At 35.6% G+C, this 72,089-nt stretch overlaps 1 protein-coding gene across 1 annotated transcript; it reads left to right on the top strand.

The window, feature by feature from the left end:
• The first annotated feature begins 34,341 nt into the window (after positions 1–34,341).
• On the top strand, positions 34,342–49,175 carry LOC123526987 (melanopsin-A-like). The gene is made up of 3 exons (XM_053523751.1): positions 34,342–34,443; positions 39,233–39,717; positions 46,246–49,175. Exons 2-3 carry the CDS (start codon positions 39,480–39,482, stop codon positions 48,114–48,116), a joined length of 2,109 nt encoding a protein of 702 aa, XP_053379726.1. The 5' UTR covers positions 34,342–34,443; positions 39,233–39,479; the 3' UTR covers positions 48,117–49,175.
• Positions 49,176–72,089: the final 22,914 nt, after the last annotated feature.

The following is a 72,089-nucleotide window of genomic DNA, read 5'->3' as shown; positions in this document are numbered from 1 at the left end:
ACTATATATTGGTGTTTTAGATATCTCGGAGGGAGGTCAGAAGGGCTTAGGGGTCCGGCTGGACTGAGACCTAGGAAATGGGTCTCATAGATACTAAGATTCAGTTAGGCTTTAGCTATGACATTTGTTAAGACTTAAGAAGTTACAAAATAAATTATGAAAGTATGTACGAAATATTCCACCGTGTAAATAAACATCAAAAACGTTCAGACTCGTGTTTGTGTTGTGTTACGTTACATGACCTAGTTTTTGATTGCAGTTGACCCAGTTTCAAACTTGACCTATATATCATCAAGATAAACATTCAGACCAACTTTCATACAGTTCCCATGAAAGATATGGCCTCTAGAGAGGTCATAACGTTTCTCCATTATTTGACCTACTGACCTACGTTTTGACGGCATGTGACCCACTTTCAAACTTGACCTAGATGTGATCAAGATGAACATTCTGACCAATTTTTTTGGAGATCCATTCACAAGTATGGCCTCCAGAGAGGTCACAAGGTTTTTCTATTTTCAGACCTACTGACCTAGTTTTTGACTGCACATGACCCAGTTTCAAACTTGATTTATATATCATCAAGATAAATATTCAGACCAAATTTCATACAGATCCCATGAAAAATATGGCCTTTAGAGAAGTCACAAGGTTTTTATATTATTTGACCTACTGACCTAGTTTTTAATGGCACGTGACCCACTTTCAAACATGACCTAGAAATCATCAAGGTGAACATTCAGACCAATTTTCATGAAGATCCATTGAAAAATATGGCCTCTAGAGAGGTCACAAGGTTTTTCTATTTTAAGAACTACTGACCTAGTTTTTTATTGCAGTTGATCCAGTTTCAAAGTTGACCTTTATATCATCAAGATAAACATTCAGACCAACTTTCATACAGATCCCATGAAAGATATGGCCTCTAGAGAGGTCACAACGTTTTTCCATTATTTGACCTACTGACCTACTTTTTGATGGCATGTGACCTACTTTCAAACTTGACATAGATGTGATCAAGATGAACATTCTGACCAATTGTTATGGAGATCCATTCACAAGTATGGCCTCTAGAGAGGTCACAATGTTTTTCTATTTTTAAACCTACTGACCTAGTTTGTGACTGCACATGACCCAGTTTCAAATCTGACCTAGATATCGTTAAGATAAACATTCAGACCAAATTTCATACAGATCCCATGAAAAATATGGCCTTTAGAGAGGTCACAAAGTTTTTCTATCATTTGAACTACTGACCTAGTCTTTGAAGGCAGGTGATCCACTTTCAAACTTGACCTAGATATTATCAAGATGAACTTTCAGACTAACTTTCATACAGATCCCATGAAAAATATGGCCTTTAGAGAGGTCACAAGGTTTTTCTATTATTTGACCTACTGACCTAGTTTTTGACGGCAGGTGACCCACCTTCAAACTTGACCTAGATATTATCAAGATGAACATTCAGACTAACTTTCATACAGATCCCATGAAAAATATGGCCTCTAGAGAGGTCACAATGTTTTTCTATTATTTAACCTACTGACCTAGTTTTTGAAGGCACGTAACCTACTTTCGAACTTGATCTATATATCATCAAGATGAACATTCTGACCAATTTTCATGAAGATCTTGTGAAATATAGAGAGGTCACAATGTTTTTCTATTTTTAGACCTAGTGACCTAGTTTTTAACCGCACGTAACCCAGTTTCGAACTTGACCTAGATATCATGAAGATGAACATTTTGACCAATTGTCATAAAGACCCCATGAAAAATGTTACCTCTAGAGTGGTCACAAGCAAAAGTTTACGCACGGACGCACGCACGCACGGACGGACGACGGACGCTGCGCGATCACAAAAGCTCACCTTGTCACTTTGTGACAGGTGAGCTAAAAAAATAACCATGCAGCCAGGGAACCAGGCTATATATGTCAATAATCAAAAACCATATTAAATGCAATTACTCACTCTTTGTCGTGAGTAAATCAATTATTCACCAAGAGCTCGTAGAACACGAAATGCCCCCCTTGATGCATTCAGTAATTGCACAAGGAACAGAAATTATTTGCTCACTATAAACAAATATTCTACTATTCTGGTTCAATGATACCTTGACCTTTGACCTATTGACTTCAAAATCAAGAGGGGTCATCTGCTGGTCATGATCAACCTCTCTAGTAAGTGTTGTGATCCTAGGCCCAAGCGTTCTCAAGTTATCGTCCGGAAAGGGTTTAACTCTTCCAGGTCAATGTGACCTTGACCTTTGGTCTAATGACCTAAAATCTATAGGGGTCATCTACTGGTCATGACCGATCTCCCTATCAAGTTTTGCGATCCTAGGCCCAAGCGTTCTCAAGTAATCGTCTGGAAGAGGTTTAACTGTTGCGGGTCACTGTAACCTTGACCTTTGTCCTAATGACTTCAAAATCATTACAGGTCATCTGCTGGTCATGACCAACTTCCTTATCAATTTTCCTGATCCTAGGCACAAGCGTTCTTAAGTTATCATCCACAAACAGTTTAACTTTTCCAGGTCACTGTGACCTTGATCTTTGACCTACTGACCTCAAAATCAATCTGCTGGTCATCACCAACCTCCCTATCAACTTCAATGATCCTAAACCCAAGCGTTCTTGAGTTATCATCCGGAAACTGTTTAACTATTCCGGGTCACTGTGACTTTGACCTTTGACCTACTAATCTCAAAATCAATAGGGGTCATCTGCTGGTGATAACCAACCTTCCTATTAACTTTCATGATCCTAGGCCCAAGCGTTCTTGAGTTATCATCCGGAAACCGTTTAACCGTGTAGGGTCACTGTGACCCTGACCTTTGACATACTGATCAAAACATCAATAGGGATCATCTACTGGTGATGACCAACATCCCTATCAACATTCATGATCCTAGGCCTAAGTGTCCTTGAGTTATCATCCAGAAATCGTTAAACTGTTCCGGGTCACTGTGACCTTGACCTTTGACATACTGATCTCAAAATCAATAGGGGTCATCTGCTTATGATGAACAAACGCCCTATCAACTTTCATGATCCTAGGTCTAAGCATTCTTGAGTTATCATCCGGAAACGGACTGGTCTACATTCCGACCGACACACACACACACATCTGCAAAACAATATACCCCACCTTCTTCGAAGGGGGGCATAATAATTCCATGTTCCTTACTACAAAAACAACAAACAAGAAATATAGGATACAGGTCTTAGTATATGACAGCATTCCAATGTACAAAACATACGAATATATTTGTCTTGTAAATGCCAGTTAATACAAACTTTTGCGATGTGGAACATCGTGGACCTGTATAAGTGGGGTAAATGTGGTTATCTTTATCTTTGTACACCACTCAACATGAAAACATACTATTAAAATTTACGGCGAAATACAATCAGATGTTCATGAAAATCAAAACAGTAAAAATGTCCTGAATGAAACAGAAAAAATGTAATAACTTGAAAAAATCTAATCTAGAATAGCCACTCAGGTCTCTCTCAGCTTCTTTGAACAACCACAAAATCAAAACACAAAAATTGTATAGCGTGTAAAACAGAACAATCTTTCAAGTTAGAATCAAAATATAAAAATTTAAATATTAAGAAAAAACTAACACTAATATTCCTATTCATATCTATTAGTTAAACATGTTTCGGCTCAACGCGTTCGACGGTAACAAAATAAAATTCAAAATATAATGAAAACTAGCTCAAAAAAGGATGACGACAATTTCCATTTGAAAACGAAAGAACAACATTGTATGGGGGAAAAAGCATAAAATATATGGTTACAAAATTAAATGCGTACTTGTGAACGCTACTTTTCTAAATGTAGATAGAGTCTGGCATGAAGAATCCAAATATTCTTATATTTAAGCCAAATGTTAAATGCATATCTGTCTTTCATGTTTTAATAATGCTCGACTACTTACTCAGTAGTAATAATTATCAAGAAACTGTTAATGCATACAAACCCATAAAATATATGGATATACATTTAAGATACGTAATTGTGAACCTTATTTTTTTTGTAAGAACATAATAGAGGAGATGTAGTGTCTGACCTGAAGAATCTCTCTAGAACTAGATGAATACTCTTGTTTAAATCACAGTCATGTGAAATCTGCCTTTAATATACGAATCAAGAAACTCGACATGCCTGTAAGGGTGCGTGGGAGGGAATAAACAAACAATCAAAATACTTGTTATGCTGTCAAATATTCAACCTCGAGTGAAGAATTATCAGTTAACAATCACTTAAAGACCTGCTCCAATCCTACCTTTTAACCTTAAATTGTCACAGAAAAAAGCGTGAAAATCCTGGCTATGAACAGTGACGCCTGTCAAAATAGAGTCTATTTAATATAAAATTAATTCTATATAAAATACCTGTGGTTTTACGCGTGGCCGTTAACTGTTACCTATTGTAATCATGGGTTGCATACACACAATAGAATTTGAATAGCCGCGGAGCAGGGCTTTAAATAGGGCACTGAAAACATGAGAAAATCGTGAATTGCAAGAAGAAAACGCGGTAAAATAACTACCCGGGAACTGGAGACAAAAATAGTTAGCAGATGATGGAAAACATGAATAATTTCATTTATTCACTCTTTGTCGTGAGTAAATCAATTATTTACTAATTCCATATTCCTAACTACAAAAACAACAAACAAGAAATATTAGATACAGGTCTTAGTATTTGATAGCATTCTAATCGAGCTAAACAAAGAAGGTAATTGTAGTGTAATAAATTCAAAGGTTCGTTTAGAAATATACTAAGTTTTCATAGCGCTAGAGCTAAAGTGAACACAGCACATCCAAAAGTAAATGTAACATAGTCAAAACTTTCAGAAAGACAGTCAACGCAATAAAACACGACTAAGATAAACAAACCACGCTTTCTTAGTACGGCCAAAGTGAAAGGTCACTTTTTTTTCAAAACAGCAAATGCTTTCGCAGCACGAACAAATATGGTAACTTTTTTTCAGCACAACCAAAGCAAAACGTTCATTACAAATATCCACCGCTTTCACGGCACAGCTGAAGTAAAATGGCCACATAGCTCGATACTGATCTTTCATTGCAGTTCTCACCAAGTCTTATATAAATTACATATCCGTTTTATTATCTACATTACTACAACTTGCACACCATTTAAAAATATCAATTTACATATTAAACATTTCTGTTAATAGATAGAACTCGACAAAAATAAATTACAGACAACCTTTCAAAGTTCAGCAAAAATGAAACGGCTAACGGTTTCACATCACGGATAGTATAACCAACTCGAAATACAAAATAATATATCTAACAAGTCATCAGAGCAGTTCAATCAAAATTCTGAAAACTTTCTGAAATGTATATCCACTAAAACGATATACGTTAAACTAATCACAACATCTGAAAGTGTCACTTAATATATTAAACACTTTTATTTGGCTAGTCAGCACTTTTACGTTATAACCAATCAAAACAGTACAGCCTTTTGCAGTACATGTATAATTAAAACAAAACGGACAAAACTTTATTAGCAACATTGAGCTTAAACAGGCAACACACACTGCAACAACCAATGCTTTCGCATATCCTTTTGCAGCAAGTCTGAAGCGACTCCATATATTAGAAATGTATACTTATCTATTCACTGTTTTCTTAGTTAGCCCAACAGCTTCTGAAATACTTACTACCAAACAACGTAACACTGATCACTGAAAAGGACAGTAAAATATTAAAATTGATCAAGAAAAAAATATTCACAGCACAACTAAAGTAAAAATGGTCAGTGCTTACGTCAAAAATAAAAAGACAAAATCACTGTCGTTTTTAACACAACTTCATTTATCAAAATATAATAATCATTCATTGATGCTGTACCAAATTCTGTAGCTAATGATCTCACAACACAGAAAAATGACAGTCAATAAAATGATATACGACTAAAATGAAACAGCTCACACTTCCGTAGCACAGTCGACGTAAAGTAACAGACCTAACGTTTTCACAACACTAATGATAAGGCAGTCAACGCAATTATGCACGACTAAAACAAAACAGAGCATACTTTATAAGTACGGCCAAAGTAAAAGTGCCACAGCTAAAACGTTTTCGTAATACCGGCAATTAGACCTTTCTAACGTAAACGTAATTACGAAACGGAATACTGAATTCGTAAAATTTTAGGCTAATTTGTGGTCTAGGGGAGATCCAATAGTAATGCAATAGTATCTCCCTTAGACCATTATTTGCAAATAACATTTACGGATTCAGTAATCCGTTTCCGATTTACGTTTACGTTAGAAATGTCTATAAGACAGTCAACGCAATAATTTACGATTAAAATAAACAGCCAACGCTTCCACAGCACGGCCAAAGTAAAAAGTTACTATTTTCGCAATGCAGCTCGATATTGTAAGACAAATACTTATCTTCCGTCGCAGTTCTCACTAATTCTGAAGATTTCTGAACAGTATATCAATCACCAATCTCTTCGTTAAGCTAATGACTACAATTTCAACAACGCTACGGTTCTCAGAACATTTAAAATAAACAATTAATGGATTAAAGAATATATTTGGGTGTAAAACCGAAGGTAAAACGGACAGTGGCCTCATATTCAACAAAATTACAGGAACAAACGCGTTCACAGCACAACTAAATATATCGAAACGTAATAATCTGTCATGAAAAGAACATTATATATTTATATTTTCATAGCAGTTTTTCATACATGTTAGTTTTTGTTAGCTAACAACTCCTGAAATACATATCCACCAATCAACGTTACACTAATCACAACATCTGAAAAGAACAATCAAAAGATTCAAGATCGATCTGCATGTAAAACTCTAATAGCACAACTAAAATAAAACGGTCAGTGGTCTCAACGTACGGCAAAAATGAAAAGGCAAACCAATCATAGCACGGTCGTTTTCTGAAACAACTCAATATTATACCAAAACATTATCTTTCATAGTTGTACCTATTTCTGTAGCTGAGGTTTTCAGAAAACAGTAATAAGACAGTCAACACAATAATGCACCACTTAAATGAAATAGCCCAAATTTCCACAACACGACCAAAGTAAAGTATTATAGCATTTTCACAACACAATGAATCACATGTGTAAATGTGATTTAATAGGGTTTTTTTTCTTTTTAAAGTAGAACAGTATGCTTGCTTTTATGGGCCATTTGATGTGTCATATGGATATTATTATTATATTATATGTGTTATTGGTCAGCCAGAATCTTTTATTCCCTCTACTGTCTACTGGGTAATTTAGTTTTTTTTCCAGTTGGTAGATTAATGATTTTGCCAGTTTGAACTCGTAGGAAACACACACACTCAGAAATCCTTTGGATCACTGTCAGGAATCGACAATGTAAGAAGTATTATTATTAAACAGTTCAGATTACCAACATAATTCATGCATATTTTATATATGTGAAATTTTTTTAAGTGAGTCTTTTAACTGAATTGATAAAAATATAATGTGCATGATCTGAGTAAGAAAGTTTGCCAAAAGTATGTTGAAGTAAGACCTATAAACTATTTACGGGTAATCTAATGTCAAAGTAATGACTACTTGTGAAATCTTCCGTGTTATATAACATTTGGCTGTACGTGTACTGGTTTGAAACAAGTAGTAATCGTGCGATGTTTTTGATGAAATAAGTAAGATTAAATTGATATTAATATCTAATTAAAATACGGTAACACTTTGGCAAATGTTATTAGTCATACTTGATAGATTTTTGTAGTATTTTAAATGCTGTGATTGATATGTATATGTGTATATATAAGTCTCTTATAACTCTATATTGAGTGGCAGCACTCATTGTGTTTTATACATAATATATATGCTGAGACTTAATAAATAAATAAATACAAATACTATGATAGTCACAGTAATAATGCACAAATAATACAAGAGCTCATACTTTCAAAGCATGACCAAATTAAAAGCAACATAACTAACGTTTTGATGACTTTTCACGTTACAACTCGAAATGTTAAAACAAATACTTAGTCTAACTTTTTGTATCGCAGATCTCGCTCATTCTGAATACTTCTGAATTGCATATTAATAAACGATCTCTACGTTAAGCCAATTACTAACAAGCAAATTCGATGAATTGGTATCCCCCGCCGAAAGGGTTTGTGGTTAGGAATGGCAAAAAGATATATCCGGCAAAAAGTTAAGGATGTTAATAAGAAGCAAATAATTTCATTAGTCAAAATCAATTTAACAGAAAACAAATGTTTAATTAAAGAGTGCACAATAAATGTATGATACTTTGATCCGGACTAAAGAATTCATTTTGAATGGGATATGCTTACTGTAATAAGCTTAGCTTTTAAAATTAAATGCAGTTAATTGAAATGTGAGCTTGATGTTTAACTGGAATGAAATATTGTCTTTGAGTGGTTTGGCACCAGGTGTTGCTGTTTTACATGTACATTTGAACTTAAAAAATCAGATGTCCTTAAGAGAACACAGATAAGATATCTTGAACATGGCTGAGGGCAAGGTTTGTGCAGTCACAACTTAACATGTTGAAGGTTTGAACATTTAAAAAAAAAAAAAGGAATGGAAATATATATATCTATATATAGATATATGTATATATTTATTTTTTTAGGGGGTGGGGGTGCAGGGGAACGGGAGAGGAAACAAAATTTCACATGCTGATTATAAATATTGGTTGAAAATTAAAAATGAAAAAAAAAAAGGTAAAAGGGTGAAGTTGGTTGGGGGGGAGGGGGTGGGGGGCAGAGAATGCATGATCAGTGGTGGGCATGACTGGGTGGAGAAGTGAGGTGGGGGAATAGTACAACTTGGAAGGTTTGAAAAAAATCTAAAATAAGAAATGAAAAAAAAAAAAATTGGGAGGGGGTGGGGGGGGGAGTGTGGTTGGGAGGGGGAGGGGGTGTGACCAAGGCAAGTGGGTGACCAGGTGTGGGTGCGCAACTTCACATGTTTATAATAAATGTTCACAGAAAAGAATGAAAAAAATTTAATGAAATTCTGCCAAATGGTAAGTTTGTTATGTACAAATATGTGGATTTTTAGACAATTAAAGGGCAATAACTCTGAAGTTACAAAAAGAAATCTGTACAAAATTGTCTGTGCACAACCACATTATAGTGCTCTAAATTCTGTTAAAGTTTCATAGTTCTAGGTCAAATATATCAAAAGTTATGATGCAGAAATTGCCATATTTATAGTACCCTATAAAGTTAACACTAGAAACTTCTAAGGGCCATAACTCTGGTGTTACTTGGGCAATCTGACTGAAACTTGACGGGCCGCAAGAACTCATTGTGGTGAACATGTATATGAAGTTTTAAATAAATATTCCCAACCATTTCCTAGATATGGCTCCGGACGGACGGATGGACGGACGGAAAGACGGAAGGACGGACAGACGGACGGACGGACGGAAAGACGGACGGAAGGACGGACGGACGGACAACGCCAAAACTATATCCCTCCGACTTTCGTCGGGGGATAATAATTTGTCTCAGAGGGTACTCTGAAGTGTCTAGTGGTACAAACGTATTGACGAATGATTTTTGCATGATTCTCCTATAATAACCAAACATATTGTACAAAAGGTAGTAAACCGTTGCAACGCTTTTGAAACAGTGCAGAAAATTTACATTATTCTTGCATTTTTCCAATACACTGTATCTAACTTTATTTTCACCCACTTCATCATTTTACAGTGTCATATATACATTCTATGCCAAACATGGCGGAAATGAACATATTGAAAACTATCGGCGAGTAGCTTTAAAACCCCAATTTATTTAAACATATCTTTTCATTGCAATTCTATTCTTGAAAACATAACCACCACATGGTCTACATTTAAATAAATCAAACCTTCTGTGCTAATCACAACATCACGCCATACAAAATAAATCTAATTACAGCATTTTTCTACTGTTTTCTCTGATTATGCTAAAAGCTAATAGCATCATCTGAAACAGTAGATCTACTAGTAGATTTCTAATTAATATATCTAATAGTTTATCATGCAACTAAGTGTACAAAGTGCCTGATATCACTTGCCTGATATTCTATTTTGATATCAGGTCATATTAAGTTCCTCCCATATTGACGGACTAGTTTTTACATCAGTTTCCTTCCAGATTGAATTTTATTACAGAGTCCAGTTTCGATGTTACACAATTTTTCTTAATAGATTCTGTAATCTCAACAAATTTCCTTGAATATGGTTGTCTCTATACTTATCACACAGAAAATATAGCACTGAATGACGTCATTGTGAAACGTTCATCATGACATCACAATATTCACATGGATCGATTCATGGAAAAATTTACAATACACTTGACAATGTACGAGGAGTGTTCGATATGAATCGCTTATTGTCCTCTAGCTCGATATCCACGTGGGGCACGATAAAAACCAAACCAATACCTACCTGTATAGGGTTATTCAATACCTACACAACGGTGTATAAATGTACATGTTAGACTAAGTGTAAGACATAAAATTTGCCATTTGAATACACGCAATCATTGACCACTGTAGTAAAAATGGTTGGTAGAAGCGTCGACAAGAAAGATGAAATACGGGCTTACATCAAAGCTCGCTCAAAACTTGGTTGTTCTTTGAAGCAGCTGATGACTGAACTTTCTACTGCTTATGGACCTTCTTGTGTGTCTTATGACACAGTTCGGCGGTGGAAAAAGAAATTTGAGTCTTGTGTAGAGTCCATCAAAAATGCAAAGAAATCAGGTAGGCCAAAATCTGCATCTCGTAAAGAAATCGTTTCCAAAATAAAGGAAATCATTGAAGGAGATTCCAGATTTACAGTTCGTGATATTGCACGAAAGGTAGGCATATCACTATCAACGGTTCACCTTATTTTGAAGAAGCATTTGAAAGTCAGAAAGATTTCTGCTAGATGGGTGCCACATCTGTTGACTAATGAGCAAAAGAGGCAACGGGTTAAAGTGGCCAAAAAGCTGCTTCAAATGTTTCCAAAATATGACAAAAAGCAGTTTGCCAATGTCGTCACAGGTGATGAAACCTGGGTCCATTATTTTGAGCCCGTCAGAAAGGTTAGCAATAAGATCTGGGCCACTAAACACAGCAAACGCCCAATAATTGCCAAACGTTCTTTGAGTGCAAAGAAGGTTTTGTATGCAATCTTCTTCTCTGGTGAAGGAGTCGCAATAAAAGTGCCGGTGAAAAAGTGCAAAAGCATCACCGTAAAGTACTACAAAGACGTAGTACTGAAGAAACTGAAAAAGTATTATCAGAAACAACGCCCTGCCACTGGTTTTAAACATGTCCGTCTTCTACATGACAATGCCCCCGCTCATACCTCCGCAATAGTTACGGCGTTTTTGAAGACAGAAAAAGTAACTGTTTTGCCTCACCCCACGTATTCTCCAGACCTTTCCCCATGTGATTTCTTTTTGTTTCCGAAATTGAAATCATTCCTTGCTGGGCGGATATACCAGTCCCGACAGGCACTTGGATCTGCCATTCATCAGTACCTTATTACTGTGCCCAAATCAGCGTACCGTGACGCCTTCAAGAAGTGGATACATCGGCTGAAACTTTGCATTTCTAGCCACGAGGAGTACTTCGAGGGCATGAAATGAGCCCTTTTGGGCTAACTTGAAATTTGAAGTCTCCAGATAGAAATAAGCAATTCATTTCGAACATCCCTCGTATGATATACTTAACAAATAATCAAGGCCTTCGAGTTGTTTATCGTCTAATTTACCACGGTTCAGAGTTCAGATGCGTAGGAATTGAACAACGATGGCGTTAGCCCAAGTTGTTAAATGATGAAGCATCTGAACTCTGAACCGTGGTAAATTAGACGATAAATATTTTAAGAAGGCCTTGATTGTTTTCATTCTGACATGCTCATTAATATATTTTAATAGATATGATACTGGACTTCATTTACCCGAGGAATAATGTATCGGACGTCATGCGTCAATTTAACGTCATAATTGATGTCATAATGCTGTCTTACCGGTCCGCGCGTCAACAGTTGTTTATTGCAGAATATATAGAGCTTGATTTCCTTCTTTATTCAACTGGAAATCAAATCGAGTCATGTTAGAATTATTCTTGATTTATGCCTAATTTTAGGCATGCACATTTTATTAAGTATTAGCAAAAGTATTTGTGTTAATTATTATTCTTGGATCAGTTAATTATAATTCTTGGATCAATGTTAATTTAGTGATTAAACTTTAAAGTACCTCTGCTGGAAGTAAAATTTTCAGCGCTTTGGACATGTATCCTCGAGTACACAGTAACGACGCATCTAAGAAATTTTGCAGCCTGTAAAGCAACATTTGACAACAGTCAAAAACACTATGTAATTAAAAGAGTTTGGGCATTTTCATCAATTTGGTATATTTATAAGTTTAGCTTTCTTGAAAATTAAGTTAAAATAGTAACAACAGTATATGGGTCAACAAATATGGCCGAAATTGACAGTACAATGAAACGACGCATTTAATTGGTTCTTATATTTTCACCATTATGCTCCTGCTACACTGAAAATACTGATACAGCGGTCATTCAATGTAATATAAAATAACTTACAAAGTAAGAAACATTGAGAATCATTGTCATTTTTGTCCATTAACTCTACTCAAGCACCAGTACTGTATCCAACAGGTACAACATTTGTACAATTTGCTATAAAAATCACAAAATATGCACACACTGCATATAAGACCATAGCTGTTCAAGATTTTTGCAGGCAAGTTTCTGAAACTACAGTTCTATTACTCTTCAGAACCTACAGAATGACAGTGCACAAAGGAGAATTTGTCCCCCCCCCCCCCCACCCCTTTCTTACAACTGAAACATCAGTGCAAAATCTGAGACGAGTCCAGTGTTCACAGTTGTCACATTTCACACATTTCACAAATATGAGTGAAGTGTTTTGTCTAACTTCATCTGGTGTAAACTTTCTACACACACAACATTTTTCTGATTCTTCTATTCCTTCATCATCATCATCATCATCATATGTGGAAGAGTGAGGAACATTTGATGATGTCTTCACAGATTTAGCTTTTGAAATGCCTGATGTACTTGGAGCTGCAGGTTTCAACTTCTTAGCTGGGTACTTCTTACGTGATTCATGATCTTTAATTAATTGTATCCTCAGTAATAACCTTTCCACTTATTTCATAGCTCAAGTACTTTCTCTTTTTTTGTTGCATGTTTCTTTGCTAAGAAGTTTTTCTCTTTCTCTCTAAAGAAGCTGGAGGGAAAAACTGGATCGTTTCCAGTGGCTGATGTAGTGGGTTCTGGGGTAGCTGTAATTTCTGTTGGATGTTCTTCCTCTGACTTTTTCTCTTGTTCAAGTGTTGTTGCGGGTAGAATATGGAAAGGGTCTACTGCATTCTTGTTCAGAGGGAAAATGCCAGGGTTTTTTTTTAATGATGACTGCAGGTTTTCTGGCGAAAGAGCTTTCCGGTAAGCTGAAGACTCTAGCTTACAAGTATCAAACTTTCTATCAGAACAGCCCAGGTTGTCAAGCATGAATTTATTATTGATGTTGTTAAAGATTCTTTCAAATGGCACGAAACATCCGACATCCATGGGCTGATGGGCATGGCTGGTGTGTGCTGGAAGAATGAATAAAATGATATTTTCCTTTTTAGCCCACTGAATACGACCCAAGTTTACATGTGACCTATGTCCATCATAGTGAAGTAGAACAGGTAAAGATGACCTGTCTGGTACAAATTTAATCAAATGCTTCTGTAAGTATTTTCTGAAGGTGTCACTGTTACTCCATCCAGACTCTGATACATCTCCATCCACACCAGGTGTTCCTCCTTCCAACAGGTTCTGTTTCATTCTGATACTAGGGAATACAAAGAAAGGTGGGATCTGTTGACCCTGTGCATTCCCACAGCCTATTACTGTAACATTTACTAGCGGTTTTGTTCCAGTGGCTGCTACAACAGGAGGAGGTTTGTGCCTTGTTGACAGACCCTTTTCATCCACATTATAATTTCTTTCTGGATGTTCTGTGAGATGGTATTTTGTTAAGATATATTCTAGTTCAGTGTAATACTTACCAACACTATCTTTTGATGTTGCTTTAGCTCTTTGCAGTTCCAAACCACTTGGTGCAAGCACTTTCAATTCTGGCCAGCGTGACTTCAAATGGACAAACCATCCATAGACAGTGTCTGTCCCTTCTCCCTGTGTCTAAGACTGACAGCATATTCAGATGCCATGTTGACAACTTCTCTTCTGAAAGTAAAATAGAATATTTTGAATACAAAAGTTTTGATGGTTTCAAAAGTAAATTTAGAATAATTTTTTTTTGATGGTTTCAACAGTAAATTCAATCTAATAAGCCATGGACATGTGTCTAAGCATCACTTATTGGGTCATTACAGTTGGGGAGTAGCATCTGTACTTGATATTAATTTTGTACTCTGAAAAAAAAAACAAGGAAAAACGTTTAAATATGAGTTATCATGTACATCTTACATCACAGTGATTTTTCTAAATATAACCATGGTCCATCACATGACTGTCACGTGACTTTAGACACCAGAGCGAGAGCAGCCGACAGATACCGTTTCTAGCAATTCTTTTTCACAAATGCTTCAAATATGCAACTTTAAAAACTCCTTATTAATGGAAATAAGAAAAACACATTTATTTTGAACAACTGCATAAAAGTATTGTAACTTTTACCCGAGAATCTCTTACTCGCCACATTTTGACAGGGATGACAAAAACCGTGTGTTTACAATTAATATCCGATACGATGACGTCACGGGATTTCCCGAAAATTGAAAGCGAGGTCAAAACAAAAATGGCGTCGAATCATTGTTGCGTCGAAATGATATACAGGACGATAGGCCTAGTTGTCTCAGTCAAATGTTTAATAATGTTGAAATAAAGCATGTTCTGGTTTATTCAAGAGGATGAGTTTTGATTTTTACGCAGGTAAGAGTATATTTCATTGTTATTTTTTACAAGAATATCAGAAAGTCAAAAAACATTGTCGAAGTTGAAACTTGAATTCAGTATGGCTGCCGCAATGTATTGTTCCATTCAGATGTTTCAGGGGCGGATGAATTTTCAAATCCATTTTTTTTTTCTTTTTTTTTTTTTTTTTTTTTTTTTGCTACAGAAGTCATTTTTTACGAAATATGTTGTTCTAGGTAGTTTGTATGAGTTTCATTATAAATAGATTCGGTTCCCTCACCCCTTCTAGTCCATATCAGCCTCGACCTGATAACAGTGATATCAAAAGAGGGTAGCCTGTTATTCTCTATAAATCGACTTGTAAACGCTTTCAAAAGACCGCTGAAGCCTTTACGCTCGATAAATTAAAGAACGAATAGGTATGCTTCTCTACTTTTGTTTGTTTGTTTGTTTGTTTGTTTTGGGTTTAACGCCATTTTTCGACAGTATTTCAGTCATGTAAACGGCGGGCAGTTAACCTAGCCAGTGTTCCTGGATTCTAAACCAGTACAAACCTGTTCTCCGCAAGTAACTGCCAACTTCCCCACATGAATCAGAGGTGGAGGACTAATGATTTCAGACACAATGTCGTTTACCAAATAGCCACGAAGAACATACGCCCCGCCCGAGGATCGAACTCACGATCCCGCGATCCGTAGACCAACGCTATACCTACTGAGCTAAGCGGGCGGGGCTTTTCTACTACTTACTGATTAAATATGCACACTATTTATTTACTAGTTCATAACACTCGTCATAGAAGTATATACATGTAACCAAATTACCAAATTATTAAGTTTCCTTCAATAGCATGTTGTTTTTTCATGGTGAATTTCTATTTAACAATATTAACAAATAAAACAACACATTAAGCAAGAAGCATCTGCATAGTCAGAAAGAAAAACAAATAAACGCATATATAAGACATGTGTTATACAAACCTTCTTGTACACATGTACCATAAGACTAACTGAAAATATACAAAACAAAATATCGTTTCAGAGATATTTTGATATAAAAGTTTTCTTTGTTTGGACATTCTTACCAGACGGAGTAATTGTTGCAACGTCGTGACCTGACACTACCAAAACCTTCACTGTGGTTACACGAACCAAATCACAAAGAATTATGTAGTTCGTCATTTACAATTTTGCTATATACCTAAATAATCCGCCGCTGACGATATTCAAAATGTTTACAGTTATTTTTTTTTAAATTTCCTCAGCCAACAATTACCACTAATTCAAGTAAGTAAAACAAGATATTTTGTTATTCCGTATTATCATAATTGAGCCGCGCCACGAGAAAACCAACATAGTGGGTGTGCGACCAGCATGGATCCAGACCAGCCTGCGCATCCGCGCAGTCTGGTCAGGCTCCATGCTGTTCGCTTTTAAAGCCTATTGGAATTGGAGAAACTGTTAGCGAACAGCATGGAGCCTGACCAGACTGCGCTGATGCGCAGGCTGGTCTGGATCCATGCTGGTCGCATACCCACTATGTTGGTTTTCTCATGGCACGGCTCATATATCCCTTAGCGCCGATGAACCTTATTGTACCATGGCATTAACCTTTATACAAGATATTCTAGCCAAAATCAAAACTTTAAACAATATGAAATGTCTCATTTTGTGGAAACAGTATGTTGATAATTTCTAAGACATTCCCGTTACATTTGTCTAAATTTCAAACTCAAAATATTCATTTTGACAGAAACACTACGGAAATTAGAAAAACGTAATCTTTACCTTACCGAAATTGTCAACTTTTCGCTGAGTATCAAATTGAATTATGCAGATGCTGTCCAAAAACTGAATATATCATCTGATAAGGGTTTGTCACTTTTTCTAATGAGAATAAACAAACAATCAAAATACTTGTTATGCTGTCAAATATTCAACCTCGAGTTAACAATTACTTAAATAATGCACTGAAAACATGAGAAAATCGTGAATTGCAAGAAGAAAACGCGGTAAAATAACTACCCAGGAACTGGAGACAAAAATAGTTAGCAGACGATGGAAAACGTGAATAATTTCATTTATATAAAATATTTATTTTGAAATTAACAAACGTGAATCTCTCTTAATATGGTAACACAAAGGTTCACTATCATAAAACTGGGTCAATGTTAACATTAATTTATAACTTGCATATTACGAGAGGAATTCAGAAACTTCTGAAACTAACAAGCGTCCGTAGAAACTTTAACAGGCACAAACACAAGTTTTTTTTTTCATGAACTTCTAGTGGGTTCCTCCAATAGCCATGTACCCTAATGTAAGGGAGACAATCCAATCAAAGGGGCATCAAGTATAAAACCGGTGTCAAGTATAAAAAAGAACGCAACAAGAGCGTTTTATTTATAAAACAGAACACATTTCTTGCATAAAAACTACTTTTTCACTGGAATCGCCCATGTATTAACGGGTGAAAAACCGTGTGTTAACAAGGCGATTCACGTGCTGTTATTACATGATTTTCATTTTGAAAATGTTTTGCCAGGGACAAACTTTTATTCCAGCGCAGATTGACATCTGGTATCTGCTACATGTTTCTTCCATAATAACCTCTTTTTGTAACATAAAAGGTTCAGTCTAATCCTTTGAATAGTTCGCTGTATCAGTTACTAACCCTTAACGCACTGCCCTCTCCCCTGCAGAGCCAACAATGTACTTATTCGCTTCTCCCTCTGTTAACGTCCCATTTTGATTGTTTGTTTTAGGACTCATGTCAATGATTTTGTGAAGTCTCAGTCGGTATGTTTTTTATTTGATTTCTCACAGAATTCAACTTGTCAATACGTTCGTATTCATCCGTAATAGAAATAACTGTTCGTACTCAAAATACCTCGTATGTGAAATTATGTTTCTGTTTTCCGAATTTTTCCGTTTAAAAACGTTCAATACATGTTTTTGGTAGTGTTGTTAAATTGGGGGTCTTGGTTATAGATATTTAAGATATGTTGACCGTTACCAAGATCAACAAAATGGTAAATTAAAAATTGTAACGGAATCCTAGTCATCACATATGAAAACAATACATTTAGTCTTCTTGTCATGTTTTTAGCTCACATGTCACAAAGTGACAAGGTGAGCTTTTGTGATCGCGCAACGTCCGTCGTCCGTGCGTGCGTGCGTCCGTAAACTTTTGCTTGTGACCACTCTAAAGGTCACATTTTTCATGGGATCTTTATGAAAGTTGGTCTGAATGTTCATCTTGATGATATCTAGGCAAAGTTTGAAACTGGGTCATGTGCGGTCCAAAACTAGGTCAGTAGGTCTAAAAATAGAAAAACCTTTTGACCTCTCTAGAGGCAATACTTTTGAATGGATCTTCATGAAACTTAGTCAGAATGTTCATCTTGATGATATCTAGGTCAGTTTTGAAACTAGGTCACATGCCATCAAAAACTAGGTCAGTAGGTCAAATAATAAAAAAACCTTGTGACCTCTCTGAAGGCCATATCTTTCATGGGATCGTTATGCACGTTGGTCTGAATGTTCATCTTGGTGATATCTAGGTCAAGTTTGAAACTGGATCAACTGCGGTCGAAAACTAGGTCAGTACGTCTAAAAATAGAAAAACCTTGTGACCTCTCTAGAGGACACACACGTACTTTTGAATGGATCTTCATGAAAATTGGTCAGAATGTTCATCTTGATAATATCTAGGTCAGATTTGAAACTGGGTTACGTGCCGTCAAAAACTAGGTCAGTAGGTCAAATAATAAGAAAACCTTGTGACCTCTCTAGAGGCCATATTTTTCATGGGATCTGTATGAAAGTTGGTCTGAATGTTCATCTTGATGATGTCTAGGTCAAGTTTGAAACTGGATCAATTGCGGTCAAAAACTAGGTCAGTAGGTCTAAAAATAAACAAACCTTTTGACCTCTCTAGAGGCCATACTTTTCAATAGATCTTCATGAAAATTGGTCATCATGTTCATCTTGATGATATCTAGGTAAAGTTTGAAACTGGGTTATGTGCGGTCAAAAACTAGGTCAGTAGGTATAAAAATAGAAAAACCTTGTGATCTCTCTAGAGGTCATATTTTTCAGGAAATCTTCATGAAAATTGGTGAGAATGTTCATCTTGATAATATCTAGGTCAAGTTTGAAACTGGGTCACATGCTTTTAAAAACTAGGTCATTAGGTCAGATAATAGAAAACCTTGTGACCTTTCTAGAGGCCATATTTTTCAATGGATCTTCATGAAAATTGGTCAGAATTTTTATCTTGATGATATCTAGGTCAAGTTCAAAACTGGGTCACATGAGCTCAAAAACTAGGTCACTATGTCAAATAATAGAAAAAATGACGTCATACTCAGTTCAAAAATATTATTTCCAGTATTTCAACATTCAATATAACTGCAAATATCACATACATATAGTTTAATCCAGTTTTTCTAAATCATTGACAGCTGCTCAGTAGTCTGAAAAATGAATAGTAACCATAGAAACACAGCTTTTGTGCAGAGCCGGATACTGATTTTCCTTTTCTTCAGCATCATGTGATGCCGGGATCAAGTTCTCTCTTAATATTTAATATTCCTATCTGTTTTAGCCAAGACTAAAATAGATTTCTTGAAAATATAAAAGTAATATATGCTTAATATAGACGATGTGGACAGAGGAATAATGAGTCTACGTTTTTATGATACCATATTTAATTTAGGGACATATATAGCACATAGTAATTGTTCATGACCCCTTTCTGAGCCTCGAAATCAAAGCTAATATTTTTTAATGAAATATTGTATTATCATGAGAGAATAAAGTCTTGATGATAAAGAAAGGAGAGGACTGTATTCTCAGTTTTATTTAGAACTAAAACCGTTTCCAGACTGAAACTATTATCTCATTTTGAAGGATGGACTTTTATTTTTATAAAAGCTAATTCGAGCTGCGAAGAAAGCACGAATGGATCAAATACAAGTATAACTTAATACCATAGCTAAATGTGGATAAATTAGTCTGAAATAAGGCGGACGGATTGGCGGATAACTTCTAATGGCGTATTTGAATAGTCCTTCGGTATATATTCGGAAAGGCAATAGCAGCATATACAGTCAGAATGTCGGAGTAAAACTAAATCCTTTGAACATTAATATCACTAAAGTTACATGTCGTGTTTTACAAATATATTTATCTCAAGCTCATACGTGTCATATGATATTACCGAAAGTGCAAAACATTTATACATAATTTAAGTCCACTTCTTTCCTGTTTGATATTTATCTTTGTTTTTTGTTGTTGGTTTTTTTTTTGTGAAAAAAAGAAAGACGTGAGGTATGGTGCGCACCATAAACCGGTTTAAGCTGCCCAGTTTTTGTCACTGACCGTTCCAAGGCAATGCCCCACTGTGTCCCTTTATTTGTATGTTTTGTCCTCGTATGTTTGCTTTGTATGCGATTCAGCGAATGTATATGTGTGCTGGCAGTGTGCACACATCTGCGTGCTGTGAATTTCGTTTTGGTGAGGCTGTGTGTTTGGAACATGGCATTCCCTGTTTGATATTTATCCTATTTTTTAGCCCTGTTGCTTATGAATTCAAAATTGGACTTTGTGTAATTCCCGGTTTGCAAACGTGCGAAACTGCCTTGATCTATGTAAAGAAAACATTCTATTTAATTCTATTTAAGCCGTTTATTTCCCTATTGCGATTTATTTTCTATGTAAACTGAAACTGTGTGTTAGTATGCAACAGCATCATTTTGTACGTCACAATTATTACGTCATATAGCGGCGCGCTGGAAAAGAAAACCACATTATGCAGGCAAATATTTTGCGGATGCCTTCAAAGATGTACAATAATAATCCTTGACATATTGATAGAAATTAATTAATATATCTCAAACAGTGATTTTCTCTTGAATAAAACAATTGTTTATTGTTTATATTCGTACTGTAATATCATGCGCCCTCGTGATGTTGTTTCTTAGCCTTTGAACTCCAAGTTTTATTAAATGGCAAATCACTGTTTGGGTTGTATTATTTCTCAATCAGAAGGGAAATGAGCAGTCACACTAAATCTTGTACACCGATTATACACAGAGTTAAGTGACACAAACAGCGACCAGAATATTTAAGAAATAATTTATAGCAAAAGAGTGTTTTAACACTATTTATGAACGATGGGTGGTTATACGTCGGGCGTAATAATTTCACGAGGGCGCAACCCGAGTGAAAATATTTGTACTACGTATTACCGCCTGAGTGTATAAATAGTGTTAAAACATGGTTTTGCTATAAATTATTTCGATTCTAATATACCCTTAATCTAAAACAGTAGATAAAATATAGTAGCACTCTTTCTTTGTCGCAACAAAAACTTTGACGTCACCGCACGTTAACGTGACGTCATTCTAGCGTGTTTTAACAGAGACAGCCGTCCATGAACAGGCTCAATCAAACCGAGCCTGCAACATTTTCGTTTTTGTCGTGTTGAGCGACCTGTGAAGTTTCCACTTTTCTCTATTTTATTAGAATCCAAGATAGAATCTAGTTTTCGTTAATATGGCAAAGGGTAATCTGACAAACTGCTACTTTTATTTAAAGTATGTGTGGACGTGCTAAGACACATTTATGGATTATATATTTTGAGCTAAAAATATTTAAATCTACCAGAAAATATATGACCAACGTACAAGTATCTTTGCAAATCAGGCACATATTTGCGAATCAGGCCATGAGAAAACCAACATAGTGGCTTTGCGACCAGCATAGATCCAGACCAGCCTGCGCATCCGCGCAATCTGGTCAGAATCCATGCTGTTCGCTAACGGTTTCTCTAATTGCAATAGACTATGAAAGCGAACAGCATGGATGGTCTGGATCCATGCTGGTCGCAAAGCCACTATGTTGGTTTTCTCATGGAGCGGCTCATTTCAGATATCTTTATCTGCGTTACACTCACAACGGTGATACCTCTTGCAGAACTCCTTTATTTATTGACGTTCCGAAATTTTAGTGCTAAACTGGGAGATTATTTCTTTGCAAATTGTTTTTAATGTTGATAGTCCTACAAATATACAATGTTTATAGGGACTTACCCACACATTTTAGGTGAAAAATAATTTCTCTCAGAACTCCATCAAAAGTGAGTACTTTGAAAGTGACTAGTGGTACAAACTTATTGACATAAAATTTTGCAAGATATTCTTAAAAATAACCAAAACTATTGCGCAGAAGGTAGTAAACGGTTGCAATGCTTTTGAAATAATGCACAAAATTTACTTTTTTCTTGCATTTTCACCAATATCTAATTTTTGTTTTCACCCACTTTTTCACTTTTCAGTGTTTTCCAAACTTGGTGGAAATGAACATGTTGAAAATGTTCACCCAAGCTGTGGGCGAGTAGCTTTAACTTGTGACAATGAATAATGGTTATAGGATGCTTTGTTTTTGTTCTTTTTTATTAAAGTTTGATGAAAAAAGAATTTACACTTTGTCACAAGAGGAATTTTGGCCCAGATTTTCTCAGATATTCTAAACCATGACAACTACGATTTCTGTAAAAATCAGGAAAACTAGCAAGAAAACTACTTCCATCGCCGTGATGTCTGTGAAAATTTCAAAAGTATACAAGTCACATGGTTAAAAAGGTGACCAAACAAGACACACACTTTTCCATAAAGACTAGATTTACTGATTACTCAAGGGATTTAATGCTGCCATATCGTTATTCAACTTCTAAATAAATAGTTCAGGTATTGATGCCTTGTGGTATAGCTATCGGAAAGTGTTTGTGTTTATCGATAAGAGTCCATAGGTTACCTGCGCAACGGACACCTATTTGATAGAATTTACCTGAATTCTGTGAGCGGCAGACGACAGATTACTCGGCAGTCTAGTTGGAATCTGTTTTCTCAAAAAGAGTAAGTTCTTATTGCTTTTATTTATTATGTATGTCAAATTCACTTGAATTGTTGCTATTTATTAATTGAACACACATACCAAGGTGATTTTAAGGAGTTTTAAGTATGTGAACAAAGAACATTCTATAAGTAATATGTATCAGCCTGTATATCTTGGGGTAAATCGAATAAAATATAATTGTATAGCATCATGCTACATGTTGTTTCTAAGGAAATATGAACTTCGTCACAAATAACGTGCTCCACAAGAACATTTTGGAGTAGCACATACGTCCAACGCTGGATCCGCAACAAGAAATGATTAAAATTGTATTTACAATTTTTTTATAACAATAGTTGCAAATGACATGTTGATTTCAATGTTTGTCAGATTTTATGGTCTTTGTTTAAAAGAAAATAGGCATGATATTTCATAAATGCAATCATTTTCTATTTCGTTGCTTGGCAACACAGTTATTATATTCTTAATTTCTTTCAAAATATTCCAGAAATATAAAAAAACAACATGCAAAATGGTATAATTAGTATTCTTTCGTAGTTTGGTAACAGAAACTAGAAGTACTCCTGCACCTTAAACAATCAGATATTAAACGGATATATGTAATAACATGTATACAGCTGTTGTTCAATGGTGTTTCTATAAATCGCCCGGTCCATAACAGGTCTAAAATCCATTACCGTATTTGGTTTATACTAATTTGTTTTACCTCGTGTGTATATTTACCGGCTATATATAGTGTGGTGTATATTTACTTGCAATATATAGAGTGGTGTATATTTACTTGCAATATATAGAGTGGTGTATATTTACTGGCAATATAATGAGTGGTGTATATTTACTTGCAATATACAGAGTGGTGTATATTTACTTGTAATAGAGTGGTGTATATTTACTTGCAATATATGGTGTGGTGTATATTTACTTGCAATATATAGAGTGGTGTATATTTACTTGCAATATATAGAGTGGTGTATATTTATTGGCAATTTCTTATGTATGGTGGCTGATTTCTGCCATTTCGTATTTGCGTGTTGGCGGGGCAAAAACACGAAAACTCGACAAAAACCTAATTTGTCGAGTTTTCATGTTGTCGTGTCGGCGGGGCGAAAACACGACAAATATTACGCGAAAACTCGACGTTTAACGGCGCCGACACGAGAGATTTATCTGTCGAGTTTTCGTGTTGGCGGGTATAAATATGTCGTGTCGGCGCCCTTTATTTGTCGAGTTTTCGTGTTTTCGTGTCGGCGGGGCGAAAACACTACAACACGAAAACTCGACAAATTAGGTACATCTCTTATAAAATGTAGAATAATATGAAGTACATGTATAACTGACCTGGTTCCAGAAGTATTTCATTGGGCAACAGTTAAAGAATGAAGGCGGCATCGGCGAGCCGAGTGGGGTTAGGTACAGAAAGGGTTAAACCCTCATGTTAGGTGGGTCAGGGCGTATCTGCCTTTAAATGTTTGAAATATATGAAAACAATGGTGGCCTCTGCTGCATTTTTGAGCCCAAATTTTGAGGTACGGGGGTTGGGTATTTCGTGTGAATAAGTTAATCTTCATTGAGACCCACGCATATACGTAATTATTTTTCTATTTGTACAGGTTCGGGTCCTGGGCAGGGGCTGATGGCTGTGCCATCCCCCAACCCAAACCCAAACCCCTAAAGTGACCTATACTCGTCATAGTTCACCCAACCCAACTATTTTGGCAAAGGAATAATATTTTTTTCACAATTAAGAAACAAAAATGCAACAGAGGCCATCATTTCATTCCTAACTTTCAAAAATGTCCGTGAGGATACCCTCTGACCCCCTTAATCGGAGGGCATGACCCCCTAACGTATCTCAAATTTTGGTAAAAAATGCAGCAGGGACCACCATTTTATACCTATATTTAAAAAATGACACGGGAAAGACCATGTGACTCCACTGTCAGGAGGGGGTTAACCGTACCTCAAAATTTGCAGCAGAAGCCAACATTTTATATATGTATTTCAAACATTTAAAGGTAGACACGCCCACACCCACCTACACAACTCGGCTCGCCGATGTCGCCTTCATTCTTTAACTGTTGCCGCTCCCAGCACCCCAATGAAATATTTCTGGAACCGGGTCAGTAATACATACACTTCATATGCTTAAAACGATAACTGACATCTGACATATTATTGTACTGTTTTATAATCTCAGCTTTAAGGAATATAAATAAATTTTGAATTGGCGGTTCGTTGTAAAAGAAAGAAAAATGCTTGTAAAACCCTTTGCCACTGGCTTCAGAATAACTCTACATTTTATAAGAGATGTCTAAACAGAATTTGTCGTGTTTTCGTGTTGTCGTGTCGGCGGGGCGAAAACACGACAAATAAAGGGCGCCGACACGACAAATTCATACCCGCCAACACGAAACTCGACAGAAAAATCTGTCGTGTCGGCGCCTTTTCGCGTAAAATTTGTCGTGTTTTCGCCCCGCCGACACGAAAACTCGACAAATTAGGTATTTGTCGTGTTTTCGTGTTGTCGTGATTTCGCCCCGCCGACACGACAACACGAAATGGCAGAAATCAACCACCATACTTATGGGACAATTGAATAGACTTGTAGATGAATTTATTCAGTTTGAATCTACTTTCTTTGGCCTATTGTTCTGTGACATGATTAATTATGGAGTCATATTTATTGCTAAAATAGCACTTTCAACAGATACCCTATAACAACAATATTTATACTAGGTATAAAACACCGCCGAAATATAATGCTAAGTGTGTCTTTTTAATATCTTAATTTTCACTTTAATGTGGATTGTTGCGATGTGTTCTTAAAATACTTCAACAATTCACTGGCAACCAAGAACGGAAGGTCCGTCACAAATGTACAAATTTAAATCTAATATTTTGCTGTCTTACACCGCATCATTAATACAACAGTGGGCGTTTCTGCTGTTTTGCACAAATTAGCTTTTATTAATATTATTGAATAAAATACCTAGAATTTACAGACTGTCTCTTACAAATAAATTAACAAACGTGAAAGCCATAGATCTGTATTAATCAATGTGTTTAGCTGAAACTTAAGACATTCAATTTACCATGGCATTGTTTATTGCAAATTGATGCTTATTGTATTTTGCTGGACTGTGGGAAGCTGCCGAATGCATATTCTGTCAAAACTTAATGAGCCAAAAGAAAATGCAGCAATAGGAAGACTAAATTTCAAACGAAAACGGGCCTTGTTTTTCGAGAAAAAACTCTGTATAAATCTTGAATTGTGTCCCTTTAATGTTTTGATCTATGTTATATCTAAGCTCAGTATTAATTCATTTAACCTAGAGATTGTGCCTGATTCCCAGCTGCGGCACATAGCGTGCAAACCACATAATTATTGAAATGTTCAACAAATGATTTAGTACTAATTTCTGATAATTTTCCTCAAGGGTTTTCGTGACTGATCTGTTTGATTTAATCTAAGTTGGAATATTAAAACAATGAATTAAATAGTCTACATTAGAGTACAGTGCGCGTGATCAAAGTCAGTGTCATTAATAGTCATTTTCATTTTTAAGCCTCACTTTGAACAAGAGGGGTTATATAGTTTTGGTCAGTGTCGGTCTGTCTGTCGGTCAAACTTTCCGTCCGTCAGTAGGCTATTTGGTTTCCGAACAGCAGATAGAGAATGTTTGTTCTCACAAGGTCAAACTTCATGAGCTGATGTATGTCGAAGGTCAAGGTCATAGACATTGAGACTAAAAACTATTTCTGCTCAATGAGTAAAAAATGCTTAGGCCGTCAGCCTTTTAAGGATGGTTGTCTGTAGTCAGTAGATGACCCATGAGGTTATCAGGTCAAGGTCACATCATAAACACATCTCTTGTTTAAATTATCTTAAACATCAATATATATTTACTCAAAGGGACACGCATCCAAATTTCTGTATTTTTTCCCAAATTTAGAAAGAAATTTTATTCATTAGTAAGTGTAAATAAAAATTAAATACAACATGGTATGTTATATATAGAAGTTAGTCGCGCAGAAAGAAAACCTAATGAAATGCAACTGTAGAACTTAGCTGTACATTATATCGTTATCATGTATTATATATCGTTATCTTGTACTATATATCGTTATCATGTATCATATATCGTTACCATGTACTATATATCGTTATCATGTATCATATATCGTTATCATGCATTATATATCGTTATCATGTATTATATATCGTTATCATGTACTATGTATCGCAGTTATGTACAAAATAGCGTTACTATTTAATTATACCGTTTATTATGTACTATATATATTTGTCGTTATCATGAAATATTATGCCAATTATATTTTAACATGTCCGAAACTTTACGAAATGGTTCCAGTCCGACATCGGTTATCATTACATTTTATTCTGACTTTATCATAGACTCCGTGTTAAAAAAACCCGCAAAATTTGAAATCAAAGTATTAAATCAGTTCAATATTTACAAGAAACCTCAAGTTTTGTTGTTGGTATTATCCTTAATTACATGAAACATTAAAATGCTCAATAACTGCGAAATTTACTTCTAAAGTCACTATGATGTCATTGTCATGGTGCTGTGTTTGACCAATAGGTGAAATGGTAGGTAATGCAGCTTTCTGACCAATGATGTCATGTTAAAGTTATAAATAATACTGGCATATACACTATATACTTTCTGATACGATAAAAATACGGTGTTATTCTACAGGCGAATCAAGCTTGTATGTACAGTTCGGTATAAATTTGTCAGCTACGCCAAATAACAACAAAAGAAGTTAAGACTCGTCTGAAATATTCGTAAAACCCATGCAGATTATTAATTTTAATCTTCATCTTGAAAGTGTTGTAAACGTTCACAAAGAAATTTGAACGTGTCCCTGCACCTGAACATTTATGACTTATGTAAGAAAGGAAACAATTGTACACGAAACGTATAAAATAATCACAGTGTTTCCTCTTTCAGTGATATTAATACAAATGAGCCGTGCCATGAGAAAACCAACATAGTGGCTTTGTGACCAGGATTCATGCTGTTCACTAACAGTATCTCTAATTCCAATAGGCTTTGAAAGCGAACAGCATGGATCCTGACCAGACTGCGCAGATGCGCTGGTTGGTCTGGATCCATGCTGGTCGCAAAGCCCACTATGTTGGTTTTCTCATGGCACGGCTCAAATTTGTACAAAGATAGCACAGTCGCATCAGTTTTTATAATTACACAATGCTCAATATATCAGCCGCAGGTAGCAATTTATTCATTGCAATTTCTCATTTCAAACAATAGGATTTTGTTTATTACTGCGAAATGACTGAAACAGTAATGTATAGTGGTCGCAACTTGACCGCGATGGTTGACCTTAGGCTGATTATTCATATCGATTATTTCATTATAGAAATCAAGGGTGCTTAGGTTAGCAGTGTATATTTATATGGAATTAGTTTGTATACATTGCAGTATCAAAGTATATATACTTAATTTGATCAGTTAAAACTCTCCAATACACTAATTTATATTTACACAAATTTATATTTCCCTTTTCTCGTGCAGCTCGTGTTTTACGTACACTCCTTTTCAATAATAGGTTGTGCCTCATTATGTATTATAATGCAAAGGTCAACCATCGGGGTCAAGTTGCGTCCACTATATCAATATTTAGCGGCAAATGTAATAGCAGTTACTAATAAACTTTGATAATGTGGCAGCTGAGTCCAATAAGTCCAGGGGTGTTCGAAGATAATCCGTCATAAAATTATCTTGGGGCTAGATTGTAAAGTAAGTATTAGTTACCTGTACTGGAAAATAAACTGTATCGATTGTATTGAAGTCAACTGCCACATTATCAAAGTTTATTAGTAAATGCGGAAATGAAATGTTATTGTCATTTACCAGATCAATAGGTAAGCTGTTATTATGGTTGAAAACCATTTCTACCTACTGAGATATGACTGTTCGAGGTTATCAAGAAATAATAAGAAAACAGTTTAAGACCAGCTCACATTTCCTGAATGGCAAGTAAGAATCTTACAATACAAAACGGGAAACTTTACTGAAAAGCTTAACCATTGAACTGGAAAAAAAATTCAGGACGTTTAGAAGGTTCCTTGTTATTTTGGCACTTCCACACAAATAGACTAGACTTCATGAACTCTGTAGATCCATGTTTCCATGATTCGTATTTTCTACGCACCGATTCCTTGGTAAACCATCAACAGTTTGTATTCTCGGAAAGACGAACATACTGTTTTACGCTTATTGCCTTCTGTTAGGACATTGACAGCTGCAATCCTATTTATGTCTTCTGTAAGGACCTCGGCAGCTGTAATTCATTTTATGCCTTCTGTTAGGAAATTGGCAGAAACAGTCCTATTCACCCCTTCTTTTTAGACATTAGCCGTTGTAATCCATTTTATGCCTTCCGTTCAGACACTGGTAGCTGCAATTCACTTTTTGTATTTCGTTATGACATCGAAAGCTGCAATTCTTCCTTTTTATGCCTTTCGTTATCACACTGACAGCTTCAATCCATTTCATGCCTTTCGTTGTGACATTAACAGCTTCCTTTCGTTTTGACATCGGAGGCTGCAATTCTTTTTACGCCTTCTGTTTGACATCAATAGATGTAATTCTTTTAATGCCTTCTGCATGACATCGAAGGCTGCACTCCTTTTTATGCCTTCTGTTTGACAGATGCAATTCTTTTTACACTTTTTGTTTGACATCGAAGGCTGCGCTCATTTTATGCCTTCTGTTTGAAATCGAAGACTGCAATTCTTTTTATGCCTTCTATTTGACATCGAAGGCTGCAATTCTTTTTATGCCTTCAGTTTGACATCGAAGGCTGCACCCATTTTTATGTCTTCTGTTTGACATCGAAGGCTGCAATTCTTTTTACACCTTCTGTTTGACATCGAAGGCTGCACTCCTTTTTATGCCTTCTGTGTGACATCAACAGATGCAGTTCTTTTATGCGTTCTGTTTGACATCGAAACCTGCAATTCTTTTTATGCCTTCTGTTTGACATCGAAGGCTGCACTCCTTTTTATGCCTTCTGTTTGACATCGAAGGCTGCACTCATTTTTATGTTTTCTGTTTGACATCAATAGATGCAATTCTTTTTATGCCTTCTGTTTGACATCGAAGGCTGCAATACTTATGCCTTCTGTTTGACATCAATAGATGCAATTTGTTTTAAGCCTTCTGTTTGACATCAACAGATGCAATTCTTTTTATGCCTTCTGTTTGACATCAACAGATGCAATCCTTTTTATGCCTTCTGTTTGACATCGAAGGCTGCACTCCTTTTTATGCCTTCTATTTGGCATCGAAGGCTGCAATTCTTTTTATGCCTCTGTTTGACATCAACAGATGCAATCCTTTTTATGCCTTCTGTTTGACATCGAAGGCTGCAGTTCTTTTATGCCTTCTATTTGGCATCGAAGGCTGCAATTCTTTTATGCCTTCTGTTTGACATCGAAGGCTGCAATCCCTTTTACGCCTTCTATTTGGCATCGAAGGCTGCAATCCCTTTTACGCCTTCTGTTTGACATCGAAGGCTGCAATTCTTTTTATGCATTCTGTTTGACATCGAAGGCTGCAATCCCTTTTACGCCTTCTGTTTGACGTTTGGCATCGAAGGCTGCAATGCTTTTTATGCCTTCTGTTTGACATCGAAGGCTGCAATCCCTTTTACGCCTTCTGTTTGACATCGAAGGCTGCAATTCTTTTTTATGCCTTCTGTTTGACATCGAATGCTGCACTCCTTTTATGTCCTCTGTTTGACATCAGCAGATGCAATTTTTTATGCCTTCTGTTTGACATCGAAGGCTGCACTCCTTTTTATGCCTTCTGTTTGAGATCAACAGATGCCATTCTTTTTATGCCATTCCTTTTATGCCTTCCGTTTGACACCAGATGCTGCAATCCTTTTTATGCCTTCCGGTAGGACATCGACATACGCTGTTTATGCAAGGAAGTGCTGAACTGCATTCGCCTTTGTCACGTGCCTTACTTGGACGTTCTTGTACCAGTAAGGTTTGTGGGTCACGTAACAGTTTACGTTGTGAATATAGTTGAGAGGTGAGACATAAACACCCTTATAGTTTGTCAGGATACTGGTTATATGACCCAGGGAAGTGCCTACGCCTTTAGTATCTTGAACAATGGTTTGGGTCCAATCGCTAAGGTGACTATGTCTTAGACTAGCTGACAAACGATGTAGAATGTCCTTTGTTAAAATGTAGAGCTGGTGAGACCAAATATCTCATATATAGAATTTTCCTCTGGCAACCTTGCCTAAATGATTCGTATACGAACGATTCGTAAATGATTTTAATTATGAGCTAGACAATTTCAGGGATCAGGCAAATCACTAAATGTTTCAAACTAACAATTTTCAATTAGCTCAAACTCCTATAGGCTGGAGACTCTATACTTGACTGGTCTTTTTGTTGAAGTTCCCGTCAGACAATGTCTTTGAATCAACAACATACGAGTCCTATCGCATAGATGCTCGGCCTCTGTCCTCTCAAACTCTATATGATTGCCCTGATTCCTGGATGCTATCATATGTAGCATTCAACTACCATATGGGTATATCCCCGATGCCTTGGCTGTACTTCGCCAGTAATGCTGAACCGTCAATAAGCTGGAACTCTCTTACTATCTCAATAGATTACCAAACTCTGGGTCTCTGTCTCAGCATCCCGATGCTCAGCCTATATATGCTGTCGCATATAGCATTCAACTACCCTTAAGGTAAAACTTCTATGCGCTGGCCCTATAGCTCGAAACCTGGTTGAAATTCTGCAACTCTTCTTTAGTCTACGAACTTCCAAAGTCTTCGTTTTAATAATTTATCCGCCCTGACAGGGTAACTGCAATAGTCTCCTTATCAAGGTACTGGAATAAATTATTAGTTGAATCCTCGATGTGTCTTCTTCCACCGCTGGATACCGAATGAGCTCTCTGTCATCCATCTACCTATTTATACCCCAGCAGACGTGCTATTTTTAGAACTTGTTTCTGATTGGTCCAAATTTAAACATAACGTTTTACAACGAGTACTTGCTCCATCAAATATCTGGTTCCATTCAACTTTTGTATATGACATAATGTGCGAAGCTGGGACTCAGCCATCCACATAATTATCCCAAATCAGCCACAAATGACCCAAATTCTATTAATTACAGCAATTCAACAAAAATTATAGCAATGACAACATGAAAAGGGAGTCAAGCACTATCTGTGCTTATGTGTTACGTTATCAATATATTAAATATACAAATTATTCTGACATAGTTGTCTGAAGACATTTTTTTTAGAATGACCAGTATCAGATTCTGATACGGTTTTATATCACTGAAGATCGTCTGTTTTCCCTTATATATTAAGACAAAATATCACAGGTAAGAACGACATGTCAGGCTATCCTTTCAACCTTCTAAACCTCATTTACCCTATAAATCGGAAAAACATTAAGGTAATTCTGTACGTTTGAAACGAAAATGTTCTACAATACAGATTATTATTAAATCATATTTTTTTAAAAGCATCTTTATATCCAAAAGAAATTCGGCCATTAGAAACGATAGGGTCGTGTGCTGGTTTTTTTTTTTTTTTTTTTTTGTGAGATCGATTTGAAATACTGGTCCTCGTGTAAATTTTCAAAATGGGCTTCCATGTAAAAATCGTACTGACATTTTCGCGTAAAGAAGATAATGTAGATTCTCATGAGACTTTTCGTACTTGTACATTTCGCTATTTTTAGTCACATTGCCAAATAAACTTTGCTTATTTTTCATTTGGCATCTTTACATTGTTATTATTTTGAATTCTTTTACATCAAGACCTTTCTATTGTCAAAAAAAATAAAGTTAAGAAAGACAGTATCTCTGTTTCACATGGGATATCATAAATTCCTGAAAATATTGATGCAACTCGTATAACGGCTACTGGCATTATCATACCTTTTCCGACATTTTTGTGTCTATTTAATAACATTGCAAACGTGCATATCCAGCTTAACCTGAAAAATCAGAATTTAGTACTGTCTTATCTACCTTAAACTGAAAAATCACAATTTAGTACTGTCTTGTAGTTAAGATGACAATTCAACGTCCTGTCGCTCTTGTAATCCTGACATACCTTATTAACCTGGTAAAATATTTTAGGTTTTTTGTATATTGTACGTGATGAAACGAGGCCAGTTGCCAACCAAGTTTTTTTTTGTGGAACCAACATCTTACTTAATACATTTATGAAATGGACCAGTGGCAAGCCTGATATCCAAACACAATTTTGCAACTTGAAACACCAAAACTGTGAGTCTATGTTGTCCTTAAATGAATTCTCTTATGTGTTATTATCAAAATTTATTGTTCTATTTTGAACGAGGAATCTAAATTAAGACCTATTTCAAAATGAATAGCACTTATCGTTAACCTTATTATGGTCAATACAGATAAGGCACTGACTCACAATGTTAAGCGAGCCGTTTATGGCATCTAGTACGTATACCATATTTACTGTTAAATGTGTACTACATACGTTTACTAAAATAGCACTCTTTATACAATATAATGTAGGGATAACGCATGTCTTTTCGTGTTATAACATCTGCAGAATCCCGAGGGATTGGTTGGTGCTTAAGCCCGGTAGGGCAAGGGTACCAACGTTTCCTGAGAGATATTAACGCTATTCTAGCATTAAAAGCGAAAAAAGACTAATAAAGAAATACATTATCCATAAACGTCATTAAATTTTCATGAAACGTGCAGGAATGTCTGCGTTGTTTTATCACGTTGACGTCATTCCCTTTTTGGGACCGTAATGCGTTTATGCTTTGCTTTGCCACGGAGCGCGCATATATAAAAAGGTGTTTTAACAGCAATTTTTGTTAGAATATATGTTCCACTTGATGCAGTTCATTATTTTCTGCAACATTAACAACGTGGTCCACACGAATTTACGCTGCGCTTCAATCAAATTTCAGATATGCGAAGGAGACTGATTCGTATTCGCTGCAAGAAAACAAAATAGAACAGTAAACGTAAGGTAATTGTTTTTGCAATGAGGATCTGTCTACAAGTAAACACGTGTTCCCTCTTTTTTTACCACACATTTTTTTAATTCTCTTTCGCACATAAACTTCCTTTTTTAAACAGAAAACGCTGCTAGACTGCGATGCAAGTTCGTGCAGCATAAATGTTGACATATCAGGGACTTCAAGCGAAAAGTACAAATTTCGTGCTGTAGGTATACATCTTCCTAAAGGTGAAAATCACTTTCATGACTTGACAAAAAAATGGATGATAATCTATTGTTTTACAGGAAAAATACGGTACCTTGTCCGTGAGGAGCTGAGTCAGTCTTCATTATCTATATACATATACGATTGTTACGGATCAGAATGCATTTTGTTTGATATAAATAAGGAATATGAAAGTTAACACTATTTCGATACATTAAAAAAAAACGAAGGATTTACCAAACCGAATTACAGTAAATGTATGTATTTTTTTCTCCTGTCTGTTTTAAAATTTCTCTTCCCGAAATACGAATCATTTTAAAATCATTTTACCTGGGATAATACGGTTTATTTTCTGTATTTTTATTCTTGCGAAGTGTACTTTTACGTAGCTCATAGGACAACTTCGAAAAGAAGACCTGTGGTTTGCGATAATGTTAAGAAAACTACAAATACACAATATAAATGTTTAAATAGAGGTTATTACATGAGCATCTTTTCATTCTGAATTTATTAAACGAGTTGCATAAAATAATAACAGTGGGACTCTGAAGAGTATTTGATCAGTTTTATCCAACTCACGATGTCAAACATTTATAGTCATTGTCAAATATTGGACTGGTCATAGGGCCAGGCCAGTTATACCGAGCGATCATCGATGGCTGCTTTGCCGATATAATAATGCTGACTTTATAAATGAAGAATTGTATTGATGCAGTTTATGAAAAATACATAATCATGGCAACACACAAGGGACCATATAGACGTAATCAACCGCTGTATACGCAGTCAAAACAATAAGATACTTTTTATATAATGTTGCAACATTGTCAACACGTTGTTTATGCTGTCGTTTTAGTTATGCAACGATGTCCCTACATTTTAAGACACTGTTCAATATTTGCTGCAAAAGAAGTACTTGTTTGTTGAAACAAAGTGATTTTTTTTTACTTTTTACTAGAAGATTCCACTCTTGTACTGTGCTAGATATGACTCCGCAATTGTATAGTGTTATCACAATTTACTTATTCATTATACATAATGCAGTAACTAATGTTTTATCGGAAATGTGGCGTGGTTAGAGACCTACGGCTGCATGTATGTGTGTAATTTCAAATCACGTAAGCTACTATTTCTTTAAACTATGTCCCTTTCAAAGTCATCAAGAATAACTTTTACTCACGTTTTTTTGTTTGTTTGTTTTATCGGAGTTTCTTTTGTAAACGATGTGGAGTAGATTCAGAGGCCCCCGTATATAGAGCTGGCCTGAAAAGTATTCCCAGAAAGTTTCGTTTATTTCTTATCTAATATTGACTACAAATCATATTCAGAAGAAATGTTAAAACAAATTAAACTCGAACTTTAAAGGAAAAAAAACATACATCAGATTTGAACCCTATATCCAGTAAGCTGAATTTAAGTGACCGGCACTGCCGCTTACCACCGCGTTACGGGGACTGTTGCTTATTTGTAGTCTATTGTAATACAATTGATACATTAACTGAACACCGTGTTCCATATGACGTCACTATAAATAATTAGCGGAAAAAAAACACTGACAAGAGGTCTAGCGCGTTCGTCACGTTGTAAAAAACATTACGTAAGTAGTATAAATAGGGCTGTTTTCTTAACAAGTTACTCTAGTTATATTGACTGCAGTAACATTCATATTTTTACACAGGTACTTAAAGGGATATGGTTATGTACAACTGCAGGTATGCATAGCCCGTTTCAACGTTGTTATCTAAACATCTCTTTGGCAATGCAAAAGGCAAAAAATTAACCCTGACAAAGACCTTTTATCAAAGCTACACTCTAACTGTGATGGAACGTTCAACGTGCTGGGCAGTTCCTTCCAGTGGCTGGATTTTGTATTCGAATGTAAAATCTACACTCTAGCTAATCGATCGCAATAAGACTTAAGCTAATCGATCGCGATAAGATATAGCTAATCGAACAGATTATGACTTGCATGCATATGAGAATGAATCTGATAATTAAAATGTCAGGAAAGAAATGTTTCTATGGAAACTGTATTAAGCCTGATTTAACAGCTGTCGTTATTAATTTGTTATTTGATACCACGAGCTAATAAAAATGACGCATTCTCAATAAAATTCTAAAAATGGTTTATAGTGAAAATATCAAAGTGGCACCAACTTTCAGAGAGATAATAAAAAATATATGACAAAAGAAGCAGTTAGACACCAGTAGATTTTACCATCGCGCTTCACCCCCAGTGAGTGGTCCACTCACTCTCTAAAAAACAAAATATAGAAAATAAATCGTAATATCACAATTTCACCTGCGCAATTGTAGAACAACAATGTAATTATTAAGTAGTACCTGAGTTCAACATAAAATTCGACATTCTAAATACTTAAAATCATTTGAAAATATAAGGAAACTAAACTATATATATTCTTTTAATTTGTATCTTAAAATTGAGCTAAAGCAATGTAACGAAATGAAACATGAAATAAATGAAACGTATTGAAAAGCGTTAACAAAAACTAACAACTTCTGTTTCGAGGAGGCAGTTCTTAATCATTTGAGCCGCGCCATGGGAAAACCAACATAGTGGTTTTGCGACTAACATGGATCCACACCAGCCTGCGCATCCGCGTAGTCTGGTCAGGATCCATGCTGTTCGCTTTCAAAGCCTATTGGAATTAGAGAAACCTTTAGCGAACAGCATAGATTCTGACCAGACTGCGCGGATGCGCAGGCTGGTCTGGATCCATGCTGGTCGCAAAGCCACTATGCTGATTTTCTCATGGTGTGGCTCATTTAAAGGATTCTTTCTGATTTTCTTTAGGAAAACTTGATTAAGATAAATAACATAGTTTATAGTACATTTGTATATGCATATATAGTAGTGGTGCTCATTTGTTTAGAAACAGTTTTGTAGAAAATACTGAACATAATGATATTTAAGGTTGTATGACCGACTTGTGCCAATTATTGGTTCATTTTTTAACTTTATGTTTCTTTGATATTTTCGCTTTGAAAATTTGGTTTAATGGCGCTGTAAACAACCTAGCAACAGAAAATACATTAACATCAGTCATGATATAAAATTCCAAATTAACATTATTTTGTCAGAATGATGTTGAACCTCTTGTTCAATATTCAAAATTTGCATCGCTTTTGTTTCAGTATCTTTGATGACCACCGATATATACATAAGCGGACTTTCTGAATCGGAATAAAGCACATTGAACGAAAATATGAACTAATGAATGTCTCCAAAGCGACACGAAAATATGACACGCAAATGTATTGTGTCTATCACTTCATTATAGTCTAACCTACTTCTGAACTAGCCTAAACATTCAATCAGCAGAAGAAATCTCAAGACATTACCTAATTATCTTTATAGTCACGTCACGTTACAAAAAATGCCTAATGCTGGGGTTGCCAATAGTTATCTGACTTAATAATTTATTGGTCGGCAATACGTAATTACACTGAAACTACCGAGTGTCACTGCGTGCCGGCCACCTTAAATGTTGTAATAGTTACTGACCTTTCTTGTTGTCATACTTGGATGGCATTGGCAACATTTGCATTGTACATACTTTTATAACCTTTAGCCTGCTGGTGGCAAGTGATTCTGACTTTGCGACCAGTGCAGACCAAGATCCGTGCAGGCTGATCATGGTCTGCACTTTTCGCTATGCAGTCAGTAAATTTTCAGTGAACATCCCTTCGAATAATAAATGGTACTGCCCAAATTGAATGACAGACCAGTCAATTTTAGAAAAACTAGCAGGGTAAAAGTCAGTCACTAGCTTCATTACAGTAATGCTCTCAAGCCTTTGTAAAGCAGTCTATTTTTCATGTTTCATATCTATGCATTAAAACCATCTTTGATGTGGCAACGCGTTTAATTCAGCTCAAATCATTGTAATTATTTTGATTGTCTGCTAACCACTGTTGCATGTTCTTTTAAAAATGCCAGGCGATACGGATCATGTAGGCTACAACGCACTAAATAAATAATTCCATTATTCCGTATGCAACCACAGCGACTAAATAGATATTCTTCGTCATTCCGAATACAACAACAATTGTGACTAAACAAATATTTCCGTTATTCCGTAGGCAACAACTGCGACTAAACAGATATTCTTCGTCATTCCAAATACAACAACTGCGAGAGTTGAATTTAGTACTAGGGATGGGAACGAATATTCGAATATTCGAAAATCGGCCGAATATTCGAATTTTCAATTTACATTTTTTTTTTGTAAATTTATATTAAGGTCACAATGCATTCAAATGCTTGTCTTTATATTTCTGCATGCAAGAACTAACACGGGTTTTAGTTTCACAAAGTCCATTTTAAAGTTCCATAAGGCTTTAAATTTTATGTTAAAAACAAATGAAACAGTTAAGAAAAGTGCTAGTTTTAAAACTGTACTTGAACGTTTACGGTTACAGTCGTAAAGGGAGGTAACCAAAACCAATAAATTCAAATAAACTTTCCACAATATTCATCAATATTCAACTCATTGACAAATTTAAGAGATAATAGTTACTGAAACAGGATTTAACAACATATTAATAGTTTTTTGTATTCATGACAGCCACATTTCAAATAACGGCATTATGAGCCTTTAATGTATAGGTCAGAATGCACTAAATAGTTAGTCTTCGTCATTCCGTGTGCAACGAATCTCACGCCTGTCATTTGCACCTGATCAACTTTTGAATTCTTAAGTCACAAAGCACATAATAGCTCATATTCATTTTCCAGCATCCAATAATTCCCAAGGCTATTGTTGTCTTTCATATAGTCCTATTTGAAATTGTTCAGCTCTACGGTTTTGTCATATAAAATTTACATTGATGCTTATCTTGGTACATTGTTTCTTAAAACAAAAGCAAAAAAAAAAGCAACAAAGGAATCGTTTAATTTTTTGGAACTCAAATCCTTGCCATAAAAACGTATTTCGACGACGCGTAGCGTCGCGAAAACATGTGACAAAATGTTGAAAAAAAAAAAAAGACAACGGAAATGAAATATTGCTATTCTATTTTCAGGAAACAATCGATTACAGTTGAGGTAAAAGCAGCCAAAGTTATTCTAAGCGAGTATCTGATATCGCAGCATCATGCGTTGTTAAAGCAGAATGAGAGGCAGTATTTCTACAAAAAGCCGCGTTTCTATGGATATATATATAGATATATAGTGTTACGTCATTAAATTAATTTCTGTTTGAGCAAATACCAGACCGTGGAGCAGCTATTTTATCAATGAAGTTGCCATGAAACAACTAGAAATCTTATAATGACACCACTAACCAACCTTAATGTGACATCACCGTGCAATAGCACCAATGGAAAGTGCTTAAAGGAAGTCACGGAAAATACCGAAGTTTGGCGAACACTTATGGCGGTGTATCTTGGCGCCATTTTGTTTGTGTCGCTGGCATTCAACGGAACCCTGTGTCTGATGTTCTACAAAAAATCGCATCTACTGAGTGTTTCTAACTGCTTTGTGTTGAACTTAATTTGTTGTCAGCTTTGTAAGTATTATAACCTACAAGTTACCTTCAGTTGTCATTTTAAAGGATTACCCTGAAAAACTGTTTGTCTAGGGACGGCGTTTGTGGCATATTATTTTATTCCTTTTTTAATGACAGATTTTGGCTTAACAATGATCTTTATTTAAGACTGAAGTTTGGTCACATATTGAATATTAGAAAATTAGTTTTTATTTTAAAACTATTTTAAAACTGCTAAATGTAGAACAAAGAAAACATGTTTGAGTTAGGAATCGGGTTGCCTTGACAATAAACTCTTTCGTAACAACCGTTTAAATACAGTTCCAAACCGTAAGACATACAGCGTTTTTTTTTTTCTTTGCTGTCGTACGATCTGGGGGTAAGTCCCTTTAAACCTTTAAACCAGGAATAATGATAACATTTGATCTAAGGATTGTTTTGTTTTGAATTACAATGAACTTGAAGACATCTTCCTTTTCAACATTACGATTATCGTATGCGTGTGTGCGCGGGTCATACGAAGTACAGATTTCCGGGATTTTTCAAATCAGTGAAATGTCATCAGTTACAAATGAACTGCAACAAATTTCTAGATTTTTTTATCCTATCACGCCTGCTTAATTCACCATTTTATTTTAAATCTCGCTAATGTCAAACGTTAATTGTAGTCTGCTGATTATGATCCATTACAGCTGAATATTTTGCACTTTTGATGAGTTATATTCTTGATATTTCAGTTTATATAAGTTCAAAACAACCTGACAATGTTTCATCAATAATTACTTGACATGACCTCATTAGATATGCCAACATTTAACCATTAAAAGGAAAAGCACAAGCCTGATTTCCATTAGTAATTATTATATTGCGTGTTTTTCTGGAATTTTTCTTTGTTAAAAAAGGTCAAGAACGACCTGATTTTTTTGGGTTCTACTTGCGTTTTACGCCACTTTCCCTCGTAATTATTTTACATGAGATAGTCACTGTATATCCTGGTCATTAAACGTAATTAGGGACTTTTTTAAAATGTCTTTGCCAAGATGTGTTCCATGACAGTGATCATCCTGTCTAGTCAAAGTGAACTTTCGGCTTTAAAAAGTGTAGAGCTGTGGTGTATGTTGTTGAAATTGCTGATAAGATAACGAACTTTCTGTTTACAAAAAGTATAAGAATATGCCAAAACGGTATTTGGTAATTATTACGTATGTCAAACTTGTTCTATCGTTTTCTTCCAACACGACGTTTCTTTGCTCGTTTGTAAAGTTTAGACAATACATTTTAAGCAATTTTGTGACTTTAGAAAAGTTGGTAGAAGTGAAGAAATAAAAAAAAAATATTACGGTGGCATGGGTTGAAACTAATGAAGTGTTGATATATCACCAACTATATATTGTTCTAAGGGCATTTAATAGAGAGAAAAAAACGTTTTCAAGATATTCGCAAAAAGAACAAATGGTGTATGAGCTGTTTAGATGAAATTTCAGTCCCTGTATTCTTGCACCGCCTCGAGTATAATAGATAACGGCAGTTGGGTTTATCTTGGATTTAACAGTTAAATATTCGATTGCACAGCAAATACGACTGTTGTTTGAGTTGTCGCGTACATAGCTATAATTTGATATTTGCATATCGGACCAATAAAATGGAATATTGAGTATAAATTATCTATAATATGTTGAAAGAGAGGATTTGTTTGTTTACATTTACATAGTAAAATACCACAGATTATCAGACGGCCTAAAACGACAAAATATCAATCAATGGCCTCCATATCAATATTTCATAAAAATACCAACATGTCGTCATTCGTAAAATATTGAAGTTTGTCAGTATAATGCAAATAGTTCTGAATAAAATATTGTATGCTTCTATTCCCGCATTTGCAGATATCTCCCTTAACCACATAACTCTGATATATGAGCCGTGCCATGAGAAAACCAACATAGTGGCTTTGCGACCAGCATGGATCCAGACCAGCCTGCGCATCCGCGCAGTCTGGTCAGGATCCATGCTGTTCGCTTTTAAAGCCTATTGGGATTGGATAAACTGTTAGCGAACAGCATGGATCCTGACCAGACTGCGCGGATGCGCAGGCTGGTCTGGATCCATGCTGGTCGCAAAGCCACTATGTTGGTTTTCCTACGGCACGCTCATATTGATACTAAGGCGGATATTTTATTCATTTCATTTATTGTATAAAAAAGGTCTCTGATACACTACCATAGTTTCATATTTAAAAAAAACAACAAAGTATTATCAACTCCTTAAAACTGAAACAGACTTTATACAGTGTGTGTATTCCTACTACTTGATCTACTTTTATTGTTCAGCACAGATTTTTGCCATATATTTTTACATAAGTTTTGACTAGTATGCTCATATGTTTCCATGATTGTCTATTTATAGCACAAGTAAAATATCGTTTGGTAAGAAAGCTAAATTTGAAATTGGAATTCATCAGAATTCTATATTGGTTGAGCAACCAAGATACGCGAAGGGATTTAACAATAATAAAAGGTAACTTGCAAATTTCAGCCAAAAAATAACTGTTAATGCAAATGTTCAACAAATATAACACTAACGCTCTTAAAAATGTATCATTCCCTATGCAAGGTATGTTTATCAAATTTATACTTGCTAAAATACGTCTATTTTGGTTGGGCAACCAGGATAGCAAAAAATCATTTAAAAAACAAACAAACAAACACCACTACAGTAGTGAAAATCCAACTTGTATTAAGCGCTAAGTGAACAATGTAAATGTTTAGATTTTTAAGTTTTGAACAAATTCGTTGACAAAAATCACTTTGTCTTTAAAGTTACCGGTGGTTCTCGTATTTTTGCGCACACTACTGCGATTTCTATATTTCTTAAGCATTTGTAAAATTACAATTGTTTCGCTTCCCATGTTAAAGGGTGAAAATTTGAAGTCAGACACCTTAGCCAGCTGTCTATCAAAATAGAAATAGAGAATATTTCGTCTCTTTCAGCAAGATGCGAACACCACATGCATAAAAAACACTATTTTGTTTTAATGTAATGTCTTTTTGAATGGGATTCGACCATTTTTGCCTTCTAGTGTCTATGGATTAAAATAATATATCCTATGATAACATCAAAGCATTGTACTTCAAATTAAAAAGGGTATATAAAGTAGTTACTTTTATTCATTTCAGCCTCTAGTTTTAGTTAGCAGACAAAACTAAAATGTGAATTTAGTTGGATTGCAGGCAAACTGTAGACCGGTTTGAGGTGGGAGCTTATCAAGAATACAGATATCAGTGTTTGCTTGGACTAAATCTTGTTCTATTCTGTGATAAAACCAAACGAACGACGGCAAAAAATAACGCCTGTTATTTAAAGAGCGCTGGCGTCTTTGTTGACACTGAGATAACGTTTTCACGGTTCTTAGAAATGTCGATTTTACGGTCAGGTCATGGTGTCAATAGTCATATTTAGATTTCTTTGCCATTTATGATACCCGTCTTCTAAGATAAAATAATGTAATTTTGGTAAATGAACAATGTTGCCAGGGTCACTGTGTTAACAATTATCTTGCCTCTTACAAGTTTCTCGCATTTCTGTTGGTCAATAGACGTCACGTGGAGACAGGATATATTCCATATCCTGCTAGTACATTTCCGGTATGAATTTTGATTTAAAAAAAAAAATGGCTGCCGCTTTGTTAATTTACAAAATATTAGATTATAGCATGAAAGTAAAGGGTAGTCGGCAAGATAAAATCATTACACAGCTTGTTGGTGACAGGATACAGGATATACGCTGTCTCGAAAATCCATATCAGACCCCAGCTTCGCTCTCGCCTGATATGGATTTCCTCGACAGCGTATATCCCGTATCCTGTCACCAACAAGCAGTGTAACTAATAATATTTTCATACAATAGAGTCCTATACCCGCTGGGTAGAAAGTCGTAATATATCGTAATAACGAGAAAATACCACGTAATTACAATATATTTTCTCTGTAAGTACGAGATATTTTCTCGGTATTTAGAGAGATTTTCTCGTTATTACGAGATTATGATAACTTGCAATGACAAGATCTTTTCTTGTAAGCATGAAAAAGTTATCTCGTGGATTCGATAAATATTTTTTTTCATTTTGTATGATTCGGCTTTTGTAAATATCTACGTTTCACGACTTAAATAAGATATGGTGCTCGCGGGTAAAATATTTTGATCTTACGTGTAAAAAAACAAATTTTTTTTTCATTTAATTTTGTATTCTAGCTTAGATGTAAAAAAGCTATATGATTGTTTTCACTTAAAAATACCAAATATATTTCACTCTAATATTGCAATTAATTACTGAATGCATGTAAAGTGTTTTTAAATGGGACACGAATGACCCTGCATCTTGATGTTAGGAAACAAATGTCCTTGTGATTTGATGCTAGGACGCGAATGTCCCTATTATTTAATAATAGGACACGAATTTTCCTGCTATTTGATAATAGGACACGAATGTCACTGCTATTTGATAACAACAGGACACAAATGTTCCTGCTATTTGATAATAGGACACGAATGTCGCTGCTATTTGATAACAACAGGACATGAATGTTCCTGCTATTTGATAATAGGACACGAATGTCGCTGCTATTTGATAACAATAGGACACGAATGTTCCTGCTATTTGATAATAGGACACGAATGTCACTGCTATTTGATAACAACAGGACACGAATTTTCCTGCTATTTGATAATAGGACACGAATGTCGCTGCTATTTGATAACAACAGGACACGAATGTCCCTGCTATTTGATGTTAGGACTAAGAAGGCATTAGGACAATATGTTATTTTGACATAACTCAAAGTGTGATATTGACTTTTGAGATAGGGGAGCTAGTTTTAGGTGTCGCCATGATACATCGATTGCTCATGCAATGTAATTTGAACATAAACCAATCTGTAAAGACGTTATAGACCGTACATGATTAAGAGAGAAGTTGATCTGTAAGTGTTACCATAATCTTTGAGCAAATGGTCACAATTATAAAATGCAACAGATTGGTCAAGAAAAAAATATGTATCATGTTTGGCCTCAAAGGTTTGAGTATTGCACATGGGGTGCATATTGTGACAATTTATATGAATATCCATTCGGCATAAGAAACTATGTAAAACCTTTGACATATAAGCGTAACCTCGACATGTAAGTCTAGGGCCTTGGTCTTGCATCTGACACATCGTCTTGTTTGGGTTGATATATTTGTGCCAGACAAATTAACTTCATGTATCTATCCATAAACCGGGTAAGAAAATGACGTTAAAATACTAAAATTTCTCTTAGGTCTGTCCTTCACCTTTATGGTAAGGTCCCAGGTCTTATACACTCGACACGAGTATTAATGCCACGTTATTTTGATATTGTTTTGCTCATAAAATGTGATGGACAATACACACAATACAAGAACAGATATCCTTACTATTTGTCCAGGTATGACCTTTGCCTTTAGACTAGGTTCCGGATCCAGCAGTAGTCATTTTTGCCAATTTATTTTGAAATTTTACCATGCAATATCAAGTCCTTTATCGGACATAATTTTGCACATACACAAACACGAATGGATATTGCACACACGCACGGAGCCCTTCCGCTAGTGTTGTGGCTGGGGCATAACAAAATTATGGCAAATCAAATATTTGGTGTTACAAAGTTATATATCTGTTGAACCCTAGAAACAAATGCCTCCATGATTGACAGACGTATGAAAATACCTATTTAAATCTCTGTCTTAATTATGTTGTAAACAAAGACGTTTGACTTGATGGAATTTTCTAATGACCACATGCTCTCTTGCTAGGAAATTTATTGATTGTAGCGCATTCATTCTCGGAGACCAAGTTTAGTTTCAGGGTCACTGTGACATTAACCGTTGTTCAACAGACCCCCAAAACAAAAAGAATCTATAAACAACAGGCAATTGGTTAGCCCTAGGCCTGCAAACCCTAAAAATAACGGGTCTTCTACTGGAACCTTTGCGACAACGGGACGTTCACTTACGGATCGTTTTCAGTCTGATGAAAACGGTGACCTTGACCTTTGACGCTATAAAATACAGGTTACCTACAGGTCATAAGTAATCATCCTGTCATGTAGACGCAAAAGTTCTATTTATTAATTAGAAACCTATTTCTGTATGACCTTGAGCATCGGCCGTCTTAAACTAAACTCATACCCTAGTGGCGAATGAGGTGTCGAGAGTGATTAATATAAGTTGCAGAACTTCCTTCACAATCGACCTAAAATAAATTATGTATATACTAAACCAAACAAACAGGGTCATTTTTACCTACAAGTATTGTCTTGTTAAGCTGGACCTACTTTGAGCCTAAGAGTTTTCCAGTTATTGGTCGGGAAGTAAATGGTCATCAAACAGACCGAACAACCGACATAAGCAGAACAATATTACTCTTTTTCTTCAACCCTGGTAAATATATAACACAGTTCTCACAACAATTTACCGATAAAACTCCTTTTTTTTTCTATCTCTAACAATATATGTTACTCTTTATATTTCAGTAATGTCCTTGATGGTTCTCCCGTTCAGTCTGTTTGCGGTTGTTTCGCAGGACTGGATTTATACCGGACACTGGTGTGAGGTACAGGGTTTCTTCTTCACGTCGGCGATAGTTGCTCAGCAATTAGCCTTACTGGTAATCTCCATCGACCGGAACTACGCCATTATGTACTCTTTGCGTTATCCAAATGTTTTCACTCAGACGCTTTGTTCAATTATGATCGCGGTCTCATGGACGTTCGCTATTATCATCAGTATTCCGCCATTACTTAGTTCTGGTATGGGAAACTATGTTTTTCACCAAAGCCAGTTTCTTTGCGGCCTTGACTGGGCAACAGATGCAAATTACTTAATCGTGTTTAGCATAATAGCGTTTGCATTGCCAGTTTTTATTCAATGTTTCTGTTACATTAAGATCTTTATTGCCGCTGTTGGACATTCAAAAAGAAGTTCTAAAGTCGCACCATGGACTAGCCGTCCGTCTCGTAATATAAATGAACTGAGAAGTGACTCTAGCACGTGTAGTAGTGATATGTCTGAAGAGGTGTCCCGGAGTTCCGTAGAATGTAAGGCTGTAAAGACAATTTTTATTATTGCGTTGGCCTATAGTGTTAGTTGGTTACCATATTTTGTGGATTCATTTCTTACCTTGAGGAAAGAGAACATTAACCCAAACTATAGTGCTGCAGCAATATGCTGCCTATTTTCGAGTAGCATTTTAAATCCGATGATTTATGCTTACATGAATCGTGTAACACGCCGCGAGATCGGCAGATTTGTTTGTGGAAACTCGGGAATGTCGGATTCAGACGAAGCTGGATCTACAAGTATGAGCGCTTATTCGTCTGCTTGGGCCCTTAACCGGATACGGTCAAAAAGTAACGGTGCAACACCAAACGAAATGCACACAATCACGGAAGAAGCGGAAGTAGACGAAAGCGTCTTTTGTGAACCTCTTTCTCGTGAAAATGGTCTAAAAATAACAAATTGTGAATCTAACGCGGCGTTTAAATCACCAAACAAAGAACATATACGACACAAAGAGCAAGTAGCTTTACGAGGAAAGAAATGTGCCATTGAAAGCGAAGAGAAGCTTGCAGCAAAGTTAGACGTTCCCGATATTTCAGTAACGGAAGCCTCGGGTAGTGATTTAGACACACAAGTAAAAGAACCCAGAGAATCATCTTGGAAAATTGTTAAGTCAGAGCTGAATAAATCATCAAAATCGAATGAATCGTATTTTGCTAAAGGCAAAAGGCGAAGGAAAAGAGATTATGGTTCATTTTTATATTTTGAAAATAATAAAGACCAGCCAGAATACAGAAGATCTAAGGCCAGAGAAAGGAGAAGGCCTCAAAGATTCTCTGTTGATCATGTTCAAAGTATATCTATTGGAAAATTTCCAAGTTATATGAAGTTTCGATTGTCTTTAAATAAATCTGAACTACACAACGTAAACAAAGTTCTGGTTAAGTCAAACTTTGAATTTGAAAACAATGATATTGATGGAGATGAAAGAGAAGATCTCACGTCAACTATGAAAGATCCTTCAGGAAGAAAGGAATCTACTATACCTATCACAACTGCACTTCAATTACCAAATGGTTCAAATGGTTTGTCATCCAAAACCGGAAGTGCAGTGACTGCAGAAACATGCTCATCACAAATTCAACTACATAAAACTCAGGCAACCCAACACCGGCCGAGTTCTGCCCCAGCAATATTACTGAACAGAAAGGTTTCTCGAGATTGTCTGTCTATAGGGTACAGAGAATCGAGCACGGTACAAGGTTCAGCAAACGAACAAGAAACTAACGAATCACATGCCGATTTGAAAGCTCTCAAAATTCTAAAAGTCTGGCGAGATAAATAATGAAGATGGCGTCACGCTTACTCTCCTCCGCGTGACTTAGTTTCTAATAAGATCCTCAGTAGAAAACTTCGTTTATTTATTTTATCTCAAAAGAAATTGTTTGGCAATTATGATATATTCTGTCATAAGGTTTGTTTAAATTTCTGTAAATGCTAAAAAAAGTTGACAGTGCTACCATACTGTCAAGAATAGATCCATAATGAAATAAGAATAGAAACTGGCTTACAAAAAAAACATGAACATGCGACGTTAACTGGAGATTTTGAGGATTTGTTTCTTTCCGCCATTATCTAGCCCGGAAGTGCTACCTGATTACCCGTTTAGTACTTTTATATTTTGTACGGAAATTGCCGGTTGTAATTACAGATCCATTGCCTTAAATCGTCACAGTTACTATTCCCTAATTAGCTTTCCAGTCAAACATCAGAGAAACTAAGTAGATCTATACAAAATTCTAACATGGCTCGAATTGATTTCTAGTTAAACAAAGAAGAAAATCAAGCTCTGTATATTCTGCGACAAACAACGGTTGACGCGCGAGAGCATTATGGCGTCAATTTTGACGTCAAATTGCCGCATGACGTCCGATACATTACTCCTCGCGTAAATGAAGCTCAGTATAATATTTATTAAAATATATCAATGAGCATGTAAGAATGAAAACAATCAAGGCCTTCTTGTGATTTATCGTCTAATTTACCACGGTTCATCGTTCAGATGCTTCAGTATTTAACCACTCGGGCTAACGCCCTCGTGGTTCAACTCCTACGCATCTGAACTCTGAACCGTGGTAAATCAGACGATAAACCACTCGAAGGCCTTGATTATTTGTTAAATAAATTATCAACGTAATTACTTGTACTGTACGAAAGTATGTACGAAAGTACATATTTGTACTATTCTGCGTGATAGATTCATAAGCTGTATGTGTTAGTGATATTGTATTTGAAAACATAGGCCTAAATAACAAAATAAAATTGTCCTTAAATAGATCTTTGTGCTTTTATTTACAATTTAAGTTTGTAGCAATGCCGACATTGAACAAAATATAATGTCCTTAAATAAGTTTAGCACAATTACCATGGTAACGATGGTATATTTAACTATTCTAGTACTTTAACTACAATATTGTATGATAGTTTCAAGTTGCTGCAGGCGGCTGTTACTGTTACCTAAGTATAAAGTCAACAAGTGATTACCAGTTCAAAGATTTTTGTAGCAGTATTGCTGCTTTTGTGCAAATTAATTCATTTTGGCATCTAAATACTTGGTAAAATCTAAATTTCATAAGATTTGTATTTTTCATTGTACAAATAATGTACATATATTTGTAACTGGTGTTACAGTCAAACAGTCAAACCCTGATATCACACGCCAAATATCCAAGAAACTTTTTGTGTAAAGTTGTTTTAAACTAGGGCCTGCTGTTTCTGACAAGAACATTTTCCTTTCATATAGGGAAAAAGTGACAGATCCTCCTGGCGGCAATGTTAGATGACAAATCAAAATAATTTGAACAATCTTGGTAGATCATACAAGGAGCATTTGTGTGTAATTATTCAAAATCAGGCCAGCAGTTTAATACAAGATTTTTTTAAAGTTTCTACTATATACATAGAGGGAAAAGCGACCACGTCCTCTGGCGGCCATGTTTTTGACGAATCGGAAAATCTTGATAGAAGGTTACATAAGGACCATTTGTGTGAAATTATTTCAAAATCGGACTAGCAGTTTAAGAGGAGATGTCGTTTAAAGATTTTAGCTCTGTCGGCCTGTATGTGCAACAAAGAGGACCGTTTGAACTACTTTGGTAGAGGACCACCCAAGAACATCAATGCCAAGTTTCATCAAAATCCATTTAGTGCTTTTGGAGGATATGTCGTTTGAAGAAAATTGTTGACGGCGGACGGACGACCGGACGGACGCACGGACGACAGACAGCGTGATCACAATTGCTCACCATGAGCACTTCGTGCTCAGGTTAGCTAAAGATGAACCAGAAGTTACAAGAAGGTTGAAAGATTTTTGTCAGAAACAGTATGTTTTATCTAGTTTACCTTCATGGCTTGAAGTGTGACGGACGGACTGGGCAAAAACAACATGTCTGTCCCGATTGGGGTGGGGGTGCATTATGACAGAATAGAAAGTTAAAAAGTAGTGTTTGTAACTAAATAAATCGTACGATTCAGATTTTCCCCATAATGCAAATAGGCGATGATATCGGGAGAAATATGTTCACGGCATGCATTTATCAAATGATAAACTTGTCATTTTATCACAAATTTTAGTGTTTCTACTTAAGATTGACTCATTTTACGCTTGTGAGAGCATATACACAGTACCTGGTTATTCAAAGTAATGTGCTTTTCTTCTATAGTAGAAAAATACAATAGTAAATCGGGATTTTACTTACCTTGCTGACGAATAATAATCACGTTTTCGGAAAATACCTTATCACTAAATGGCAATATCCGGTGTACGCATCCTCACCGTGAGAGTATGTACACCAAGCGCGGGAAATTAACGTCCGTAAGCAGAAGTGAAGTCATGATCGAGTTTCAGTGATGCACAATAACAAAGTTCTACTTTAGTTTTATCGTTTGTAACGTAACGGTATGTTCTTATCGTAAAATAACGTATTTTGAATCGAGAAATATACTACATGACTGTTTAAGGTACCTGACTGGTTCGTACTTTACATAAACAATATAATATAATCAATGCATGAATCGCTAGTTGACATTAATTACGTGACGATTTACGACGATGTTTACGACAAACTGAATGTGTTTGTATATCCATTCTTCTAAACAAATCATGGACCTGTCTCCGACCTGATGCTTCGGGGTTTAATAGTGCAGAAATATTGAATAAATTGCCGCAGAAACGCTTCAAAACATTGTTGCCATAAAATGACGTCATGACGTTACGTGTCGATTACCGCGCAAAAATAACAGCTTTCATTTTGAAAATACGTAATTATGTGCATTTTCTTTATTTGAACTATTCTTAAGCAGCTATTATTTGCTGAAATATTTTTTTTTGAGTCTTTCGCTCTGAATAATTATCAGTATTTTGCTTCTTTTTTTGTAGTTATATTGAAATGTTAGGCGGAATGTAGGAAAATTGAAGATGGTAACTGATGTAATTGAGAATACAGTTGGATGAAAGGTTACTTAATACGTCCATTTCCAATTACAAATGGGGCAGTTTGATTTGTTATACCTATTTTTCAGTTTCCGTTGATAATTTGTTACTTATATACTAAAACTAAGTTCTAAAATTGTTTAAATTTCAGTAGAAAATTGTGGTTTCTTGAATTAAAATGATGTTACCATGGAAACGAAGCCCGTGACCTATATATCTAAATGTAAAATTCAAAAGCGTTGACACTGGTCTATTAAGTAACACAACTTCAGCTTATTATTTGCATTTCAACAATATCCATGAGAATAATAACGACATGCATAACAATTTCTTCATAAAAAATGTCAGACGAAGGGTACCGCTGCAAGTATTTTGTAGGGATAACGCATGTTTTTTCGTGTTATAACATCTGCAGCATTTCGAGGGATTGGTTGGTGCCCGAGTCCGTTAGGGCGAGGGTACCAACGATTCCCGAGGGAATCTGAAGATGTTATGACACGAAAAGAACATGCGCTAACGCTATTCTAGCATAAAACGCGTAAAAAGCAAGTAAGTGAATATATTATCGTACAACGTCATTAAATTTCAATCAAATGCGCGGTAAAGTCTACGTTGTTTTTTTCACGCTGAGGTCATTTCCTTTTGAGTTATCCGTTTCGGGGCCGTAATACGTTTACGCTTTGCCACGGAACGCGCATATATAAAAAGGTGTTATAACAGCACGTGAGCGCGAGAATCTCTCTGTTAACACACCCGAAAAGTGACAATAACAGCAGTTTTATGCTAGAATAATGCGTTAATACTCTACAGACATTTTTATGTTTTCAAGAAAATACTTGGTTTATCTAGTGATTTTACCCATGCCGGAAACCCCATCACATCACATCACCCCTATGCCAGATGACTGCAGTGTTGTTAATGACAACTGTGCCCGCCCGCTTAGTTCGATAGGGAGAGCGCAGATCTACGGATCGCGGGATCGCGAGTTCGAGCCATGGGCGAGGCGTATTTTCTCCGTGACGATTGTGTCTCAAATCATTCGTCCTCCACCGCTGATTCATGTGGAGAAGTTGGCAGTTACTTGCAAAGAATAGGTTCGTACTGGTACAGAATCCAGGAGCACTGGTTAGGTTAACCGCCCGCCGTTAAATAACTGAAATACTGTTGAAAAACTGCGTTAAACCCAAAACAAACAAACAATGACAACTTAAAACCTACAAACAGCATATTATTTAAGTCTGGACTTATTATTAAATCTAGACTTCAGGCGTTTTGTGTTTTGAACAGCCTATAAGTGGTATTTCTTATATAATTGCACTAATAAAGAGAACAGAAATGTCTCCCATATCTTCCGTAATAACTAACAAGATTCCGTGGTAAAACTGCTTTCCTATTGCCTATAGTGTCGAGGGCTGACTGGAAACAAAACCAACTGCTTAGTGTTTACAGTTCAATTTCATGAATCAGTATTGCTCTAAGGATATACCAAGTCGTCCTTTACTTACCGCTTCTCCGCATCTGGTAATTTAGATAACTCTGTCGGTCTTAATCACAGGAGTGAGCATCGCTAATGGGGCATCCGTCGTTGCATGTTGTTAGACGTTCAGGAATGACTAATCCTTCTGTTTTGAGTTAGACGTTCAGGAATGACTAAGTTAGACGTTCCGGAATGACTAACACGACTGTCTGAGTTAGACGTTCAGGAATGACTAAGTTAGACGTTCCGGAATGACTAAATCGCCTGTCTAAGTTAGACGTTCTGGAATGACTAACCCGCCTGTCTGAGTTAGACGTTCAGGAATGACTTAGATAGACGTTCAGGAATGACTAACCCGCCTGTCTGAATTAGACAATCTGGAATGACTAATTCTTCTGTTTGAGTTAGACGCTCTGGGATGACTAACCCACCTGTCTGGGTAAGACGTTCCAAAATGACTAACACGCATGATCTGAATTGACTAACCAGACTGTTTGGGATAGACAGTCTCAAACGAATAACCTCCGGTTCCGGATCAGATATATTCTCGAAAGGCTAATGTCAGGAACTGTGTTAGACATTCCTGAATAGCTAATTTTCAATAGGAGGTATATTTCAATACTTGGTTGGCGTATGGGGATTGCTTTAGTTTTGGATTTTTTTTAATAATTGGGTTTAACATATTTGGCGTAATTAATTTTGACCTTCTGATACAGTTTCTTTTCAAGTATCTGTTTATTTCAGCAATTAGATTGGTTATAGCCTCTAATTTCACGAGATCGTAGCCCAAGTAAATTATTCTCGCGACGTATGAGTGTATTAATTTTAGTAAAAGACGATTTTGCTATATATTGTTTCGAGTGTAATATGCCCTTAATTAATCTAAGTCAGTAGATAAAATGTAATAGCGCTCTTTCTTGGTTGCAACAAAAATATTAACGTCATCGCATGTACAGATGACGTTATTTAGCGTAAGCGTGTTTTAACAGCAACAAGCGTATTAGAATCAACTTTTCAGTATGATATTGATTAAGCGTGTCCTTTCTTATTACAACGGGTAAGTATTCATTACTGGTATCCAAGCTGTATTTAAACATTGATGTTTCTGACTATGAAAGAAATCATAGCAAATTATCATCGCAAATTTAGCAACGATCGATATATTTATAAATAATGATTTCCATTTGTCAAAAGTTTTCTCTTTTCCGTCCTATTCTGAAGCAGGAGATAAAGTGTTCAAACTTCTACAGTACATATTTTTCACTCGAACACTGTATAAATGCAACTCAAATCTTGCTTCTACGAAATTTATTTAATGTTTATAACACATCTCTATTCAAAGGACTATCAAGTTTAGATTTATATAGTGATACCTGACATTTGATACGAAAATAAACAACAGAACCAAACCGCCAAAATAAACCCCTTATTCAGAATTCTGAGACAGATGTAACATTTTTAAAATTTTGATTAATTCAAGGGCAAGAGATTTAGAGCGATGTTTAGAGTAGCAAAGATAATGAGCTGACAAAAATTTTGACTAAGGTACTGTCATTTCTCGTAGTAACTGAAGGGCCATAGCTGAGAATATCCAGATAATGAGCTGACAAAAGTTTGGCTAAGGTACTGTCATTTTTCGTAGTAACTGAAGGGCCATAACTGAGAATATCCAGCTAGTTATAGAACTATTCTGAGATATTATGCCTGCAAGCATAGTAGTCAAGTTTGGTGAACAAAGGATAAGAACTGCTCAAGTCTGGTCAACTTTAGCAAATTTGAGAAATTCAATGGCCATAACTTCAGAGAAACTTCACAGGCATTGTGCCTGTCAACATCGTGAATAACGTATAAGGGTGAAAATAACGAGAGCTGTCGGTAAGACAGCACGCTCCACTATTCGGCAATTTGACAGTAAAATAAATAAAATTAATGTCTCAATAAGAGACCTCTACTTTAAAAGGAAGATACACCAATATATGAAAAGCCCCTACTACACAGAGGGGTTAAAGGTCAAGTAAAGAAGGTGTACTGACATTCTTTATTTTTAATTTTGATTTTAAGTATGAAAGGGGCATAACTCTGCCAAGAAATACAATTAGAATTATTGTGATTGTAACCACACACGCAGATGATGATTATAAAGAAATATTTCTAATTTCAAGTCATTGTCTTTTAAAGTACCAAAGATATGTCTATAAACGATTCTTTCAAAAAAAAAATAACATGAAAATAATTTCAAGTGTAACAACTTGGTGACAGTAAGAAAATGTCTCTGATTTTGAATAAAACTACGCATCTTATGATCACTGTTTTTTTCTTCTGCATATTAATGCAAATAAATCATGGAAGACATAATCCTGTGTAACTCACTACAAATGTTTGCACTAAATGACATATGTCTGTAAATGTATTCGGAATAATCTCATGAATCAACTACTCATGAAGCAGTTCTTAGCATTACAATCACAGTATTCTGCACCATCGTCTGCATCTGCATACCACTGAACAAATATCAAATATATGTCCATTCAGATGCATTATGATTAAGTTAAATTCACAATTCTTTAGAGCTCCTGAAATGTTTCATTTTTTGACAGATGTCGGCAATCATCTAAGTGGTGGTAGTAATACAGTAAGTAATTTTCTGTATCCTTGAACAATCCTGTTGCGCCTGGTTCTTGGTAACTTTTCCTGAAATTATAAAATCAGTAATATTACAATGAAATCAGCGTAAAAGTGGCAACATCCATCTTTTAATTTCCGAGCGTTATTTTTAATTTCATGTTTGAAAACGAGTCATCCCTTTAAACCTGAAGTATACTAAGCACAAATCATAATAAAACTAGAAATTGCTTTTGTAAAAAAGCGCATGTCTCCCCCACTGCAAAGTCCTATGGGCAAGAAGTCAATAGTGTTCAGGAGCGAAAGTCAGAGACACTGATGGTTGGCTGCAATAGGGATCATCTACTTGGCATGTCCAGTCATCCCGCTAAGTTTCAACACTCTTGGCCTAGTGGTTCTCAAGTCACTGTTCAGGCTCCTGTGACCTTGACCTTTGATCAAGTGACCCCAAAATAAATAGGGGTCATCTACTCTGCATGTCTAATCATTCTATTAAGTTACAACATTCTAGGTCAAGTGGTTCTCAAGTTATTTTCCGGAAATGATTTTACATGACCAGGCCCCTGTGACCTTGACCTTTAATGGACTGACCCAAAAATCAGTAGGGGTCATCTACTCTGCATGTTCAATCATCCTATAAAGTTTCAACATTCTGGGTCAAGTGGTTCTCAAGTTATTGATCGGAAATTGTTTTCCATGTTCAGGCTCCTGTGACCTTGACCTTTAACAGAGTGACCCCAAAATCGATACGGGTCATCTACTCTGCATGTTCAATCATCCTATGAAGTTTCAACAGTCTGGATCAAGAGGTTCTCAAGTTATTGATCGGAAATTGTAATCAATGGTTATGCCCCTGTGACCTTGACCTTTAACGGAGTGACCCCAAAAACAATAAGGGTTATATACTCTGCATGAACGATCATCCTATGAAGTTTCAACATTCTGGGTCGAGAGGTTCTCAAGTTATTGATCGGAAACGGTTTTCCATGTTCAGGCCCCTGTGACCTTGACCTTTAACAGAGTGACCTCAAAATTGATAGGGGTCATCTACCCTGCATGACCAATCATCCTATGAAGTTTCAACATTCTGGGTCAAGTGGTTCTAAAGTTACTGACCGGAAACGGTTTTAAATGTTCAGGCCCCTGTGACCTTGACCTTTAACAGAGTGACCCCAAAATCAATACGTGTCATCTCCTTTGCATGTACAATCATCGTATGAAGTTTCAATATTCTGGGTCAGGTGGTACTCGAGTTATTGATCGGAAATGATTTTCAATGTTCAGGCCCCTGTGACCTTGACCTTTGACGGAGTGACCCCAAAAACATTACGGGTCGTCTAATCTAGCAGCCCTACAACCCTATGAAGTTTGAAGGTTCTAGATCAAATGGTTCTCCAGTTACTGATAGGAAATGAAGTGTGACGTACGGACGGACAGGGCAAAAACAATATGTCTCCCCCTGAGGGTGGGAGACATAAATATTCTTGAAAAGTGTACATATCATCTACAGTTTTTGGTGTAGCAAAACTAAATTGCCTGTACATGTATATTCTCCATATTGCCTTTTGTTAAAAAAAATGCAGCATAATAAAAGGACCTGGGTTCAAATTTCCCAAGTAGCATTCTATGAGATAAATCTCATGCTCCTTTACAATTTACAGCAGAACCAACTTTTTTGTGACGACTGAAGGCCGTGCAGACACTTACTTACAGACAGACCCAGGAACAAGCAAGGAAACGAAACACGAACTCATTTATTCTATAATATCCACCAGGTTTCGTGAAAAAAATCTATACTAATATATAAAAGTTTTTCGGAACCGACATACAGACAGGTGGAAATACGAACGAACGGCATATAAGTTCATAATATTCCGTCTACTTGTACGCTATTAGCTTCATAAAATATCTCATGTACATTTTCTTTGACGCATTATAATTACAGTCTTCGTCGTGAGTGGGTTGCCCGGAGCCCAGGACAAGTAAATCCTGTTTCGGGCAAGCCAAAGTTTTCAGGTAGTGCCCGAACGGTGCGTATTTCCAAAATTTAAAGGTTTTTGTGTATTCGGCGTCTTTGCAAAATGATGAGTATAAATTATTTCGAGGGTGCTCAACCGAACAAAAAAACCCAACAACATAAAACAAGAGGGTCATTGACCCTAAAGCGCTCCACTGTGTACAAGGCTTCAAGTGTGCTTATATAAGTACAGAGTAAGGTTTCTTCTATGTTAACCTATATTACATACATGTCACACACACTTTTGAACCTAGGGCAATAATTTGAAAAATTACGATAGACATTACAAACCTGATGTCACATGCCAAACATCAAGGCTCTAGCTATTACTGATATAGACTTATATAAACTTTCTAATATAAAAGCCTACAGTAAGTATATGTCAGACACAGGGGTGTGGCCATCTTTTGACCTAGTCACCTTAGGGCAATAATTTGGACAAGTATGGTATAAATAAAGGGAAAAGTGATCACGCCCCCTGGCAGCCATGTTTTTGACAAATCGGAATAATTTGAATAATCTTGGTAGAGGGTCACACAAGATACATTTGTGTAAAATTATTTTAAAATCGGGCTAGAAGTATCACACAAAAAGAATTTTTAAGTTTCAACTATATATATATATATAGGGAAAAGTGACCACGCCCTCTGGCGGCCATGTTTTTTTTACAAATCAAAATTATTTGAACTATCTTGGTAGAGGGTCACACAAGGACTATTTGTGTAAAATTATTCTAAAATCGGGCTAGTAGTTTCACACAAGAAGATTTTTAAATTTTCCACTTTATACATATAGGGAATAGTGACCACGCCCTCTGGCGGCCATGTTTTTGACGAATCAAAATAATTTGAACAATCTTGGTAGACGTTGACATAGGGACCATTTGTGTAAAGTTATTCTAAAATCGATAATTAATTAATTGACAGTGTCATTCTTTCGCATACAAAATGGCGCGTGGAGAACTTCCGGTAACGAGATCTCGTTTGCAGCCGCGGGATGTTGCCGAGGTTTGCTCTATATGCCTTTCAAGTTGCCGATCTATTTATTTTTATAACTCTTTGTTTTAACTAAATTATACAGATCTTATACCTCCTTGTCAATAAAATGTCAATCAAATACGTGCAATGTCCCTGTGACATTTACAGATATAGGGGAAATTAGGGTAACTGAGCCATTTAAAGGTGGTCAATCACATTTAAACAACATTTAATGACATTTTTTACTTTTTGTATATTCTGGCAGAGAATTATTTAAGGAACAAAAAGACCGATTACATAGAGTTAGATTCCTATTTGAAATGTATATTTTATTATTTTTATAAAATTTTGTAATTACTCCCCTTTAATATGAAAGTATATAAAAAGCTGGGTATTTCTTTTTATTTCGATACTATGTCTAGTTTTACATTTGCATTTGATAGACATATCAACTATTGAACAATCTGAACCAAAATGCAAGTTTTAAAGCTGTTTGTAGCTTCTGAATTCATTTATTTCCAATCTATCTTGGTTGCGCAACCAAGATAGGCAAAGGGAGGTAATAATAATTTTTCAAACTTGCGTTTCTAATGAATTCCATCTAAATACATAATTTTTAATGCAAATATTTTACAAATATATTACAATATGTCTAATATTTATACATTTCCTTAGGCAAAGTATGTTTATCAAATTTATACTTATGATAAAATAACTCTATCTTGGTTGGGCAACCAGGATAGGAAAATGAAATTTTAAAAATACCTCCAGTGAAAATCTAATTTGTATTAAGTGTTAAGTGAACATAAATGAGTGTAAATGATCAGATGCTAAAGTTTCGAACAAATCCGTTACATGGCCAAAATCTGATTATCCACCTTTAAGAACTACGAAGCGTGTTTCTTGCAAATAAATTACAGCATCTCTCAAGTATTATTATTTTAGTTATTGGATACATGTTAATATCACATTTCGGGCAAAAATACCCGAAACGCTATTTTGGTCTTTTCAGAAAACTTTATTTGATGACTCCTTGTCCAAAATGGCTCAGTTACCCAACATATTTATGGTAACTGAGCCACCTTTAACATGTGTACTAAGATGAAGAATAATAAACTAATCGCATTCCTTTGGATTTAAATACAATTTGTCCCAAATCGTACAAACGGGCATGGTCCATGTATCATGTGTTTTTGCGCATGCGCATATGTGCATTTTCTTATTTTACGTAGCTCTGCGTCATCTTCCTTATGCATAATATGGAAATACATCACAAAAGTGTACCCTTTAGTCTACAATGCTATAATGATTCAAAGTGTATATATTTTGTTCAAGATAGTAATTAATTTTTGTGACGATAGCCCAATGTGTGCCTATGTTGTATTATATAAGCTGTTCACATTTTTTAGACTGCACCCAAATATCGTTCAATCCGTTTAAAGATGTTTTTCACAATTATTTCTAGCGGACAGATTTTTCTATAACTTTACATATTTATAGATTAAAGTGGCATTATGCGCATCTTACTGCACATACTGTGTTTTTGGAGAATGTTTTATAAAAGCTATGTTCGGTTACTGTATATTTAAATGTGTTAAATTAACGATAATGCTGCATAAGTAATTGAAGTTGATGCTTTAGAAATAAGGTTATCGGACAAATGAAATTATAGTTCTTTTCTTCAATCTTCTACGCAGTGATTTCCCTTACCTAAAGGTAGAGATTTCTGTAGTTGAAGGGAAGCAACTCCTGCGTGCAGTTTGACTTTTCAAAAAAAGACTGCCCCAGTCAAAATAAGAAAAGTCATATTTGGAAAGTTATTATTTCGTACTGGTAACAGGACGAGTTTGGTTTATTGGGTTAAAAGCTATAATTTCTTCCACCCTTCTTACACACACATCTATTTCAGCTGATTTTTTACTTGAAAAATGCTCATATTTCCACTTTAATGTATCACAAGTTAAAATATAAAATAAAAATGATAGCCACCCGTGCTTCTTCTTTCAATATTCAAAGTTTATTAAGAACACGGGTCACCAAATTGGTATTTTTGTCTGAAGAAACAATACATACATGTTATAATAAAACAATTTATTTATTTATTTATTTGGGTTTTACGGCGCACCAACACAGTATAGGTTATATGGCGCCAAACAGGACTACAAATTTTGGTTCCACATCTCATTTACATCGAAATAAAAACATGAGGTATGGAATCAATTAATAAGAGTATCTTGCATGCAAAACTTTAACCAGAAGTTTTAAGTTCAAAAGGGGATATAAACTGATGTGTGCCCTTGACGTATTAATGTATTGATCCTTTCCGAATGCATCAATAATTCCCGATAATGTAGTTGGTTTGATTTAATTTAAAAAAAATGTTAAGTTGTGTTGGTTTTTTTAACCCACCAAGTGGATATTTAGATTAATTTACCTTTGTCGGCCAGCTAAAAATTAAAAAAAAAAATCATGCATTTGATTTAAAAGGATTGTAAATGTATTTGTATTAACCGAATAACCGCATTTCATTCAGCAATGCCAGCTTCTTTCCTTTTTCCATTTTATAATTTTGTTCAGTTAAAGTGAAACTGAAAACAATATATTTTGCCATAAACTTTAACAAGAAAATAAGGGCATAGACAGGTTCTCAGGTGCCCGCGGGAAGGGCATGTCTTTTTTTTTTCAGGGATTCAGGGTAAACTTTGGTATGAATACAACAATGAAACGTATTTAAATCTTGTGATTTTTTTTCTGTGTTTTCAAACAGAAGCATTGTTGTGTACGAATTGTAATGTCAAAATTTTATATAATGTTGTAACCAGGCCGAAATGAATGCTGATTGTGAACATCGCTGCAATAGGTGTTTCCACAGACTTATCAAGGTAGACAAAATGCGCTGTTTATTACACTAGGCAAATCAAAAAATCCAACTCGAAGTGACCGGAGTACCGGCGTTCAATCTATGACCAGACAGCTGCTCGCAGTGGTTTTTGATAATTAGTTACCTTGTACACGGGGTCACCCGCCGATCCTGCCGTTGTCCTTAAATTATTTCAGTATAATCTAGACAGAAAATAAGTAGAAACTAAGAATCTACATTTTAACCATTTAAGTATGTCCCTTTTTTAATGCTGTTCTTATAAGATTTCAGCATTGTTACTTAAACGCTTCAAGCGTACTAACTGCGATCAAACGCATGTTCGACTCACGAGCAAAGTCCTGCACGATACAGATTTGAACTTAACTTATTTTTAAAATTTAAATAATTATGATAGTTTGTCACAGGTCGTATTTTTATAGACTGTAGTAACGCGCATCGTACATAATAAGTCAAAATTATACTTAACCCATTTCCAATAGTGTCATGTTGTATGGTCTGGTTAAGTTTTGTCGGAATTATACTAGATCGACATTAATATCGCCGTTCCAGTAATTAGCACTAAGATCAATGACTCGTTGAACACTTTGGCGGGAAAACTGTACGTGCATTATACCATGGTTCTTAGACCATAATGACCGTGTGTTGCGGCGTGTAAGCTGTATATTGATTATTGTTACAAACTGTATTTCTTCGAAATGTAAAAAAAATGTTCTAGAACTTAACCGAATGAAAATGAACATGAATTTCGTTTCTTTACTCGTGAGCGTCACTAGCTCTGGAATGTTGGGACTTTATGACATTTTTCTTTCCTAGTTCTTTATATGGTGATTTTATATTTAATGATGTTATGTTTAATTACCAGACTGACAATGACGACTCGGTCACTTATTCCGCCGAAAAAATGCCAGTTTAGTGCTGAGTCGGAAACAGCATAAGCATTTTATGGGATTAACAATGTATATAGACTAGCCACTAGACTGATAATAAATATATTTCTACATTATTCCCCTTTTTGTCGAATTCAATTTCATAGAGACAAAAGCCAGTCTATTTTAGAGATTTTCACAGGGGAATGATGTTAAGATATTGGACATAATGATATAGACTGACTCAGTTCACAATATTCAGTCATAAAAATGTAAAAAAAAAAATATATCATAGTCTAGGAGCTAGTCTACAGTGTCAGGAGCGGCAAATTCAATTGTCCGTATTGCCCAGGTTGTCCCAAAGCTTGTAAACGGACTGTGAAATTTGACCAGAATTTACTATATAACTATCATACGGACAAGTAAAAAAAATGACACAAACGAACAAACAAGTCAAAATCAGATTTCTCCTCCCCTGAATGTATATTTCTTCTTCAGTACACAGAATCAATAAATACGTCATGCACTCGATGCTTTTAAAGACATGTGTCATGTGTGTTAATGCACGAGGAACTAGCGAATCGAGCTGGTTCGATTAACAAATATTTCATTATTGTTTTAATAATAATAAAGTGATGATGTTAATTATGTGTTTATTCAGTCTGCTGTCCTTGAAAAAGTATCCAAGAATGTATGAGTATGACTTCCACTGGGCTTAACGCTAACAATTGAATTTAACACATCATTATACATTCATAAATCCTGATATCAACCTATGAAAAAGTCAATAATTGTTTTATTACATGAATAAATGTAAAGTCAGTCTTGTTATTACAATTGTAACTTTAATAAAGAAATAAGGAATAAATTTAGACCAAATCAGGTTGATATTGGTTTTCCAAGCACCTACTTCGATCTATTTTTAAGGACGGATTACACCAAACCGGAAGTGACTATTCAGTGTTACATGTGAAGTAGTCCAAAATGTAGTTCCATGCTATGGATGAAATCTGGTATAATGAGTGACATGAGGAGGTGACAGTTAAATTTTTGGCTTATGTTTATTGCTTATAGTATTGAGAATAGATCTAGACCATTTTCATTGTAAATTTCTTGGAATAAGTTTTATTCTTTGCGAAAAATGTCTACCTACGCGTAACTGCTAAACGGCTGTTTTCATGGGGGCATTTTTAGAGGGTGATGTTTCTCAGGACAGATTATTTTTCTTATATTCAACATAACATGTCAATATTTTTCTATTTTTGATAAGAAGACATGTTATACTAAATGACCATATATGGTTTTCATATCATTGAAATGCTCTAAAGTGCTGAAAATGAGGTCTGAATGTTTTGTTATTAATATGAAATAAATAAGGACTTGAACTGGTAGAGTGTAACCTTTATTTTCGTTCTATTTATAACCCAAGAGAAGTTGATATGATATGTACTCATTACTTTTCGAACCGTTTTCAGCTAATCAGAGAAACAATAGAATACAGTCATGTAATAATTTACTATAGCAGCTTCGAACTTATTACAACAAATAAAAAACAATGAATTGTTAATATTATATATCTTAGTTTTACATTGGGAGTGCGACATTTAGCGTTGTTACTGCGACATGTAACGGTGGACAAAATAGATTTTTAAAAAAAAAAAAATAGAATTGGATGAATGAAATATTGAACATTTAACATCAGATCTGTTGTATTTTGGATTAAGAATGTTGGGGTTTTTTTTAGCAAAAACTGTGTACTAGTATGTCCTTCTTTTTCCTACATCTATATAGAAAATCTGTCCCCTATTCAGAACTGGCTTCAGGAATAATCTTTGGAATGAAACTGATCGACCATCAGATGGACAGATGGACGGATGGATGGATGGAAAGACATACAGGTGGCAAAATGGAGAATACGCAGATTGTTATACGACATGACTGTGCTTGTTTGTTCCGTCAATAATCTGTATTTTCTGTTACAAATTAATATTAGATATTTCTCTGAATTATTTCGTACGACGGTGTAAGAAAAGAAACATACCTTCAAAGATAAAATTAAGAGTTTCTCAGTTATTCCACTACGGCTACATCAATACTTGGCTACTGGCTATTTATCTGACGCCACAAGATGTAAGCATGTGAGCAGGAAGAATGTTGGACGTCTGAAATTTGTTGCTTTTTTCTGTCTTGTAATTCAAACTGTACTGTAGTCAATACTGTCCGATGTTTCGGTTCGTTTAGGTTTCTGCAAATAAAAAAACAATGATAATCGTTGAGAATATTTCCTTATTGTATTCAGATATTTTAGCGGGCTAGATAAACAGGACATGTTTGGCAACTAAAGTTTGTTCCACCTTTTCCGTAACAAGAGTTTCCCTTTATTTTTTTAATCTGAAGATAAGCCGAGGAATTTATAACCGGAAGTCCTGGCGGCCAAGAGGCAGTAGAGGGCGTGAGGAAAAGCACCCCCTCCCATCCCCAAGGAGTTAACACAGTTTGCTCTCTGCAATACGGTTTATCATACTGTCTGGATTCGATCTAAAAAATTGCAACTATATTTTGCTTGAATTTCGACACATTTAAATATTTATAAAAAATCACAACAGCGGAGTTCATTTTATGTTATTTTTCGTATTCCCTGCACATAGCCCAGATAAATTTCTGTTTATAGCCTACAGTAGTGTAAGCTCAATGTTAATGTTAAATTCAATAACAATCAGGCTTGAAACAAAAAAAGAAGTGATAAAGTCTATCAACACTACAAAATTCGTAACTGCGATAGTAATTCTTTAGGCGAACTGCAATCATTGTTCATTGCTTGATAAAATATAATTACTGACCCAGGGATGAGGAGTTTGGGTAAAAGCTAGGAGTTTCCGAGAGTGGAGTATCTGACAGTATACATAGACTGACTGGACCATTCCTCGCCCAGAAAAGGCATTAAAATTGCAATATTTTTATTGTAATACTATATATAAACTTCTTTGCCTCGTTAGTTCTACCCAGGCATTGCCCCATTAAGATGACCCAATTTATAGTAAACACTTACATCCGGGACTTTGAACATCGGGCATAACACCACTATACTGTTTTCATCGTTTTTCCAGGTGGACAGGACCCATGCTCGCCCAGTGGTATATTTTTAAAAGAAAACCATTTATGTATTAAATGACATGATAAACTTTTAGTCTAATCTATCAGTATTCTCAAAAGCATATTCACTCCCACAAAAAGCATGATAGTTATAAAATAGAAGTTATCAAAACGTATTTACTGTAAAAACTAATGATGCAGCATTCTTGCCTAGAATTTATAGGTAGGATGCAGACGAATCACAAAATTGCATCAACAACATATTTTTAATTACATTTAAATAAACTAGATGTGAAAGATGACGGTAAAATTGTCTGTAATTGTTTTTGCCCTGGAAGCAGCATTTCGAAAACAATTTTGACAGCCCGGAGTCGACGAATATTTGCTGATATAAAACCATTATTTGGTCTGATAGTTTGAAAATAAACAGCATAAAAAGTTCATACTATGTGTAACCTCTAGTTTTGCAACAGCTTTTAACCAGTGTTTTTGAAAATATTTATTTTAAGTCATGTTTCTTTTTGGCCACTTTCACTTTTGGTTTCACTTTCACTTTTATTTTCGTCTGCTATCGACCTTGACCGGAACCGGAAACTCTTCAAAAGTGAGGACAGACAGTGGGACACAATGGGTACAAAAAATAAACAACACATGTGATAAAAGTTTGCATCTTTATTACACAATCTGGCATCAAAATAAAAAGTGGGCGAGCATGTGCCTGGGCGAGCATAGGTCCAGTGACTCTATAGCTTAAGTGCATTTCAAAACTCGTTTTGTCAACAATCATCAGAAAATATTTTCAGCAAAGATATCAACATACTACTCATTTTGCCACAATTATTTCTTTAAAAAATCAAATTATCACGCGTCAAGCGTGACGGTCACAATTACATATTCAGAATAATTTAAATTACGTTGCCATGTAGGCTAGACATTTTAAAAATCTTTTTTCTTTGTGTGTTGTAATTTTTTAAAATGTGTGTTTGTAGTTAAATAATGTGATCATTTGTTTGTATATATATGTAGGCCTACGGAATGATATAAAACGCATACATGTGTCATTTTCCCGCAGAAATAAAACGCCGTCGATTATTTTTTATATTCAGTTCATGTATCGACAAAATCCTACGTTTCAATGTTGAACCTAGCGATTTTGCAGAAGGTTGGATGTATCTATCAACAAACCTGATGAGAAATAAATCTAACATAAGTTATTTTGTAATTTTTACATGAACTGCATATGAAATCAAATTTTACAGCTGTGCCTTTTCCTTTCAGTATATTTTTTTAATTGTAGATATATTGTAAGAAAAATACAGTGTCATGCTACAGCTGCTAAAACAGAAAATTTATTTTGTCGTGCGTTATTTCTTTTCTTTCTATAGCTGATACCTAATTCACATTTAACCCAGGCGGCGCGCGATAATTCTTTGCGGATTTTTGGGCATCGTAGATGGCTATGGGCTACGGCGTATGTGTTCACATTATATACAAGTATCGTGCCATTTTTGTACTGGTTCTATGTACTGCTTCCGTGCATGAAGAGGCTGCGCGGAGAAGATACAAGGTAAAAGCCTGGACGGCAGTCTACGTGCTTAGAAATTCTGGGGGTCAGTCTGTCTACCATCTCCCGAAACATGGTAGGCTCGATTATGAGGTAAGCTTAGAAGTCCCCATAGGATTCCGGCATCAACTCCTGCATCAGGGTGTCCAAGTGTCCGAGGGTGGCCCGTCTCAGCAGCAAGGGTTTCACGCATACCGTCCTCTTCCTGTGCCTCTGTCGGGCCTGCTGCTCATCAAGAACGACCAGGCTTGTAATCATCTGGCCCCGATTTCACGAAAAAACTTAAGTAATTACTTAGTTAAGTATGTTATTTCAAAATTATGCTATTGCTTAATTTCTTGTTATTTCATGTTGATTTTTTCTATAACAATTTATTTGTAGCTAAATTATACTATGGTTAGTAGTTTTTGTCTGCAGTACTTATTTTAGTCAAGCAAATATCACATTTCTACTTAAGCACGATATAACGAACTTAAGTATTTTCTTAAGTATATTTTTTATTTTTATACTCTGTTTTCTTTAGAATTCATAATTGTTGTCTTTTAATTAATGAAATAGACACATACGGTTCTGTTATAGCTGAAAAAGTCAACATTAAAGACACATAAAGAGCAAACACAGGCATTTGAAATAACAGACTTAGCTAAGTAATTACATAAGTTTTTTCGTGAAATCGGGGCCTGCTCTCTTCTCCTGACCTGCCTCAACTGCAACCGCAATCATTTCTCCGCCAAATAATGAAAACATGTCGGAGATGGCCATTTATATATAACCACCTGAAAATATGGATGATGTGGCCGCTGTAGGGTTGCCGAACGATGATTGCTTAGTATTCGTGCGTTTTCATGGGTACCGCACGGGCAGCTAGCGACAACCTTGCGGCTGTGCGAGGGCCGTGCAAAGGTCCCACGAGTCTACAATCTCCGTACGATTTCGTTTGGACAACATATCCACGAAAAATCGCGCGTTGGCTGCACGATCAGCGCAAGGCCTCCTAAAGATGCCCGTGCAGGGATTTGCAATGCCATCTGCAACACGTCTACGAGTTACGGGCTTTCGAATTTTCTAATTTGTATAACTTTTCACTAAGCAAAATCGTAGAGGCTGCGGAGCCCGTGAACAAAAATTGTTCTGCCGCCTCCTGCACGGAAAGGAGGATACGGGCAGTCTACGGGCTCCAAAGATACATCGCAGGCCAAATGTAAACTAGCCTCCTTGTACCAATTATCGAACGCTACCATCTCTCGATTGTTTTCAATATATCATCGAATTACCGCTCTTTGCAAAGGTACTTTACTAATCTATTTGCATTTTCTTTGTTTTTTTGCCAGTTCTGAGCAAAGTATTGGTAAGTGTTATATAGAATATTTTATTCATATCCTTTTCTAACTGACAAAGTACACTGACCTCATAAAATTTACAAGAAAATCTAATTATTTATGTTTTGATATGTTTCCCGGCTGTCAGATCTAACACATACATGTGTACAAATTTTCTCATTTTGATGAGACTATATATAAACTTATGGACTATTTAAATAAATGCATTAAATTTTATTGCTGAAATATTTGTCTGATTTGGGTCATGACACCGTAAACATGGTAAAGACAGTACTGGTGAAAGGTCGAGAATTGGTTCTTTGTACAATGTGATTATCGATCAAACTAACCTACATGTACATACCTGTATTACGTCATGTAGTAGAAGTGAACATCCCAAAATAGAATACACAGCTTTGAAAATGGTCAGTCTACCAATCAATGTCAATATCTTATATTTGATTATTTTTAACCTATATAATTACCACAAAATAGTGTAAAACTGGGTCGAGAGATGGTACATGGAGGCTAGGCATTACTTGCCAAATATTCTCAGCTGTGTACATATACATGTAATTATTCTTTGTATCTTATTATATGATTTTTAGAAAAACCCAGAGGATTACTTTTATGCAAAAATGATTATGTATAGCTTTATACCTTTTCACAATAGTGGAATGAAATACATAAAAATAACAGTTTAAGGTTACATTAATTTCTAAGAGATGGTACGATGTAAACTTTGTTTCATAAACAACAATGACCTTATTCTATGCACATCACATCTGTCAAATATCTTTTTTTTAAAAAATAGTAGATCTATGTCTTTCTTGATATTACTTTTGTATTATTATCATTATCTTAACTTACTGATCTGAACTTAAAAGACATTATGTACTAGATATTCACAGAAAAAAAAGCGAAAAAAATAAGTCACATATCTACCCATCAGTAAGCTTTCAAATACACGCCAAATCGCACGAAATGACTTCTTAATTTAAAAATTTTCTGGGGGAGGCCCCCATACCCGCACCTCCGGGAGGGGGTTACCCCCTCCCACACCTATCCCCCTTGTCAACTCGCACCCCCTCCGAAAAATCCTGGTTACGGCTATGTGCATGCTCTATCTTGGTTTTGTCATCTTCCAAAACAAAAACACAAATCGTGAAACCCACGTGGCGTTAGATGATCCTATCATTAGATCTACTGTAAATTACAGCAACTGTTTAAATCTATACTAATTAGATATCTAAATCAAATGATTTTCCTTATTTCTACGACCTCATAATAAACTATTGTTGATGTTTAATAAAAACATTTTCTACTCGCCTTCTGTCATTTATTGAAATCCGCCTGCCTTTGCCAATGCAATAAAAATATCTTCAGCCAACGCAAGCATTGACTGTGACGTCACTTTTAAAACACGTGAATTACATCATATATTTTTTCTAGGTTGGTTAGTTAGGGTTAGGGTTAGGGTTTAGATATTCCGATAATCACTGGAGTTAGGGTTAGGGTTTAGATAGTCCGATAATCTGTTTTCGGAATTTATGTGTTTATGAAATAAAAAAGTTTGTCAACTACTGTAGATTCTACTCGCAGGGGAGAAAAGTATGATACAATCATTGAATGACACTACAGTAAAGTAAAAAATGAAAGCCCCGAAAGCATTGATGGACAGTGCCTATTTAGTGATATTTCAGGGTCAGGGTTAGGGTTAACTTAGATTTTCCTATGATAAGGCGCAACATTATGCTGTTAACCAATCAAAACGACCAAAGCGCACGGCATTTATTTATTACTTTGGCGGTATACATAAATTTATCATAAATGCTAATCGTTTCCAGTGAGAATAGCGAAGACTTGTTATTTCTAACAATATCTAACATATAATATTTATTAATAATCAAACCTCAATTTATCTAAAACTGATATAGTTACTCCTACCCCTACCCTACATAGCCTAGCTTCTGGGAAACAGATCCACGAGGAAAAAATAGCAATATCAACATCATAATAAACTAATTATATTTATCCTTTTGTTTAGTTTCAGTCATACTTTGGTCTTTGCTTCGACATTCTTTTGTAATACATGTTATAATTGTTTTGTTTGTAAAAGTAGTTACTTTTATCTAATACTTAATTTTCAAGGGAAGGTCTCTATTGTGTTCACAAGACTGAAATAAGCAAAATTTGCCTTTTCATCCATAACTCCGAGACAAATGGCGCAATATGGCTGGTTTAAAAGGAAATGAGATCCTATATAAGTTTAATAAAAATTGTCTTAGAGTTATGACCCCAAAAATATAGTCTCCACTGTGTTGACAAGGATAAAATCAGCATTTTTTTTTTTGCAAATTCAGGGGCTGTAATTCCAAGTCAAATCAAATGGTGCAATACGGTTGTTTTTGAAAGGAATCGAGATCTTACTAGATTTATAAGTTGTGTGCAAGTTTAATCAAAATTAACAAAAAATGTGGTCTCTATCGCGTTCACACACCTGTAACAAATGCGATCTGTTACGAATGTGGTCCTACACGCTCTTTACAGAATTGTCCGATACACATGTGTAGATGAAAGGAATTACTGGACAAGACTTAGTGCTATATAATATAACAGTGTCCTGAAAGCATGTTCAATAAAGTGACATCGGTCATAATTGGCGCGCTAAAATAGCAATCAACATGACATCTAAACTGGACAATAAAGCTTTTTATTACAAAATCTAGTGCATGATCTTAGGTTTCTATTCTCTGTGTAACAAGAACGAAATGCATCAAGCTGCGCCCTTAACCCTTACCCTGCTAAATTTCTATAATGAACTTGTCCGTCTTTCAACTTGGACAGTACCATTAACTGTTAAAAGGGGCTCTTACAAAAAGATACAGACTGAATGGCGAACAGTGTAGACCATGATCTGGTATGCACTAGTCGCAAAAGCAGAACCCCTTGTCACAATCAGGCTAAAGGCTGAAATAGAAGAAAGGCATTATACATATATGTACTAGGTATTACCAGACGTTAACGATTCTAAGGACAAAACTTTCAGTTGTATTTTGACAAGATACTGCATGTAGTTTTGAATAAATATTGCCGAGTCAGTGATTTTTTGGGGGCATTTTAGTGCCGAATATGGGCTGTTTCCCCTTGCAAAAAACCTTCCATTTTCCCCCAAAAAATTATCATTATTTCCCAAATATATTTCACATTTCCCCTTCTGATGGACATTGTTTTCAATTAAAATTCAAAAAGTCTGTATCACAAAGTGAAAACGGAGTCAGTCAAGAACTAGTCCATTCGTCTTACAGATATTTCAGTAGAAAAGGCAAAAAAAAATCAACAACCTAAGAAGAAAAAAAACAAGCTTGCCATTATTTTCCCAATTTCTGGATTTGTCGCGCTTATTTTCCCATAGCCATTGGCACAGGCAGTTTAATTATTTCCAAAAAAAAAAAAAATCACTACGAGTTTGTTTTCTAACAATTGAAAGCAAAATTGGTAAACGGACCTTATAGTTCAATGTGGAAGACAACATCGATAATAAGTGGTATTTTCCGCGTTTGAAAAAAAAAACAATTCAAAATAAATACATGAATCCAGGTGTGTTGTATTTCGTCGGGAGTTGCTATAATATATAAATATTGCATTTCTCAGGAATGTAATATTTATTTTATTATACCGAAAGATTATAAGGGTCAAAACATTTACTGGAAAATTAACATAATAATCTATTTAACATTACATGTAATTACTAACCAAATAATGAAGACAGATTTAAAGAGTCTTTACTTGTTAGCACTCATAGATTGTGCCGACTTTGTTGTGTAATAAGACCTTTTTGATAGATTAAGTCGAGACGTTTACACACCGCCGACCGCTATATTTATTCTAATATTTCAACATTGCGTGAATCAGTAACATTCGAAAAACGGCGATAACTTTCTTTTTTTCTGAACGGAACATATAAGTGTGAGCACTCATTTTCTTAGTTAGATCATTTCCAATCTCAC

Source organism: Mercenaria mercenaria, chromosome 14 (genome assembly GCF_021730395.1).
Source record: "Mercenaria mercenaria strain notata chromosome 14, MADL_Memer_1, whole genome shotgun sequence".
NCBI classification, from domain to species: domain Eukaryota; kingdom Metazoa; phylum Mollusca; class Bivalvia; order Venerida; family Veneridae; genus Mercenaria; species Mercenaria mercenaria.
This window is presented reverse-complemented; position numbering and strand designations above follow the sequence as displayed.

Excerpts from the sequence above, each read along its gene's own strand:
- LOC123526987 (XM_053523751.1), top strand. The coding sequence starts at position 39,480 with ATGACACCACTAACCAACCTTAATGTGACATCACCGTGCAATAGCACC. Across the intron at positions 39,718-46,245 it reads CTTAATTTGTTGTCAGCTTT|TAATGTCCTTGATGGTTCTC; the intron begins GTAAGTATTATA and ends TTTATATTTCAG.